This window comes from Mustela erminea, chromosome 5, assembly GCF_009829155.1.
Source record: "Mustela erminea isolate mMusErm1 chromosome 5, mMusErm1.Pri, whole genome shotgun sequence".
NCBI classification, from domain to species: Eukaryota; Metazoa; Chordata; class Mammalia; order Carnivora; family Mustelidae; genus Mustela; species Mustela erminea.
Window position 1 is genome coordinate 31,644,388 of NC_045618.1, and position 69,755 is coordinate 31,714,142.

A 69,755-nucleotide genomic window follows, 5' to 3' on the forward strand; every position below is an offset into this window, starting at 1 on the left:
TGAGCTGAAGGCAGTCCCTTAACCAATTGAGCCACCCAGGCACCCCTTTACCCAACCTCTAACCCCACCCCATCCTTACCCTAGTTCTAACCTGGGCCCTGACCTTAGCTCCAAGCCTCATCCTAATTGCACTTGTAGGTAACCCAGGATTTCCCCACATGAAGCCACAAGTTTTGCTATACCTGTGACCCTCCTCAGCTTGTGTTACCTAATTTTCTTTTCTTTTCTTTCTTTCTTTCCTTTTTTTTTTTTTTTTTTTTTTTTGGATTTTATTTATTTATTTGACAGAGATCACAAGCAGGCAGAGAGGCAGTCAGAGGGCGGGGAGGGGGTGCCGAGGGGGAAAGCAGGCTCACCTCCGAGCAAAGAGCCCGATGCGGGGTTCGATGCCAGGATCCTGGGATCATCACCTGTGCTGAAGGCAGAGGGTTTAACCACTGAGCCACCCAGGCGCCCCCTAATATTTATCCTTAAATTAGACCTTTAAATAATTTCACTTTAGCCTCATTCTGAGCAACTATATTCCAGAGATCACCGTTTTGATAAGCTGGCTATAATTTTTTCTGATAGATGTTAAAATAAACAAAACAGGGTTAATGTTTTTGAACTGCTTCTCCACGCACCATCTACCTGAGGCTACTTCCCATACCACCCGCAGCGTGCGGGGTTCTCGGGAAAAGATGGAGCGCTATGGGAGCCTAAACCTCACGCTCCTCCACACCTCATCCAAGCGGAGCAGCCGCCGAAAAGCCCGGCCACGCGGGGCTGCAGCGCCCCCTGCTGGCCGAGTCTGAGAGCAGCTCCAGCTTGGCTCCTTTCCCTGGGGGAGGGGGGGGGGGGGATAGGCACAAGGGCTGGGGACACATGCGGTGTGGGGTGGGCATAAACCTGAAGTCAGAGGATCCAGGATCAGGGGCTGGGCCTGCTGGGAGCTGTAAGGTGCAGGGTAAACCCTGAGAGAGGGAGAATTGTCTGGGTTGGGACTAACGGTCAGGGCGAGTATGGGTAGGAATAAGGATGAAATGGGATGCGTGGGGACTGGAGGAGAAGGAAGGATGGGGGAGGGGTGCCAGGCAGCAGCTGGGTGTTGTACAGGTAGAAGGAAGAGCAAGGTTGGAGTTAACGCAGATTTCTGACCAACGTTCCTGGGGATGTGAGCCCTTGGGCCTCAGAAGGAGGCACCAGAGCAAGCAGGGCTGGCCAGGGCTGAGCTGAGCTGTCACTAGAAGGCTCTCTAGTGACAGAGAGGCTGAAGCCCCCCTGCCCCCATTTGGGTGCGTTGGGGACACAGAACCACCCACTTCGGGTGCCTGGGTGGCTCAGTGGGTTAAGCCGCTGCCTTCGGCTCAGGTCATGATCTCAGGGTCCTGGGATCGAGTCCCGCATCAGGCTCTCTGCTCAGCAGGGAGCCTGCTTCCTCCTCTCTCTCTCTCTGCCTGCGTCTCTGCCTACTTGTGATCTCTCTCTGTCAAATAAATAAATAAAAGCTTTAAAAAAAAAAAAAAAAGAACCACCCACTTCTCAGCCACTCCAAAGTCAACTTCCCTGCTCTCTTCCCTGACTTCCTTGGACTCTCACAATTGTCTGCTCTGCTACAGATCTTGCTTTTTATTCCCTGATGCCAAGCCCATGTATATTTCTTGCCAAAAGCTAAGATCTATTAATTTCTTGTAACTTATGAAGAAATAAAATTGTCATCTTGGTTGTTTGTGAAATAAGATCCTATATTTGTGTGGTTCTTCACATATTAAAAACCTATTTCCACATTATTTCTTTGGTTCATGCAAGAGCCTGTGAGGGAAAAATGATCGATGTGATCCCATTTGACAGAGTCAAAGCCTGTGCATCAGTGAACACCAGACCAGTTAGAGGCTGTATTGTGAGGACTGAAACTCAGTTCCCTGACTTTGAGCCCAGCAAGTTCATGGTTAGCTGACATGGGTGAATCTGAGACAGCATTCTGAGGCACAGAGGACACATTTGGATTTGGCTCTTAGAGACGAAAACTTCCCCGAAGAATTTGGGGGCATATAGGTGGAGTTGGGGTGGTGGCTCCAATCCAGCGACATCACTGGGGTGCTCACTCAGGCCAGGCGAGGGCCACTTCCCCCACACTGCCTGTGCCGTGGGAATCGCCAGTCATACTAATGTGGATTCCGTCGGTGACACCCTGGACAGCGGCACATTAATTACAGTTAATTACACATGGCTAATGTCCTGGGCTCCCCTCTCCCTTGCTGGGGGTTTTTACTGTCTCTGACTCTGGGGACACACACAGAGATGCAAGATTACCCAGCACGGGGCAGAGAGGTGAGGTTCTTAGGGACATCCCTCTCTGGCTCCAGACGCCCTCTAGGGGGTGATTCTTGAAACTAGTGCTTCTTTCCCTCCATGTGGCTCTCCTTTGGGGAGATGATCCTTGACAGACCCACCCTGGGTCTCCCCCTTTGGAACGGGGGAATTCACATCTGTGAGGCTCTCAGTACTGAACAACTAGGGGCTCTCAGCTCTGCTGAGTCCTGAAAGGATGCGACAAAGGGCAGCTCTCCTATGTCCAGGAGTGTACCCTCTTCCCCAGGCAAGAGGCTGCTTGGTGGCTCCTGGGGTGGGCTGAGCAGCACTGGATTGGAGCATCAGACTTCGAACATTCACATCTTTTATTAGAGACTGTGTAAATGGAGAGAGGGCAGAACAGCCCTTTGTTATAAAACTTGTGGTCAAGAACTCTGCAGGTAGCAAGCACGGTAAGGGCTGAAAGCCAGTGGGTGCTGCCCAGGTCAGGGCAAGGTTGAAGGCTGAGGATCTGAGCAGTGGCCCAGGTGCTGCCTTGCAGGTGCCAAGATGGTCACCACAGCCAGGCTGTGGCCCCACCAACCCGCTCCCACAGGAGCTTCTGGGCCAGCACTTGCTTAGAATGCGAATCCTAGTTTATTTATTTATAAAGGTTTTATTTATTTATTTGACAGAGATCACAAGTAGGCAGAGAGGCAGGCAGAGAGAGAGGGAGAGGGAAGCAGGCTCCCTGCTGAGCAGAGAGCCCAATGCGGGACTCGATCCCAGGACCCTGAGATCATGACCTGAGCCGAAGGCAGCAGCTTAACCCACTGAGCCACCCAGGTGCCCCCGAATCCTAGTTTAAATGCATCAGAGCTCACTGGACGACCGGCATTCCCACTGTGGTAGCCAGTTCTCATGCAATCCCTCGGGGCATCTCCAGGGCACCTGCTGGATGGGGGCTGAGCTGTGGGCACGCAGACCTCATCCCTGTGAAAGCTCAGGCAATGGATGTTGGAGGCCTGGGCTGTGTCCCAGTGGCAGGAGCCAAGGAAGAGGGGAGAGGGGAGCAGTGCGGGGACAGTGGTTCTGCTGGTCAGAGGGCAGGCCCTGACCTGCCTGTGTTCTGCTCCTGACCTCTGATGTGACCACAGGCTGGGGGCCTTGGCTTAGGACTGAGAGCTAGGGTTTAAGTTGAGAACCATCCTGCCCACTGTCTTTGTGGCTGCAGTCCTTGTCTAAAATCCCAGAATGGCAGAGCTGGATGGGAGCCTCTTTAGCAGGTGGGGGGATGCTGGAGCGCAGAATGGGGTCTTTTCCTAGGTCACCCTCCATTTGCCCAGTCAGGACCAGGACTGGTTCTGCCATTCCAGCCTGCTGCGTGTTCGGGGAGCAGTCTATCAGAGCACTGGTTCTAAGTATTAGCAGGCTTCAGAATCATCTGGAAGACATGCTAAGGCAGCCCGCAGGGCCCACCTCAGAGAAGCTGATTCCAGAGGTCTGGGCTAGAGGCTCTCAGGGGACGCCAACGCTGTGCGCCCCTATGTAGCAGGCAGCGCTGGGTTAGAGGACATTCATCGGTGGGGCTGAGGTGGGCAGTGCAGAGAAAGTGAAAGCCATGCTGAGCAGGGCTGGTGGCTGGAGGACGGAAGAGTGTGACTGTGAGGAGGTAGGTCTGCGTGGCTAGAAGGAACACGGCAAGCTTGGAAGAGGGACAGGCGTGGGACAGAAGCTTCTGTCTCTGCAGACAAGAGGGGTGAAAATGCATTTGTGTCCCCACAGAAGTGACCAGAGAGCGGCCTTCAGATGGGCAAAGGGTGGGAGAACCCAAACTCATGACAGCGGCTTGGTTTAAAAGGCACTTGGGTACCCGTGGGGTGTTCTGGGCAGTATCTATGGGGCTTGTCAGTGGGCCCACTAGGGCAGTGAGCAGGGGTCAGGGAGGGGCTGCAGGGACACTCACAGAAGTAGAAGGTTGGGTGGCTGGGGGCTACTCAGCCCAGAGGCTGGGCCTTCTTTACTCCCTGGTTTTGGCTCCTGGAGAAGAGGGGCCAGGTCTCGAGGGAACCAACCCACGGTGCTCCCAAGGCCTGAAAGGGGATCTGGTGCCCCCCAGGGCGTTAGGACTTGGGACTTGCTTGGATTTGGAACCTTCTCTGTGGGGTTTTTAGAGAAGGGTAGTTTGGTCCCAGAGAACTGATTTCGGAGCAAAGGACAGCTGGGTGCTGAGGAAGAAGGGCAGTGGGGCAGGGGGAAGGGAGCTGGCTCAGGAACCCCATGACCTTCTAACCCCAGAGATCCTGAGCCAGTCTGGGCCTCCTCTCAGCTCTGCTGGCACACCCGCCCCGCCAAGCTGCGGCCAGCAACAGGGGCGGTGTGGCCTTCTGCCCGTGCCGGGCTGGGCTCCTTGGACAGGTTTCTGAAGTAGGTGCCCAGGGCCTGCAGGGGGCTGATGGCCTGGATGGGGGGCGATGAGGCAGCAGACGGGCTCAGGTAGCAGCTGTACCGGCGCAGTCCCCACTGGGGGTCACGGCGGTGCGCGGCCAGCAGCTCGGTGAAGCTCACGTTGTGCAGGGCCAGGAGGCGGGCCTGGGCGCGGGACAGGACGGCCGCCTGCACCAGCGGCTGCAGGGACGCGAAGCACTGCAGGCTGCTGAAGCAGTAGACGTGCTGGGCTAGCTGGGGGCTTGGGAAGATGTCCAGGAGCCGGAACAGGTCCCGCAGGGCCAGCACGGCGGCCAGGGCGCTGCGCTCGCTCATGCTTCTTGCCAGGTAGGTCTCGGCCAGGCTCTTGAGCTTGAAGCTGCTGGCCCCGGGCACCAGCTCCCGGAAGAGGGGCCGTGCAGCCAGGAAACCCGAGATGACCTGCTCAAATTCCCATAGCTTGTTCATGTCCTCCAGGACCCGGAAGAGGTTGGGGAGGCCGGGTCCCCAGAGCTTGTAGAGGGCCAGGATGGGGCGGTGCAGGGAGCCCAGAAAACCAAGGAAGTGCTGCAGCCCCACCTCCAGGGAGACAGCCTTGGAGTTGGTGCTGAAGAAGGCCTCGGGCTGGATGAGCACGCGGAACTCACTCTCCCGGTTCACTGCTGCCAGCTGGCTAATCTTCTGGGCTGGGCAGGAGAGAAGGGCAAGGTGAGGCCCCTGAGGCATGGGGGACACAGGGCAGGAGCAGGGGGGGCTGCTGTCCCGCCGCACAGAGACCCCACCGTGGGACCTGCCGGTGGGAACCAGACATCAGCCTCTGAACGGCTCTGCCCTGGCTCTCATGGGGACAAGGGTCAGAAGGGGAGGGCTGGCTGCTCTCCAAATACCCCCCCACGTACCTGCTGGGAGTCCAGCAGTCCCCTGCCCCTGCCACCTGCCCCAGACATTGCCAAACAGTTTAGATCCAGGTCCCTCCTGCCTGCCTTCGGTTACCCTCACCCACCAACATCAGGGCCTCTCTTTGCCTCCACTGTATCCTCCGCTCCCTGCCCCAGCCTCCAATCCCATCGGTCACTGAGCCAAGACTCCTGGCCAGTCACAGCCCCAGCACACACGGCCCACTGGCCCAATCTACTCCATTCAGAGCTGCCCTGTGAGGTCTGCCAATGACTTCCCTGTCCTAGGGCAATACACTACTTCTGCCTGGCTAGGCTGGCCCCACGCTGGGGCTGTGCCACAGGGCGGGCTGGGCCCCGTGGGGTCAGCGAAGGGCACTGCAGGGAAGCACTGTGGGGAGCTGATGGGCTTCTGGGAGAAGGGGTCCTCTTTCCCCGTGGTCTTGGCTGTCAGCCTCCAGGTGCGGCCCACCTGTGGACCAGGCTCTGTACTCAGAATTCTGCAGCCATGGCCTAAGGCCTTGCTTGGATTGCTGGCCTCATCATGGTACTTCTCACATCGAGTTGTTTCTGTTTAGAGGGGCATTGCCAGGGTTCTCTAAGAGAAGTGCTGGTCAAAGAGTTCATGGAGGCACATGCCTCAGGCTTTCAGGCGCTGGTCGAGACAGAGGTCTTTATTCCATCAGCCAAGTGGGACAGCCAGAGTCCCAGGGAAATGCAGCGCCCTGCCTGCTCTCAGGCCGCGGTCACTGGCCAGACCTCTGGGCTCTCCCGGGCCCAGGACATAGCTCTGCCTGCACTTATCTGGGGGACTTGGAGACTAAGCTAGAAAAGCGTGCGAGGGGCCAATGGAGAACCCACTTTCACTGTCAATCTTGAGGTCAAAGAAAACCAGGGGCCTGTCTTCTGCTTGGGGGTCGGCGAGGCTCTCGTTCAGGACCCTGAGGGAGCTGGGGCCCTCCAGCTGGAGGTCACTGGACCTGCTGCTGCTGTCATCCAGCTCTCGGGAAGACTGCAACACAGAAAAACCAACAGGTTAGGGGGCCGGAGGGTGATGGCGCATGTTGGGAGCATGAGCACGTGCCCGTGAGCAAGTGTGTATGTGTGCATGCGGTTGTGTGTGTGGGTGCGCGTAGCGTGAGTGTGGGGACACGAGCTAGCTGGTATGGCTGGGGGCATCTGCACGCACATGGGAACAGCAGGATATTGGGAAGGGGGAAGGCATGTGTCTGAGTGTGTGTGTAGGGGGACATGTGCACATGAACGGATGCGTGTGTGTGTGCGTGCGTGTGAGGGCCACAGGTGAACCATGCAGTAGTGAGTAGGAGTGAGAGGTTGAGATCACACAGGCGAGTGTGTGTGTGTGCATGTGTGTGTGAAAGCACGAGTATGGGAAGAAATGCAAATGTCAAATGTGTGTATCACATGTGAATTTGTGAACCAGTGCTGACAAGTGTGTGGGCACGTGAGCATATGTGAGAGAGTGTGCTCATGGGAGCGTGGTGCTGGGCACTGAAGCTCAGGGAAGGGACCGCTGCTGTGGTGGTTGGGCTGGAGGGTCTGCTGCTCCCTTCTCTCTGAACACTCAGAAGAAACACCATGAACTTGGGACGGGAGGAAGGAGGCTCATCTCAAACCTCAAAAGTTTCTCTGGAAGGAGCCAGGAGCCTGGCTCTCATCCCCACGGCCAGCCTCCTTACCCAGTGGAGAGGAGGGCTGCTCAGCCTCAGGAATGACACGTAGAGCCGGGAAGCGAGAGCCATGGAGAGAGAAAGTCTCAGGGCCTGAAGGCCCTTTGTCATTTGGTATCCAGGAGCCAGCTGCTCCGGGAAGCCTCAGGCCCAGGGCTCCTCTAGCCTGAGCACCCCAAGGCCCTGTTCTCTCCAGCACCCAGGCCAACAAGGTTTGAAAGGCCTCAGGGTGGGAGAAGGGCTCCAAGTCTGTGGGGCTCCAAGGGGCTGCGGCTGGAGGGTGGGAGAGCCTCTCCCTAAAGTGGACAGCTCATTGTCTGCCGGCTGCCTCACCCAGAAGGTGTCTTGGGTGGCCCTGCCTCAGAACTTCCTGGGAATGCCACCTGGGGCTGTTAGCCAGAGCCCAGGAGGAAAGGACACAGCTGATGCCAGGTGTCACAGGGCTGGGGTACTACTGGGACAGAGTCTAGAGCAGACCTCAGGTCTGTCCTACTTCTGGACCACCTCTGGCAGGGGTGATGATATTGGCCTCCTCTGGGGCTACCTGAAGCCTCCAAGAACAAACTCTGGCTTCTGGCTAATGCCCTGGCTTGGGAGCGAATAAGCATGGGTTTAGGCCCTCTTCCTCTCCATGGTGAAACATTTTAACAAAACTTCAGCAAGAGCAAAGTCATTACTAAACACAGGTACGATGTGTGGGATTTACTAGGAGTGCCTGATTTCTTACTCTTTTTGCTTTTCATAGCCCTAACCCCAGGCTCACCAACTTCCTCCCGGGTCACTGACTGAAAGAGACATTTACTATGTATCCATCTAAAGCTGGGCTTGCTTACAGAAGCCTGGCAGTGAGGGGATTCTACACATAAGATCCTGATGAAAGTCTTCGTCAAACGCCTGGCACATCCATATCCCTGATTCCACCATGCAGCAAAGGTTTCTTTTGCATGCCTTGCCTCGCCTCTGAGTCTTCTGACTCCTGATCCCAGCTCCCTTTCCTCCCCATAAGGAGCCCTCTATAGCGGGCTCCTCCTCCAAGTTGCTGGCTGGTAAGCCAGAGACTCCGCCTTCCTCCCCCGAGGGAAAAATCCCTCGTTTTTTAAATCTTCAGCCTTGCAGACCTTGCTCTTGCCCTTGGGCTGGTGGAAAGAGCTGGACTCCTCTTGCTGTGTCCTCCCCAGAGCTGAAGAGCTGTCTCTTTTCCTGAGTCCTCTCTGTCACCCACCGACATGGCACACCGAGCTTTCTCTTCTTCCTTCCTCTTTTTGCTCCCAACATAATTGCGAAAGTCCACGCAGTGGCCCGGAGTGCCTCCACCTGTCTCCTTCTTTCTGGAATGACTTCTCAGGCCTTAGAGCCATAGTCATCTTTTCGGATAATCCTCTTCTAAGATTTGAGCTCCCCTGGAGAGCAGGAGAGCTGTCTTTGGGCTAAATCCAACTTCATACCAGACTTATTTATGATGGCCATCAGAATCTCATTCTTAAGGCCTCTCTTAAGATTATGATGGCCATCAGAATCTCATTCTTAAGGCCTGGGGTCATTTTTTCTCTTACAGTGGTGCAACATCTTTCGTCTGGCTCCCTTAAAGAAGGGACGCTCCCCTTCTGCTGAGCCGGTCAACGGCGAGAAGCCTGGAACTTCCAGCCCGGCCTCTTCTTCAAGTTCTTCCTCACCCTTGGGGACTCCTGCCAAGTGCAGCTGGGACACAGAAATGACCTCGCCAGAATGCCTTCTACTGAACTCCAGCCGGCCCATCCACTCAAGCCCTCTCCCTGCCTTAAATCCCAGCAACGTGGCCAGGAGGTACCGGTGCGCTTGCAAAAGGTGTTTCTAGAAACCCAGGTTTAACAAAAGGACAATCAGCACGAGAGGCTCTGGTGTAGACGTCCTCCTGCCCCCCTCCTGCTCACTAGGGGAGCACCACTGCTGGGCTTCCGTCCACAGTCCGGGTAACCGAGTTGTGCGGGTGGGGAGCATAGAGGGATAGTAGCAGAGAGCTGGACACAAGCCAGGAAGAGGCTTTTTGTTGGAAAAGGCTTGAGATCTGCTGGGAAGGGAAAAGGAATGGTGGAATGGGAAACGGAGCAGGGACGATGAGAGCTCACGTGCACAGCCTGGAAAGCGAGAAGGAAGAAGCTCCAAGGAACTAGCAAGTGGGCAAGAGGGGAGCCGAAGAAAAGAGGAAGAGTGCTTGAAGATGCGCTGCTGGGCCGGGAATCAAAGCCCCTTTGATACTGCTTGCAGTGCAAGGACACACTACGTTTTATTTCTTCATTACACTCGGGTTAATGGACTGTGTTTCTTTGACTGCAGAACAGCGCTCAGACAGATCCACGGGGAGCCCACGAGGTTTTTCTCTTACAGTGCTTGCAAAACATCTTTGGAACTAGGAGACACATGCAGTCCGGCTCGTGAGCTACAGTTCACTGGTCTCCAACACAGATCAACTCAGCGTGACAACTGCGTTGCAAATCCACACAGCGGGCCTCCCGGCCGCACCAAGCATACCCGCAGGAAATGCAGCTTGATATTTTCATCACTTTCCACCAGTTGTAGGAGGTTTCTCTGGGGAAGACCCAGCGTCCCCCTCTCCCCTGCCGCATCGCTATCCCAGGATGTACGGGTCACCTCAGTTCAAGGCTAACACATACGTGAATCACAGATGTGCCGATCGAATCCCCAGTTCTGGTGTTCTCCCCTTTCTGGCCGTGCAATTAGCGATCTCAACAACTCCAGGAGCCCGGTTTGCACCCTAGACCAGTTCAATTACAGTCCATGGGGGTGGGACCCAGGAATCTTGTCATTGGTAACAGCGCCGCCAACCCCCCCACCCCGCCCCCCATTCCCGGCCCAAAGACTCCAGTGTGCAACCAGGGCTCAGAACTACTGTCCTCCTGACTCACTCCACGCTGGGTCAGCAGCCACTCCGACAGGAGCCAGACTCTTAGCATCCGGCCACCTGAGGTTGTCTAGACTGTACCTTCCATTCATTCTTATCAAGAGTCTCCAAGCTCCTGAGGAACCTTCTCAGCACCCAAGCTTCAGCGACAGGTTGGATCAGTTTGGCAAGACTTGTGTATTGCTCTCTCATGCAGACACAAAGCCCCAGCTCTTGCAAAGTGTGGAAGCCCCCAAAATATCTCCCACGTAGCTGTGGGCTGGGTCATCCTGTCCGCTAGCCTGTGGCCCCTGCTGCCCTCCCACTCCATCCCCCACAGATCGTCTGTCCCCCTCGAGGCCTCCCTTCTACTTGCACCACTGCCACGTCGGTCACGGACACCCCCTCCTGCTTCCACTTGGTCCTGCACCTGCTGGACACTGGGGCCAGTCACCTGTCAGAAGAGTGGGTGAGAGCATTCTATTTTTTCCTGCCTCGGACCCTAACCTGGGGATCACGGCCAGAGGCACTGTGAACCCCCCCCTTGTGTTTAGTCGTCTGCCATCAGGCCTGGCCTCTCCACTGCCTCTTCTAGCTCCCAGATGGCTCTTTTTCGCACAAGCAGTATATCCCTGAGCTTTTGCCCGCCCAGCTGGGGCCCTGCATCGAAGTCCCCAGGCATGTCCCACTAGCCTTCCAGCCAACTAACACAGCGGCAGCCTGCAGTGGGCGCCCTTAGGCACCTCGTATGCTTGGAAATGTGCTGTCCTTGTAGGCCAACTTTTCCCACATGGCAGGTGGGATGAAGGCCATAGAGCAGGAGTTCGGGAGGTATTCAGGAGCCTGGAGCACCTGGCGAAGGATGCCCTGTTCCCAAACCAACTTGCTATGGATAGGAGCCACCAGGGACGGGAAGGGGGCACAGAAGGTAGGTGAGCCATGCACGAAGGGGGCCTCATTGGTTTTCTTTTTAAATATATGTTTTATAAAGTTTGGGACTCGTGATGAGTCAATTTAGAAAACAGCATTGTCTAGGGACACCTCGGTGGCTCAGTCGGTTTAAGTGTTTGCCTTCAGCTCAGGTTCATGATCCCAGGATCCTTGGGATCGAGTCCCACATTAGGTTCCTTGCTCAGCGGGGGGTCTGCTTCTCTCTCTCTCCATCTGCTGCTCCCCCTGCTTGTGTTTTCTAACAAATAAAATCTTAAAAAAAGAACAAAAAAAAACCATGCCGTCCGAAGAATACCAACACAGAAGCAGTGGTCCTCAGGCTCCTCCCCTGACTCCACAGCTGGTCTTCAAAAGTGAGTGGCTGCTTCTAATTATTTTAACTCTTCACGACCTAAAATGAGCCTCCCCTTCCTTTCTTGAATAACTGTAGACATCAGCTAGCGCTTCCCTGCAGACAGCTGAGGCTGGACTGACGCCTGCCCAAGACTGCTGGTTTCAATGCCTGCACCCAATTCTCGCGAAGTCTGGCGAGCACTGGCATTGCCGTCCTTTCTGAGTTTCCTTCCCAGGCTTCTACCTCTGCCCCCGGGTCTGTTCTGTTTTGGCGGGGGGGTGGTGGGGTGGTGGTGGTGGTGGTTCCGGGATAGATAGAAGTGCCCAGGGTTCAGAGGAACGTAGACTATGGAAAGGTTAAGACTGAAAAACTGACGGGCGCTGAGGAACGATCGAGAGGGGCCTCCGCTCATGCAGCCAGGCTGGCAGTGTAGTGGGCTGAGAGAAGCACACAGACGAGTGTGGCGGCTCTATGGGGGCAACCAGCGCAGACAGTGCAGGGCCACGGGCTATCTGTCCTAGTCTGGCAGCGAGGGTGCCCGGCTTCAGCAGCCGCGGGCATGGCTGAGACCACAGGAAAGGACACACTAGGAAGAGAAGAGGGGTTGTCACTGGAAGAACAACATGGAAAAGAACAGAGGCCTGAGAGGAAGGAGGACAAAGAGTAGCCACCAGAGCTGTGGAAACCGGGGTGGGGAGGGCAGGGGTTCCCGAAGTACCTGAGGGCTCAAGAGACAGGATGCTGTGGTCGGAGTCCCTGTGGGCCAGCTCTCAGTACGGTGAGGTGCAGGGGGTGGCCATGGGGCTGAGGGCTGCAGTGGGTGGGGTGAAGACCCCAGAGAGGCCGGGGTGCTGGCTGTTGAAGTCACCCAGAAAGAAGGCTGGCCCTGGCTCAAGAGAGGACCCCTGGGAGGCAAGGGCTGGCAGCTTCCCTATGTGGGGGGAGGCAGGAGGAGGTGTGAAATGATCTGGGGAAAGGGGCGTTCCCCCCTCAAGACCTGGAACCTCAAGGCACAGAGGACCTTTCCAGATGGTGGGACCAACACAGCCCAGGGGGCACAGAAGGTGTTGACCCACCACGCTGAAGCTCACAGGCAGTGGGAGAAGGGGGGGACGTGGTCACCCCACCAAAGAACCAGTTGCAGTGCCAGGAAGACATAAAGCCATCGGCAAGAGAAGAGCTAAGTCCCCCGGGGAATGTGATGGTCATGGAAGAAGGGTTTGCAAGGGCAATATTTCAACACATTATTTATTGAGCAGCGGTATCTGCCGGGTCTTGGGATCGACGCAGTCCCTGCCCTCATGGGTTCAGGTCCCGGCAGAGGCCCCGTGGAAAGCCTTGGGGTGGTGCAATGGACAGTGGGAGGTGCAAAGGGCGACAGATGCTTCCTAGTTTTTGGGAAAAGAGGCGCAGGAATGGGAGGAGCGGTGACCCAAATCTCAGTTGTGCCTTTCCGGGGAAGAGGGCTTACGTCTCCCTGCTGAGTCCATGCAGCCTTTCCTTCCTGGGTCTGCTCCCTGACTACAATACACAGGACGCCTGCGGTGCACAGGGCCTTGGGTGTGTGGGCCGGGCCAGGCTGCGGGGTGGAACAGGGGCTGCCTGAGTGGCGTACACAGTGCCGGGAGTGACTGCATGGTGGCCAGCAGCTATAGAGGACGGAGGTGCTCGGGGCTCTCAGAGGCCTGTCTGAGGGGGGCCGGGCTCAGGAGGCCTCTCCAGAGGGCAAAGGAATGGGAATGCAATGGCAGAGACCTCCAGTGGAACCTGGGCTACAGGGTTCTGCAGAGGGCTGTGTCAGAATCCCTGGGGGAGATTCCTGCCCTAAGAGTCTGGGGGACTCTGCCTCCCTCCATTCTCCCCGCTGACAGAGGTGTCAAGCTGGGCAGCCACAGAGAGAGGAAGGGCAAAAAGTTATTGAGCCACTGAGCGACAGGGGAGCCCCGGAGGGAGCAGCCGACAGAGCGCACTGCTCCTCGAGCCCGGCGGCGGTTGCGCTGGCCCATGGCCCTCTGGAGACGGCAGGGACCCTCCTGGGCACTGGCAGGATGGCTGGGAGGCCCTGTGGTGGCAGGGGGTGGTGGCCTGGACCTCAGGGGGAGGATAAGTCCACCCAGGTTTATAGTACACTTTGAGGGGCAAGCGGAAGATACGATGAAGACGGCTGGTTCTTTGTGCTCTACGTGGCAGGAAGCTGGTCCCACGGCGGTGGCAGATGGCGGCGTTCTCCTGGTGACTAGCAAGCTGATGGGGAAACTCGGCCTCAGAGACTGCAGCTTGCTCGGCGGGACGGTGGGAAGACCAAGCTGGGGGGCGGCATGCGCCCAGTGGCAGACGGGAGGCCCCGGTAGAGGCGGTAAGCTCCTTGTGCCCTTGGCAAGGCGTGGGCTGGCGAGGAATGCGGTACAGCAGTCTCCGTGGGCTCCGTGCACTTTCCAATACAGAACCTCAGACTGAGGGCTGGAAGGGACCTCAGGGGCCACCCAGTCCAACCTTTCACTCTGTTCACATCCCCTCTGCCCCAGCCTCCATTAACCAACCTCCAGGGACGGAACAGTCGCAACCTACAAAGGTACATGTTCCAACGGGGGATGGCTTTAACGTTTTTGCTTATGGAGTGCAAACTCGCCTATTTGGGTCCCACATGGTGCTCCCCACGCCCTCATGGCCCTGCACTGACCCTCACTGGCTGTGGGTTAACTGGGGTATGAGCTCTTGGCCACCCTCCTCGTTGAGGACTTAGAGGTTAGAGAACACAGAAGGAAGCTCCAGACAAAGGCATTAGCTAGTCCAGAAGCGAGACAGGGCTCTGGAAGGAAGCACACTAGCAGCATCACAGAGGACGGATGGTCAGTGAGGGCTCCTGCCCCCGTAGGGAGGGAAGGAGGAATGGGGTGGTCCCAGGACCGCAGCTGGCATCTGGAGTCTGTCCTCAGGACAGCTCAGGACCTCACTGCCTCGCTGGAGGACTCCTCAAGCGCAGGGCAAGTCTGAGAGGTCACCTGCTGTGGCTGTGTCCCCTGGGACATGGAATAGGGGGAGTCAGGAGTCCAGGGCCGAACTTCTGGACCACTCACCGAGTTTTCAGCATCTGAGTCTTCCGAGCTGCTGATCACCACCACTCGTTCCTCTGAAACCGGGTAGAGGGAACAATGTTAAGGCCCTGCCAGAAGGCCCAGTGGGTGGGGCCCGGTGTGCTCCATGGGACTCCCTATAGACCAGTGGATGAGGTAGGCCATGTGTGCCCTGCGAGGGGGTGGATGGGAACATCACACCGAGCATGCTGGTATGGATGTATTCACTTAAAAGGGCTTTCTGTCACTGCCCACTGTGCCCTGTAAGCACTTAACTCAGTTGTCGGCCTTGAAATTCGGAATCTGCTCCCTGTACAGGCTGCTTGGCAAACAGCCCCTGGTTTAGAACCTCCTGCCATCCTAAAGAAACACATTGGTTTTGTTCCAAGCCTCAGCCTCCTGAGCTGAGGTGTTCAAATTAAAAGATACTTTATTTGGTTAATCAAATCTTTTGATTACCAATAGCATTGTGAGCAAGGAATGTTGGTCAGGGCTCAGTGTGCAAGCAGAATCAGGGCTCAGTCTGGGACCTAGAAATGAAAACAAAGGGGGCCTCTGGGTGAAGCAGATCTCGGAAAGAACGGTCTTGACCATTCCAGAATTCCATTAATTAACTTGAGCTCATGCCCGAGGACTCCCTATCTGGCAGTGTCCGTAAGAGACATCCAGGACAAATGAGCTCCTTCATGCAGGTGACCTCTGCAAACAAATTTGGGAAGTTGGTAGGTGTGGACTTTCCCCCCCAGATCTCTCTGGGCCCATGCTACGGTCCAATACAACACTTCCTGGGGAGACTCCGCCTTGGGTAGGGGCGCAGTGCTGGGCATTGCAAGGGTGTGTTGGGGGAGGGAGCTACAGAGCCCCTCCTGTTCCTCGCACTGGAATCCCAGCAAGTCACCTGGTGAACTGCACCATTCTCACCCCCCAGGCAAACCGCGCACTTTCCCTGCCCCACCTGGTGGCAGCTGAGAGCCCGACACACAGGGGATGCAAGGGGTGGGCTGGCGAGGAGTGCGGTACAGCGGTCTCCATGGGCTCCGTGCACCCCGGGCACCGGCACTGAGCTCCCTGGGAGGGGTGAGGATGTAGAAGAAGGTTCCCCTCCCACCCCCGGAGGAGAGCTTGCACGCCACAGCCCCTTCTGCCCAGCTATCTCCCTACCTGCCTCACCAGCGTCGCCGGCTGCGTGATTGTTGTTGGGCAGAAAGCCCTCGCTTCCCACAGTGGGGCCTTCGGGGCTGGAGGGCCCATCCAGGTGGGGCGGTGAGACTGCCTTGGAGGTGCTGGGCCTGGGCTGCTCCGGGGAGCTCCGGGCCAACCGTATCTCCTTCTCCTCCTCAGACTCCATCTTGATGGCCTTTCTGGGGCACTCAGTCTGGCAGGACTTCCTCTTCTGGGGCGGGACTGTGCTGCAGACCTCCTATGCAGTGGGGAGTCACAGGGCCAGGTTAGCAGCTTTGAGGGGTGCTGGGGGGTGAGCGGAGACGCGGACCTGGGAGGCAGGGGCTGTGGCCCTTCCCCTTGGCTCTCCTGCCATGCAGATCACGTCTCTCTCCACACAGGATGCCCCCTGGGCCACCAGGCACACTGGGTGGCTGCTGACCACAGACTCTGCCTGCCCTGGAGTGGCTCGTGCTTACAGGGGAGCTTCCTGGCAGCGTGGCCCGGGCGAGTGAGAGAACAGAGTAACAAAGTAGGTGTTGATTAAGGCCTGGATTCTCAACACCGCCCCCCACCACCCCTGCCACCACCCTGCCTGCCTGATGGGATCTGGGTCTCTAGGGATGGAGGGGGGTGGTAGAGAGACCCTTACCTCTCTGCATGAGTCTTTGATGGAGTAGGCGTGAACTGGCACTGGGTGCACCCCGGGCACCGGCTGGACCAAAGTCATAGTCTGGGTCTCAGCCAGCTCCAAGTCCTGTGTCAGAGCCTTCTGCACCTCCTCTGGCTGTGAGGTCCAGAAACAAGAGAGATGTTAATGAGCAGGTGGCAGTGAGCCCTGGGCCAAGAACCTATGCCTGGGGTGACCCAATCCCCAGAGCCCCCTGGGGACCAGGAGTCCTCCTCATGCCCTCCATGACTTCCCCTCTTCCTGACCTTGAGGTGCTGGCATTCAGGGTCACTTCAATTCCTGGCATCCTAAGTCCCCTCCCGAGACTGTAGGGGACCAACAATGCCTTAAGGCTTACTCAACAATAGCTCCCCACACAGTGCTTGCTCCTGATGGAAACCACTCCTCTACAGGTGCAAAGTTAGAATGGTGAGGAGACCCTTCCAGGGCACTTCCCTGTGACCTGCACTCTGCCCCTGAGCCTTAACGCCACCTGGGTCAGAACAGCAACTACACACCTTGGCCCCATCACTGAAAACTCAGGGCTCGGTCCCCCTCTACAGAATGGGAATACCAGTAACCTCTGTCACAGGTAACATCTGTCTCATGGGAACATGCAGATGAACTCTGCTGTGCTTGGAGAAGCAGCTGACACTTAGCGTCACCAATGACACTGATGGTAAAGACTGCTTTTAGAGTTATGCTGTGCCGGGAGCCGTGTGAAGCGCCTCCTACACCCAAGCCGAAAGGAAGGAGGGAAGGGGCAGGTCCTCAAACACAGAATTTCCATATGACCCACCAATGCGACTCCTAGGCAGAGGCCCAAAGGGCGGGAAACAGATGTTCCGACGGAAACCTGGCACACGAGAATTCACAGCAGTCAAAAGGTGTCTATCAACCACTGAGTGGATATGCAAACGTGGGACAGCCACTCAGTGGAGCATTATTCAGCCGTAAAAAGGAATGAAGCTCTGTATTTGCAACCGGGATGAACCTTGTACGCTACGTGAAATGAAAAGAAGCCAGCCCCAGTAGAGGACACGTTGTAGGGGTCCATTCAAATGACTATCTGCAAGGGCTGACCGCGCAGGGACAGAGAGCAGGGGGGATGCCAGGGAGGAGGTAGGGGAGATGGGGAGCAGCCACAGCATGGGGACGAGGTCCCCTTTCCGGATAATGGAAATATTTGGGAACTAGGTGGGTGGGGTGGTTGTGTAAGATTGTAAGCATACTAACTGTCCCTAAACTTTACCCCCTAAGATGGCTCAAATGGAGCATTTTCCTCTATAAATTTAACAGAAAAAAAAAAATTATAGTTAAAAGAAAGAAACAGGGACCATCCTTGATTATTGCCAATCTACAGAGAAGCATCAGAGGCATGAGAGGTGAAGTGACTTGTTTCCCAAAGTCCTGGACCAGGGTTGGAATCTCATGTTTCTGAAAACAGCTGGAGGGGGGTGCTTCCCCGAGCCCAGCTGCACTGGAGAAAGCAGGCGCCGAACTATGGGATGAGGAGGCCAGAGGTATCTTTCCTCACAGGGACAAGCTCCGTCCCTCTGGCGTAGTAGAAGAGAGGTCAGGCCCACCTGCACAGGGGAACCTGTGCTAGGGGCAGGCAGGGGAAGCCCAGCACAATGGGGGTCCCCTGTACTGGGACAAGAACCCCCTAGGAGGGGCTCCTCTCGGTATCAAGCACTTTGATGTGGGTTGTGGGCTTCCACATCATTTGCTATAACGGATTGACTTCCTTTTCCCCTCCTTCCCTCCTGGGTTTCTTTTCCATGACATCTGTGCAGAAAGGAAGGAGGGTTGTCTCTCTGGCTCTGAGCGGAGTGGAGCTGGGAGGGAGGGGGGAAAACAGTGGAGCTCCTGGACCTCTAGGAAAGTATACAATCTCTGCCAAGTGCTCCACGCCAGTGGTTTTCAAACTACAGTCTGTGACCCATTAGCGGATCAGGAAAGCAATTCAAGCATGACTCATGTAACAGGTCTAATTTATCCTGCAAAACTTCCATTTCAGCTATAGTTATGCATGTACATATGCTGTAGACTAGATTCAAAATATATTTCTTTACAATGGGTAGTGGTCAACAATCGAAGCCACCTCACACCCAATTTGGACAGTTATTATTGAAAACTGGGGTTGAGATGTCGAGAAAATGGAGACCACTGTTAGTCGGACCATAGCATGGCATAGCCAACTGTGGGAAATTGCATAGTGACTCCTCAAAACGTTAAAAATAGAATTACCATATGATCCAGCAATTCCACTGCTAGATAAATTTTATGTTATGTGTATTTTATCACCATGAAGAAATTTTTTTTTTTTAAGTTGAAAAGGTCCTTTTGTGTCTGGATTTACACGTCCCTGGTAGGTCAAAGACTATCTCCACGTGGGCTATGGACTCCCCACAGGTGGGCCTGGGTTCCTCTCTCTGCCTCTGTCCCATCCATGACACCCCCAGTCCCAGGTTCATGAAGCAGGGGACACACAGGAGGGCTCACTAAAGACAAAAAATCATGATGACTGACTTTCAGTTGTTTTACAGCTTTAAAGGGTTTTATTTATTTTTTTTCTTGAAAGTATTTTAACGTCATTATAGAAAGAGCCAGTCCTAGTCAAGCCTACTGCTGTTCTTCTCATCGCCTCTGTGTGGGCGCATGACCCCAGTGAAAGTAAACCAACCATTTCAAGAGGGATCAAGGGCTGATGCCGGAAGCCCAGCTCCTGCCTCCTAAGGCAGGGGCTTTGGCCCAAGAGTGGCCTTTCTCCGGGCACAGCTGATGGACCTTTCTCCTGAGACTGCCTAACCACGCCTGCCTCCCAGCCTTGCTGGAGCTGCTCCACTGGTCCCTTGGGCTCACAGTGCGAAACCTGTTCCTCTTCCCCAGCTCCACTGGCCTGCGTGTCCCCTCCTCCAGCCGGCTACCAAAGCAAAAGCAAGATGCTTTGCAAAAAAAGGAGCATTCTTCTCATGCTCCAAGTTCAAACTGCATAGTAGTGGATAGGATGATGAGAGGTAACGTAAAGACAAAGACCTGGCAAAAGCTGTTAATTAACCAGCGACTGGCACCTGGAAAGACAGCCGAGCTCCGTAGACCCGGGGCACTTCGCACAATTATTCAGAGGATTTTCTGGGGGACATTATTCATCCTAGCATTGTAATACCAAACAACCTAAATATGCGTTGGCAGGAAACTGGCTAAGTGAAGATGCTACATCCATACAACAGGCCACGGTGCACATGCAAAAAGGCAGCAGGAATCTCCCTACCTACCCATAGTGTAAGAATTCCAGAAGATTCCAGAATACTTCCTTGGGTGAAAAAGCCTGGGCATAACACTCTGAATATAGGGTATTATGCTACCTTTGTCCCAAAAAAGAATGGAAAAACCGATGACCTGTGATCATATTTGCTTGTAATGACAAAAAGAAATTCTGGAAGGATACATAAGAAATAAATAAAGATAGGTATGTGGGCATAAGAAGTGGGAAAATAGGGATGAGGTAGGAGTGAGACATCATGTATCTCTTTCTTTCTTTTTCTAAATCCAGATCATGTATGTACAGATTCGGGGCAGCAAGGTGCCACATGTAGTGTAGTATGTGGAAATACAGGTTATGCACCATTACAGTCTTTTTTGCATTGCCTAAATTGTTGCAATGCTGACTAATGGGAGAGCTCAAATGAGGAATGGGGTAAGGAACGATGGTAGGTGAGTACCCTTCCCACCTCAAAACAGTGGTTCTCAACTGAGCCACAAATTATTGTCGCCTGGGGATCAAAAAAATATTTTAGGTCCAATTTATATACAGTGAAATGCAGAAACTCTAAGTGTACACATCAATGACATTTTAAAAAACTGGAGTTTTCACTTCCTTATCACTTTCTGTTTTTCCTTCTGACCATGTGATTGAATGACTTATCCAAAAAACAAAATACAATGTCCTTCTTTACTTGTCAAGCTATGTATACGGGGATGCAGTAACCAAAGCAGTTAGGAGTAGGCTTCTAGTCCTACCCCTCGCTTGCCGTGTCATGTGGCTCTGAGTTAAGTCACCCTCTCTTTGGGCCTTAACTTCAGCCTGTGCAAAAGAGCTCCCTCATAGCTCCAAAACCCTCAGAGCCTAAATCCTGCCTCTTCCAGGAAGCCTGTCCAGATTGCCTCTGTCTCCTGCAATCCTCTCCCCTAAAGGCCATGTATGGTCAAGCCAGAAAGGCTCACCGCCTGACTGCTACCATCAGAAGATCTGCTTCCCATGGAGGGCTGATCAGTCCAGGGCCCACATCCTTGACAGGCAGGCACATACAAACCTGGATGACCATGCCTCTTGGTCTAAGGAGGAACTCTGGAAGCTTAGTCCGAAGAAGACAAGCACCCAAGAGGGCAAGCCAGAGGAGTGCCACTGCAGTTTCACCCTGGCAAGCAATCTAAGAGCAGTCCAGAGATGGGAGTGGCTGCCTCAAGAACTAGTGAGCTCGGGGTGCCTGGGTGGCTCAGTGGGTTAAAGCCTCTGCCTTCAGCTCGGGTCGTGGCCCCGGGGTCCTGGGATCGAGCCCCGCCATCAGGCTCTCTGCTCAGAAGGGAGCCTGCTTCCTCCTCTTTCTCTGCCTGCCTCTCTGCTTACTTGCGATCTCTGTCTGTCAAATAAATAAATAAATAAAATCTTAAAAAAAAAAAAAAAGTGAAAGAACTAGTGTGCTTCCTGTTCGTGGAGGTGTGTGTGTGTGGACAGCCACAGGTCAAGGGTGCTGCAGAGGGCATGCCATCATTAGAGGGGGCATGGACATCACCCAATCCTGAGAAATTATGGTCTTGCATCTATGCTGGTCCTGAAATCACACCAGTGAAACACCAGGTGCTGGGACTGAGGTCTGACTCCAGTCCCTGTTCTCCTCTCCAAGAACCACGTATGGGGAAAGAGGAGTGGAAGGCTCCTACGGTGATTCCAGGAAAAGGCTCACATGTCTGGGATGGGGTACAGAGTAAGGGAGAGGTCATTTACCACATCTGTCAGAGCCACCCACCAGTGACCACCTTCTTGACCTCCTGTCCACCCCTTCCCGAACCCATCAAGTGCATTTAGGAGCCCAGAACCAGTCAGTTTGCCATCCCTTCCTATATTCCCTCCCACCAAAAGCTCCAGCCCAGCCACTCACTATTCTTCTTGGGCACTCTCTCTCTTCTACTGCCTGCAGACATAGGGACAACAAGACTCAGTTTCCCTCCTGCCAGAGGGGAACCTGACTACCCTGCTGGACCTTACAGCCTCCCCTTCACACCTCAATCCATCTCACCAGCTCAATGTCAAGAGAGTCCCTGGGAGGGTTGGCAGCCTCTGGGCTGGCTCGCCGGGGTGGAGTTGCATCTGGAGAACACAGAAAAGGTTACAGGCAGGTCAGGGACATCCCTGGTGAGAGGCATCTTGGATGGGACAGTGACCAAGGAAACATCCCTTCTTGTTTTCCTAGAAACTCTTGCTTCAGGGCCTCTCATAGCACTGGGGGAGCTCCACAGAGGGGCTGTCATTTGGAAGGACAGCTCCCTGACTGCAGGGAGCATGAATCCAGCCGGGGGTGGGGGCAGTAGAGTACAAACCCCAGGGGCACTCTCCGTCCATCTCCTGGCCACCACCAAGGCAAAGTGTGAACAATCCTAACGTTATCATTGTTCACTGACTTCCCTACAGTGCGAGCTTCACGATACTCTTGTGATCTACAGCCTGATTTCTATTACATCTAATCTAAATTTTTCACGCTTTAGAAAAGAGCTCCTTGCCCCTCCACTGCCTAGTTACAATACGGAAGACAAGCTGTTTAAATCTGTTGGTGTCACTTCCTGTGTCCAGAGTAACATTCACTGCCTAGGTGGAAAACGCACAAGTCCATGTGCACTCTAGGATTATACTTTTACAAGACCACTTCCCTCAGCTCTAGGGTAGCAGTGACGGATCCCTGATCACTGGCCCTTGCCCGGACGCCTTCAGATTCTGTTGCTACCCACCCCTTTCCTGAAAAGGGCATCCTCACACCAGTTTGTCTAACTAGAGCTCAGAGTTCAGTTAAGAAGTTCTGTCAAAAAGCTTTTAAAGCTTCTTCACCCTGGAGGCCCTTTTGGGCACCCCCTCCCTAGGGTCTCTTGAAAGCCCCCCCTGATGTTACCAGCTCACACAGAGCTGCTACAACTCCAGCATTTGGACCGCAGAGCCGAGCACTACCTTGTTCTCCAGCTGTGTGATGTGCTCCCATCTGTGCCCTGGTTGGGCTGGACAGCTCTCGAGTTCAGGAACTGGTCTGCTGTCTACTTCCCAAGTGCCCAATACCAGGCAGGGCACACAAAGGTGGGCAGCTGGTCCAGATGACTGGCCATGCTGGAGGCAAAGTATCTTCTCCACTGAGCCAAAGCATGGTTTTAGGTAAGCATCCGACCACCCCAGGGGGTTTCCTCAGCCCCCTTCTGCTCTAACCTCACGTTCCAGTTGACTTCTCTGTTGCTAGATAGAGGGTTTAAGCGAACTTCCTAGAGTGGTTACCCTTTGGGGCTAAAATGCTAGTGGGTCTGGTTCTCTGCTTTGTATTTTCTTAACTTCTCCCAGGGTCACAAGATCACAGCTAATCCAAAGGGTCTTGCAAATTAGTAAAATACGCCCCCTCTGGGAGGCTGCAGACTCCATGTCAGGGCCTACTCTCCTCCTCATCCCGCACTCTAGAATCGACGATGTGAGCAAACCCTAGACTTAATAAAACAAAACCCAAAAAACCCAGTTTCCTTTCCTATCATATGTAAATGACCTTTTCCTGCCCCTCTCCCCCAGGGAGGAAGAGCAAAGCAGAAGCTCTTAAGTGGTAAAGGGGCTGGTCACGCGGTGGCTCAGGTGCTTACCTGTCCCCTGAGTGATGCAGGAGACGAGTTCCTGCAGGCGCACTTTGAATTTGTCGAAGCTGTCGGTGCGCACAGAGGTCTGCAGGTACTGGGGCTCCTCCTGGCGCAGGCGGCCGAGCGCTTCCCGCAGGAAGCCATGAAGGTCCAGCACCTCCTGGTCGGAGGCGTAATGTTTCATCCTCTGCACCAGCGAACCTCCTAAACGGATGCGCTGCAGCACAGCTTCCAGGCGGCCCAGCTGGCCTGCAATCTCCTGGTAGCTGCGCTGGTACTGCGCGCTCACCCCCTCCAGCAGCGCTTTCTCCTGGGCCAGCACGTGCGTCACTAGTTGGCGCACGCGTGTGTGGATCAGCTCTTCGGTGTCTGCGCGCGCGCGGTCCAGCTGGCTGACAGCCGAGCGCATGTGCGCCTGCGCCGCCCCGAAAGCGCGGTCCTGCTCCTGCAGCGCCTGCGCCATGGCGTCCAGCTCCTTCTGCCGCTGCTGGATCTCGGTGCTGATGTCGCACTTGAGCTCACTGTGGATGTTATCCAGGAGCGCGCACGAGCAGCACAGTGGCTTGGAGCAGCCCCGGCAGTAGATGCTGCGGATACACAAGGCCGGCTTAGTTTTGGGCTCTCCTGTTCTCCCTTCACCCCCTACCCCTTAAACTTCCGTAATTAAACACCTCTTCAAAAACTACAAAACTCTGAATCACGGTATGTTTCTAGGTTCGTGGTCTTCCCGATTCAGAGAGTGTGAGTGTGTGTGTGTGTGTTGTTGTTTTAAAGATCTTATTTATTGATTTGAGAGAGAGAGAGCACAAGCAGGGAGGGAGAGGGAGAAGCAAGGCTCCTCGCTGGGCGGGGAGCCCCATGGGGGTTCCATCCCAGGACTCTGGGATTATGACCTGAGCTGAAAGCAGACTTAACCGACTGAACCACCTAGGCGCCCCTCAGTTTGTGGTTATGGTGCTAGCCTCCAAATTACCAATAAAACATTAGAACATAAAAAGTTACTAAAGCAACAACTGCTAGCCTTCGTCTGTGGAACAAGGCACAGATACACAAAAAGTTAATCATCTTCTCACACCACCTCTGAATTTCTTTTCTTTTCTTCTGAGGCAACTAGATGAGCATCTGGGTGCATCCTTCCACAACTCTTCACAAACCACTTTACGCAAATAGCCAGACAATGCAGCTGCTTGCAGGATTTTAAGGACTTGATACATTTCATCCCATGTAAGCCTTGGTAGAGTTTCCATGGGGAGAATTATCCTTATCCTCATTTCATAGATGAAGAAACCTAGACATTCAGAGGTTAAAAAATTGGCTCAAGGATCCACAACAATTTTGGTGGGTTGATGCTTGTTCCTCAAAACAAAAACAAGATCATGCTGTGAATGAGGTCAGGAGTAATGACTTTGCAATTTCCTCCTCTAATTTAACTTTTTTCAGGATATTCCTGGAGGTGTAATAAATATAGATCTTACTGTATTCTTACATATATTCCTTTTTAATAGATTTTATTTATTTACTTGACAGAGAGACAGAGATCACAAGTGGGCAGAGAGGCTAGCAGAGGTGGGGGGGAGCAAGCCCCTTCCTGAGGAAAGAGCCTGATGTGGGGCTCAATCCCAGGTGCCTGGGATCACCACCTGAGCTGAAGGCAGATACTTAACCAACTGAGCCACCCAGGCGCCCCTATGTATTCTCTTTACTAGCTCCTTTAAATTCCGTATGTACCACAACTGATCAGTCATTCTCCTGTTAATGGACATTCCAGGGATTTCCTATTTGTTTTTTATTTTATTTTTTATTTTTGAAGATTTTATTTATTTATTTGAGAAAGAGTGAGCACAAGTGGGGTGAGGGGCAGAGGGAGAAGCAGACTCTCCGCTGAGCAGGGAGGCCAATGCAGACTCAATTCTCCAACTCTGACTCGTGACCTGAGGCCAAGGCAGACACTTAAGTGACTGAGCCACCCAAGCACCCCCAATGCTCTCCTATTTGCACATTTTTTGTTTCTTTTTGCCACTATGGTCAATGCTTTATGTGGCCTAACTCATGGATGCTTGTTTCTATGAAACAGGTTACAAATAATAGGAATGCTAAATCAAAGAATAAAAATAAAATTTTTAATTTATTTAATAGAGTTTAGCTAACAGACACTTCCATAGCATTCACTATGTGTCAGACACTATTATAAGCATTTGAGAAATATCAATCCTTTTAATCTTCCTAATGCTCCTACAGAGTAGGAATTTTTATATACTCATTTTAAGGATGAGGACACTGAACAAGAGGTACAATAACTTGTCCAAGGTCACACAATTCATCAGTGATAGAGTCCCAAGTCAAAGTGTGGTAGGCAGAATAATGTATTAATTCCCAGAACCTGAGTATGTTACCTTATATAATGATAAGGACTTAGTCCATATGATTAAGTTAAGGATCCAGGATAGGAAGATTATCCTGGATCATCTGGGTGGACCCACTGTAATCACAAGGGTCCTTATAAGGAAAGAGGGGGAGGCAGGCAGGTGTGAGGAAGAAGATGTGATCGAGGAAGCAGAGGTCTTGTGGTGCTACCTGCTGCCTTTGAATATGCAAGGGGGCCATGAGCCAAGGAAAGAAGGCAGCATCTAGAAGCTGGAAAAGGCAAGAAAACAGATTGGCTCCAAGAGCCTCCAAAAGGAATGCGGCCCTTGATTTTATCTCCATGAGACCCATTCAGACTTCTGACCTCCAGAGGCATGTAGTAACAAACCTGTAATGTGTGAAGCTCCTATATGTGTGCTAATTTGTTAGAGCAGCAATAGGAGACTAATATAAGACCCCAGGCAGTCTGGCTCAAATCCCTGGTCTGACACACCGCAACACCCCCTCTTCAAACGCTCCCAGGAAAATATTGTTGATCACTTCCTCAGAAAGTTTGCTGTGATTTATTCTCATTAGCAGTGATAGTCAGCCCACTTGAAGCCAGGAGAAAGGGTTTTAGCTGGAGCCACTCTGGCCTTAGTTACCAAGATCAGCTTGTCCTGTTGGCTAGCCAGACTCTAAAAACTGCCACCAGTTACCAGTCCTCAGCTTTGCCAGCTCCCAGCCTCCCCAGATCAGAAGAAGGCAGGGCCTCGAGCCTGAACCTCTTGATCAAACACAAAACACTTATTCCAGTCCAGCAGAGGTTTCTTGGAGAGCCCTGAGTGTGAGGGAAGCATGCAGGCTGCAGCTAGGTCGAGGGCATTCAGATCCGCCAGCCTGGGGAAATCTAATGTAAGTGACAGATACCCATTACCATGAGGCAGGGCCAGGGACTGAGGTTAATTGGCAGCTGAAGCAGAGAAAAGAGCCAGGCAAACGTGGATCTGACCTGGGCTCTGTGCCCTTGGCAAGTCACTTAACCTCTCTGCACCTCGGTTTTCTTATCTGTAAAACAGGGATAATCCCCAGCTCATACTGGAGTGCCACAGACGATCAAATGAGAGAGGTGCTACATAAATGTTCTCAACAAAGGCTGTGATGACTGTAATTGCCTGAACTATTAATACTCACCAAGATACTATTAACAAGAAATGCTGAGCGATTATGAAAAGAAATAATTGCAGAGGGCAGCTTGGCAACAGCCATCAAAATCAGGAACATATTTATCCTCTGAACCAGCAATCCCTCTCCTATGCGTCTGTTCTGTAGCTCTATCTCTAATTTACAAAGTAGCATCTGTACAATGCAACACAGTATGTAAGAGCAAAGAACAGAAACAAGGATAGGCAATGAGTTTCATAAATTAGGACTGTATTCCATACAGTGGAATGCTGTGCTGCTGTGAGAAATTGAGGATGCTCTTTATAGGGAAAAATCTCCATGGCAAAATGCAGATAATAATAGGAGAAATAGAAAGATTAAATGAATATATATATATATATATATATATATATATATGATTAGACTAGTGACTAGCATATAATGAGTGCTCAAAATTTATTATTATTATTATTATTATAATGCGTATTTTAAATAAAATTGGGGTGCCTGGGTGGCTCAGTCTGTTAAGTCTGCCTTTGGGTCAGGTCACGATCTCAGGGTCCCAGGATTGAGCCCTGAATTGGGGAGGGGGGGTCTGCAGCTCCCTCTCTCTCTGCCCCTACCCCCGTTCATGTTCTCTCTCTTTCTAAGAAATAAATAAATAAGTAATCTTTTAAAAAGAAATAAATAAAATAAATAGGATGCCACCTATTGGGTAAGAATGAAGAAAAGTAAAAATACATTCACATTTGGTTGTATCTGAATAAAAACATCTTAGAAGGACACACAAGTTAAAAAAAATGATATGGATGGGATGGGGGAGAGGTGGAGTGAGACACGTCACTGCAAGCCTTTTAAATTGGTATCATGTTTGGGGCGCCTGGCTGACTTGGTCCGTTGAGTGTGCGACTCTTGGTCTCAAGGGTTGTGAGTTTTGAGCCCTACGCTGGGGGCAGAGATTACACTAAAATATGTTTTTGTTTTAATGAAATCCTGTGATTGCTTTCATTTTAGAACCTTGTGAATGTGTCACCTATTTTTTAAATGAAACAACAGAATACTAATCAACATGGGCAACTATATAGCATGTAGAAATATAGGAAGAACTAAGTAAAATCTGCAGTCACTTTTTTAGCTTTGGACCCATGGGAGGGGCTGCGTCTGAAGGTAGCCCCTTCCTTAGAAAGAGTGTTCCAAGCCTGGGAGGGGAGTGTTCCAAGCCTGGCTGGCGGGAGAGCAAGACCTTCCGGGTTGACCACAGTCTCTGCTTAGGACCTATTCCTGAGCCCATCTGTCCTGAATGGGGTGTCCCTAGGGAAAGTGGCCACCGCTCCCCGACTGGCTGGAAGCATCCCTGTGGGGTGGCTGGCCTACAGCAGGGCCCTTGGGTCTGAAAGCCCCCAGCCTTCTAAGAAAACTGAGGTGTGGACCATAAAAAGGAGTGAGCCATCAAGGGGATCTCACCTGGGACCAGGACCCAGTTCCTAGGCCTAGGGTTCCTTCGTTCTCCCTCAAGGAACACTCATGGAGCACCAATGGTGTGCCTGGATGTGGGAGGCAAGGGGAGGTTGGCATGTGCCCACGAGGAGCTCCATGACAAAAGCCCAAACTTACCACAGACATAGAGAAGACTAGCTCTAAAGCAAAACGACAGTTATTTGCTCTCAAAAGAATGAACTAAAAATAGCATAGAATTAACATGAAGTTGCTCCAGAAGGTGGCCAGAATACACCAGAATGAAGAGTAGAAAATTGCTTAATTCTATCCCAGCAGTACGAACAAAGAGAAATATGGAAGAAATTTCCATGCTCTCATTCACAAACAGCAATTTTCAAATGCTTAAAAAAAATGTAGACATAATCTTACAAAAAATATACATATGGGAAAAAAGACAAAACTCCACTGAGAGAGAAAAGTCTAAAAAATAGAAAGATGTGGGGCGCCTGGGGGGCTCAGTGGGTTAAGCCTCTGCCTTCGGCTCAGGTCATGATCTCAGAGTCCTGGGTTCAAGCCCCGCATTGGAGGGTCTCTGCTCAGCAGGGAGCCTGCTTCCTCTTACCCCCTCGCCTACTTGTGATCTCTCTGTTAAATAAATAAATAAAATCTTTAAAAACAACAACAACAACAACAAAAACAGAGAGATGTACCCAAGGTCCCAACTGGAGAGGCTGAATATTAAGATTAACAATTCTTCTCAAGTTAATATGAAGGTTTAAGGCAATTTGAATCAAATTACAGATGAGAATTTGAAACTTCACCAACTGATTCTAAATTTCACAAGATGGGAAAAATAGGATGGGACAGTTATGAAAATTTGGGGAAATCAGCATCAAGAAAGGGAATTTTCTCTGCCAGATAACACAAGAGAGAATGACTGTTTTTAAAAGAGAATGTGTGGGGAACCTGGGTGGCTCAGTTGGTTAAACATCCAACTCTTGGTTTTGGCTCAGGTCATGATCTCAGGGTTGAGATCGAGCCCCACGGCGGGCTCTGTACCGGGCATGGAGCCTGCTTAAGATTCTCTTTCTTCTTCTGCTCCTCCCCACAAAGCACATGGTCTCTCTCTCTCTCTCTCTCTCTCAAATAAATACATAAAACTTAAAAAAAAAAAAAGTATATGTCATGCTAGCCTCAGAAAAGATAACGATCAGCAGAATAGACCACATAAAATCCGGCATCGATAAGACCGTGACAGTTTATGGAACAAAGAAAGCATCCACATTAATGAACATTAAACAATTTCATTCAACAACTGGCATGGAGAAAACTGGCTACCAGGGGGCAAAAGGCAAGTTAGAGCTTGCTTCACCCATCACACTACAACACATTTCTGATGGGTCACGGAGTTAAATGTGAACCGTGACACCAGGGATACAATAGTTGACTATTTACTTATGATGGTGAAGACTTTATAACCACTGAAGAAATGAGAGAAATCCCACAATCAACAGATGCAACTACTGAAAATTCAAAACCATGTATTTTCTGGAAAGACATTCACAGCTTCCTACCATGAGAAAAGCAAGTTACGGAATGCTACGTGCTGTTCATTTCATTTTAGATGATTATAGAGATCGCAAGAAGGAGAGGAAAGAGTGTATATCGGTGGGAGTTAGTTACTTCTTTCTCTTTCTCCCTCCCCACCTTTTCATCCCTTTAGATCTCCCCAAAATTTCCATAATTGCTTTGAAGTGAAGGAGTTAAGACTTTAAATGGGAGGCAATGGAGACCTCAAAAAACATTCCATCTAGGAATTACAAAGTTCTTCCTCTTCCTCCCTGAGACTGATTGTTTCGCTTATCCGTTTATGATCATTTGGTGAACTGACTATGCTGTTGGTATTTTAATAAAAGCCTCCACATATTTCCAGGGTTCTCAGTCTCCCTATAAACTGCTGTACCAAAGGCCATGTGACAGGAGGAAGGGTATGGGTTCTGGAAGTGGAGAGCCATGGGCCCGAATCTGAGCCGTTCCGTTCCTAGTGACAAGGCCTTGAGTAAATGACTTTCTCTCTCTAGAGTCTGAACTTCCCAATCTATAAAATGGAGATAGATAAGGACACCTCTCATGGACTGTTGCAAGGACAAAGATGGGCTTGTGTATGTGAACTCACCTGAATAGTGGCCAGGTCCACCTTGGATATTCTGGAACCATGAAAGAAGAGGAGGCATGAACTACCCCCATACACATGACAGGCATAGCCCTTCTATGGGTGTGTGAAGCTCTTAAACCTGAACAGTACGGGAACATCGCACTGAGTGTGGTCTCTGGGCTGTCCCCTTCCCACTGTGGTCAGACCATCCTAGTGCAGCCACACCTCCCGCCAGAGACCAGAGCAGCATGCACTTCTGCTGTTTTAGGAAACAGGGTAGCTCGGAAATGCAGGAAGCAAAAATCCTATGAAAATGGGAGCTGTAGAGGAGAGCTGGCCCCAGAGCAGGACTCTAGGGCGGGGCCTGGCTTTGTAGAACGGCAACCAAAAACCTCTCTCCTCTACCACCCTCCCTCCACAAGAGGGTGGGGAGCTTTCCCTTGGGTAGTGTTAGCAAAAGGAGCAGCCTCCTTTGCAGACTCAAATGATCAGCTGGAGGGCAAGTAACGGGACCCATCAGTTATTTACAAAGGAGTAGGAACTCATTTAATCAGACAAGTTTCCTGCACTCTGCTGGGGAACAGAGTTGAGGAAAGATTTCTGAAGCTGGGAGAGGAGCTGGGTAATTGCAGAACCTGGGATACTGACAGTGAAAGCATTATTCCTGGTCACCTCCCCTCCTCCAACCCTTCACTGGTTGAGAAGGTGGTAGCAGAGACGGGAGAACCTGAGGGCTCAGAGAGGAAGATGCTAGAAAAGAAGGAGCAAGGAAAGGAGAGAGGAGAAAGCCTTGTCCGTTTTCCACTATGGTCTTACGCCAACCCCATACCCAAGAATGACGAAGAGGAAGTTTGTGCTTTTCCTTCCCCACTGATTTCTAGGCCATCCCTGCTCCCAAGTCAGAGGGCTGGCATATCCATGGTGGACAGCGTTCTGAGAGGTCACATCGCTGCCCTACTTATCCAGAGAATGGCACTGCCCATTGAAAGGCCACTCAAGCCAAAGACCAAAAAAAAAAGATTATTAAGCACCAACTGTATGCAGGCATGGTGCTAGGATATAAAGGTAGAATCCTGGTTCCTAAATTTGTCCCATCAGTTCCCATTGCTACCACCTTTGTTTTGCCGCAGTCGCAACTTATCTACTTTGGCGCTGTCCCCTAATGCCTCTCTGCTTCTGGTCTCTCCAATCAACCTTCCCCAGTGCCACCAACAAGGTATTTCTACAATGTGAGGACCATCACACACTCAGAAGTACAGTCAAGACAGTATCAAGCACAAGACATTTTTAAAGCATCTTATGAGTTATGTGTTAATAAAGTAGATTCAATTTTTGGAATACTGTGAGATAACTTGGGGGAATTCACTGAGTTTTATAACAACACACTACAATTATACAGTATTGAATACTAGCGAACTTTGATGAAATAGGAATTTACGTGCCCACAAATGTTGCAAGACAGCAAGACAAGGTTTATCACACAGACGAGTATGGTGGACATCAAACTATTTAAATCTGATCTGATTTGGGGTGCCCAGGTGGCTCAGTCAGTTGGGCACCCGATGTTTGGTTTCTGCTCAGATCAAGGTCTCAGGATAGTACGGTTTAGCCCTGCCATTGGGCTCTGTGCTCAGCGGGGAGTCTGCTTCTTCCACTCATCCTCTGCCCCTCCCCCTGCATGCACACACTCTCTCGTGAGTGCTCTCTCTCTCTCACAAATAAATAAATACATCTTTATATCTGATCTAGTTTCAGTAAAGGAGATGGCAAAAGAGATGGAAACAGCTAAAACAATTGATTAATTAAAGCCATGAATGACGGGCACCTGGGTGGCTCAGTGGGTTGGGCCGCTGCCTTAGGCTCGGGTCATGATCTCGGGGTCCTGGGATCGAGTCCCACATTGGGCTCTCTGCTCAGCAGGGAGCTTGCTTCCTCCTCTCTCTCTGCCTGCCTCTCTGCCTACTTGTGATCTCTCTCTGTCAAATAAATAAATAAAATCATTAAAAAAAAATTAAAGCCATGAATGAGAAAAACATTATTTGATGATTAAGTTAACACTAACTTAACACCTGTTATTAGTTAGATGGCATATGGTATAAAAAGGCAGCTCTTCTACAGAGCCATACCGATCTTGAAATACTTCTCCAACTCTAACAGCTTTGGCAGAACAAATCCAAATAGAAAAAGATGCCAAAGCAGGAATTTGTTACAAAATTCAAAGACCAAAGTTAATCATTAAATGTTAATAGAATCTGGTAAAATAGAAAACAGACAGTAACTCCTTACATATAGGAAACAATTTTGATAGTCTCAAGTACTTTTATCACAATGCGTACAAAATGATTTTATGTAACTCTGAATGTATGCTGTGGTTCTGATCATCATTACTCATTCAATGATCATGAAGTAAATCAGTTTCCCCCAAACTGTAGTAATACTGTTAAGATTATGAATTGGGAAAACCTGGAAATAATAAATTAATGATTATAATACCATAATGGTGATAGAGGTAAATGAGGAAAAGGAAGAGGAAAAAAGAGGAGTAAGAAAATTTCACTGACATAAAGAGACTTTAATTATTATTATTACTATTTTAGTCTCTATGATTTTGTTTATTTATTTATTTGAGAGAGAGAGAGAGAGAGAGGGAGTGAGAGCAAGAAGCACAAGCAGAGGGAAAGAATCCCAGGCAGATTCCATGCTGATTTGGAGCCTGACGTGGGGCTTGATCTTTCCACCCGAGTATCATGACTTGAACTGTAATGAAGAGTCAGATGCTTAACTGACTGAGCCATCTAGGCCCTCTGAAATAAATAGAATTTTTAGATTGAAGGAGCCTGCCAGGTTCCAGAATAATCTGATACAAAGTGCTCAACACTAAGACAGTTTGGTTAAATTAATAAACTTCAAGAAAACATATCTTTAGGTATCAAGACAGAAAAAGCAAATAAATTTGGCTCAGTCCTTTCCTCATGAACACGGAATGCTGGAAGACAATGCAGCGGTCTACAAAATTCTACAGGCAACGGCGTGTAGATTACATTATACCCACCGAAGGTATCACTCAAGCAGAACAGCAATTGATAGACATTTTCTAGGAATTTGGACTGCTTACTGACAACATCCATCCAACTAAGAGCTTAATCAAAGTAAAGAATTTGCAAGAAGGAATGCCAGAGTAAAACAGCCAGGGCCATGCCTGAGAGCCATCTTAACACAGAATCAAGACAGGTAGATGGCAGTGGTCCATCCTGATCTTTCTCAGCAGAGACTCTATTATAAAAACAAGCTACAGGGCGCCTGGGTGGCTCAGTGGGTTAAGCCGCTGCCTTCGGCTCAGGTCATGATCTCAGGGTCCTGGGATCGAGTCCCGCATCGGGCTCTCTGCTCTGCAGGGAGCCTGCTTCCTCCTCTCTCTCTCTGCCTGCCTCGCTGCCTACTTGTGATCTCTCTCTGTCAAATAAATAAATAAAATCTTTAAAAAAAAAAAAAAAAAAAACAAGCTACAATGACTCCAACCTCTTAATGTATTAGCAACATATATATAGTTTTTGCTTACTGTTAGATATTTTAGGAAACATTTTAGGATGAAGAAGTAGTTCTTTGAAGTTTAGTTAAGTCCAATTTTACTTCCATATCTTTTAAATTTATTATTGCTTAAACAGCATGCTTCCTTTTAATAATCCACTTCCAAGGGAAAAAACACTCTGAGTTTAAAAAGCAACTTGCCGGGGCACCTGGGTGGCTCAGTGGGTTAAGCCTCTGCCTTCGGCTTGGGTCATGATCTCAGGGTCCTGGGATTGAGCCCCGCATCAGGCTCTCTGCTCAGCAGGGAGCCTGCTCCCCCCCCAACCGCCGCCCCCACCCCACCCCCCCGCCGCCACCGCCCCCCTCTGCCTACCCCTCTGCCTGCCTCTCTGCCTACTTGTGATCGCTCTCTGTCAAATGAGTAAGTAAAATCTTAAAAAAAAAAAAAAAAAAAAGCAACTTGCAGAATCCCTTTTTGTACCTCAGCCTGGTTATGAGTTGCAGATTGCCTGAATGCAGAGGCCAGCAGTGCCAGGAAAGGCACACACAGTCTGCAGTCAAGAAGCCCTGCACCTGTTTGGGCCTTAGCTCATACAACATCTCCTATTTGGGTGAGCTCCCATTAGTGCACCGGCCTCTCGCCTCATTTATACAATGGGAACAGTTCTCTGTTCCTCAAAAATCTTTCAAGAAGGTATGAGAATGAAGACGACAACCCAGGGAAACCAGCTCAAAAGACAGGTAAGTACGATTGTATTAACAATTTATGTATTAACTCCAACCAGAAGAGCCCATTCTCTGCCCACAGAGGAAAAGGGAAAGCTTTCTGTTGGAAGGGGACTGCCCAAGTGCCAAGGGGTTAGGGAGCTTCCCTTGAGGCTGGCTTCCAACCTGTCCAGCTGCACAGACAGCTAGCTGATCCAATCAGAAACACCACTCAGACTAGGCTTAGAATTCGGGAAGAGATTTTTGCTCTTTCCCAGTGGATTTAAGGATGAGGGCATGTACAAGGGCCTCTGGAACTGCTGTGTTCACCTGGCAAGCAGGAGGGAGAAAGCCTTCTGTGAATGGAGCTGACTGGGAGGAAAGCCACGTCCCAAGAAACACAGAGAAAATAGGTCCTGGTGACACAATTTGAATACCTAATCAAGTCGGGTCAGAAGGCAGCCACAACCTTATTCACCTCTTACAGAAGCCATTCATTCATTTTAGCTTAAGCCACGAGATAAAAATTTGTTACTGATTTACGGATTTGTTTCAGCTCTAACTCATACAGAAGACCCTCCTGGAGATACAGCTTTACATGTCCCTGCAGCCACACATTCAACCAAATCTACTTTAGAGCTCCACCTCCCATCCTAGCTGCCTCCATGAAACGAAAAAGCAGTTGCTGTCGGTGATGGAAACAAGTCCCCTGGGCGAGTTCATAGGAAAACTTGGAAATGGAGTACTTGACCGTGCCCTAACTCCTGGCAGCAGCCTTCTTCCTGTCCACGTGGTGCTCCTGGGCCAGCTCTCGATCCCAGTAAGATCATCATTCCCCAAGAAGATGCAATTTACTGATAACTTCTACAAAGGGTACCAGGAAGGCCCCAGGCAAGGCCGGGACTAGGAGGCCAGCCAGACACCCGCAGTGCAGACTTTCAGGAGGCACTTGTTTGGTTCATGAGGTCAAGGGGGCTCCTTAGAGGTGACGCCTGCGGCATCTGGCCTTCCTCCCCTGAGCCCTGACCCTCAGTGGGCCCATCAGGATGTCTCTTCCATTCTCTTCTCAGTTAGCAGCCCTTCCTTGCCATCAGCTCTGCCGCTGCACGCTGTCTGCCTCGGCCCTGAACTTCCCCTTGGCCTGTCCAGCCTGCTTCTCCCTGACTTGTTGTGAATCACGCCAACTTTCGGTCTTGGGAACTCTATCCCCAGTTTATGATCTCATCACAGCTTTCAAACTGGATTAATAGGTCTTTCGTTTTTTTTCACTCAACTAATTCAAATGCTTTCTGGCTATAAGCTTTGATGGCCCTGGACTCCTTCCCCTACCCCATCCAGCCAAGTTTTGGGATCTGAAACCCAGATATGGGTCTCAGTTCCCACTGCTGGCCTAGACCCATCATACTCTTGGGTTGAAGGCACTCCCTAGCACTCCCAAATACACATGATGGAAAGGCTGGCAGTCACCTTGACCTCCAGGTCAGGCAGGCCCTGGGAGTGTGAGATTTGGACCTTTTCCCCCGCCTTCCATCTCTCCATTCTTGCAGGCCTCACCCCCACCTGGACCATGGCCTCCATCTCCTAGTGAGGCTCCCTTTTCTCTGGTGCAGATTTGCTTCAGTCTCTACTGGTCAATCTCCTCAAATTCTTTGTGGAATGGGGTGATATATAAAAAAGCATGTAGCCAAACAAAGAAGGCTCTCCAGGTCTCCCAAATTTACCCACTTTACAGAACCGTGGTACAGAGAGGGAATCTGGTCCTCCCACCCTCTGCCTTAACATCCGTCAGTGGCTTCCAACAGAGCCCCAGAGTCCCCCACCCCACGACCAAGAGTCCCCTTCAAAGTAAGTTCTATAGGCCATTCACTGGTAAAACAAGGACTGCATGAAAAAGGAGCAAGCTGAGAACATTCTATGCCCCAGAAATGACAGGACAGAGTCCTAACTCCAAGCCCCCCATGTCTGACTCCAGCTCCCCCTTCCAGCCCCTGCCTTCAGGCATACCCTTTACTTACAATTCCTGAAATGCAGCAGACTCCCACGTGCCTCTCTGCCTTTGTACCTGCTGCCCGGCCCACCCCACCATGCCCCTGATGCCATTTGTCCTTTTTTATGTATCAGGCTAAATGTGACAGCCTCTTGGAAGGAAGCTGCCTTCCCCAGCCAATGCCTTTTCTAAGATGATTCACTTTTGTGCCTGTGTGCCTCCTCCCTTCTGCCCTCAACAACAGACAGAGCACAGACACCAAGGTCAACCCTGTGCCAAGCAGGGACAGAGTTAACGGGACAGTGTGAAATTATGCAAGCCCAGAATGAGAAGGTTTCCTGTTGGCACTTGACAGCCCTGATGATTAGTTGTAGATCTGGTTTTTCTACCAGACTGTGACCTCACAGAGTGCCAGGCCTCTATCTGTTCACAGTTATACCCCAGTGCCGAGCGGCTGGCCTGCCACATAGAGGAAGTAGGCCGAAAAAATGTACAGATCAATGCTAGTGGCCCCAGGGCAAACACTCCCAGGCTGAGTTCTAAGTCTAAAGTCACCTCTGGAGCTGCTCCCCAGCCCGAGTCCTAAATCAGCTTGCATCAAGGGATGGAGTGATTATTACCGCACTATGACCTGAAGAAAGCTGTGGGTTATTTATGGCACTGAAGTTTCAGGCAGAAAACAGAAGTTGAGGGTTTCCAGTAACCACTGACTAATTGTGAAACAATGTGAATTGTATCTGTGTATGATGTTCAAAAAATATATATCTCTTTTTTTATTTAGCGAGTGAGCGAGAGAGGGTGTGCAGGAGAGGAGGTGGGGCAGAGGCAGAGGGAAAAGGACAAAGAAAATGCCAGGCAGATTCCACCTTGAGCGCAGAGCCCTGTGTGGGGCTGGAGCTCACAACCCCAAGATCACGACATGAGCCAAAACCAACAGTCAGACGTTCAACAAGTGAGCCACTCAGAAGCCCCTCTGTATATGATTTTTAGGCATTATGGTCAGGTTTTTGAAGCCATCCACATGGCTCAGGGGACCGGAATCCTGCCCTCTTGGCTGGACCAGCCTTGCCCGTTGTGCCTAGAGAAAAACCCACTCCACCTGCTACGTTGGACCACTCATAAGCCACTAAGAAATAAGAAATAAGAAAGGGGGAAAAAGAAAAGAAAAGAAAGGGGACATCATTACAGTTGTAAAGGAAATTTTTAAGAATGCAAGAAGGACTGGAAAATTTTCCAGAAAATCTAACCCAAGACCCATAACAGACCAGTACCAGGGAGAAAATCTACTCTTCAAAAAAAACACAAGTTTCAGATAGTTTTTTAAGAAACTTCTACAAACCCAAACTACATATGTTCTTCAGTTGTTCTAGAACAGAGAAATTATAGGAACTTAATGTTGACTTAGAACTTAACATGTGCCAGGCACTGTGCTAAGCAATTTGAGTGTGTGTGTGGGGGTGTGTGTATGTGTGTGTGTATGCCATGTTCAAAAAAGCTTACAAATTCACTAAAAGAGATTAGTAGAAAATAAGTCAAAAACCTTGAAAGAAAGCATATGTATTCATAAAAATTGATCACACTTATAAATACAGACAAAAGCCTAAATAAAAGAGTATTGAATGGAATTGAGCTATGAATTAAAATAATAGTATATCAGGACCAAATAGGCTTTTTCCTCCAGGGAATTAAAAAAAAAAATGGCTCAACATAAATAATGTTATATAATTCACTACACTGAAAGGTCAAGGGACACTTTCATAGAATCCCAAAGAACACCCATTCCTGAGTTAAAAATAAAACAAAATAGTAGCCACAAAAAAACTGTTAAGCTAGAAGTGGGAGGCAACTTCCTGAACGTGATTTTGTAAAGTTACCTAAAGGAAGCCAGCAATAAAGAGCACAGTATACAAGAAAAATTCTCACGAAAGATAGGAATAAGATAAAGTAGTCTTTTCTTTTCTTTTTAAGTTGCCTTTTCTAACCACTTCCTTTCGCTCTTTAATGTTATTCTGAGGGTTCTAGCTAACAAAGCTACAAGGAGGTAATATGTATAAATCCTGGAGAGAAAAAAGTTTTTATTATTTGCCAATGACATGATCTGTTTACCTAGGAAATCCAAAAAGAATCAATTGGAGACACTTACAAGAATAAAAGAGCTCAATCAGATGGCTGATATAAAAAATTAGGAGGCTTAGAGGATGTTAATGATAACCAGCAAGAAATGGTAATGGAAAAGATTTTATTCACAGGGTTGTTAAATATTATAAATTTAACTATAATTTAAAAGTCCAAGAGGTATAGCCATAAAAGTATAAAACTCCAAAGATATAACCAGAGATGACGACAACTCTCCCCAGATTTCATACAGTGTCAGTCAAAATCCCAATGAATATGTAAGTTCTTTTTTTTTTTTTTTTAAAGATTTTACTTATTTATTTGACAGATAGAGATCACAAGTAGGCAGAGAGGCAGGCAGAGAAAGACGGGGAAGCAGGCTCCCTGCTGAACAGAGAGCCCAAGGCCAGGCTTGATGCCAGGACTCTGGGATCATGACCTGAGCCAAAGGCAGAGGCTCAACCCACTGAGCCACGCAGGTGCCCCGGAATATGTAAATTCTGAAACTGCATCAACTCTAAGAACATAAGAAAAGCAAAAGCACTCCTGAAGAAGAATGGGAATTTGGCCCAAGCAGTTCCCTATGGCAGTAAGGATTAGCATAGCAATAGTCGAATCATCAGCACAAAACGGGTATTTACAAACACAGTGATTACTGGGGCATTTAGTACAGGATGGAATGGGCATTTGAGATGAAGGCAAGAGTGGATTACCCAATAAAAGTTGAGAGGAACCAGCTTTCCATTTGGAGAGAAAAGCAAAGTGAGGACTCCTACGTTATACTACCAAGAAAAAGAAATTCCATTCGAATTAAAGATTCAATTATAAACATAAAATCATGAGACTGTTAAAATAGAATATAAGAAAATATTTTTAACATTGGCCTGGGGGGGAAAAAAAAAATCTTTCCTAGCACGATCAAAGCAGGACACCATGCAGGAAGACAGGAGGAATTGGATGCTATAAAATGAAAAATTTCAACACAATCCCTCATTGGAAATGAAATGACCAAGGTGAACAAGGGAAAACTTTTGGACTGTTATTGGCTCTGAAATTAGAGGCTAATTTCTTGAAGAAAAAAACCCAAACAGGCAAAGGACCTAAATAGGCAATTCACAAATGAAGGAAAAAAACAAGGGCCAAGAAAGATAGCAAAAGCCACTAAAGCTTAACAACAAACAAGAAAAATCTAAATTCTAATGTCTGTCTGTCCAGGAATCTGCACAAGAGGCATTCTGGGAGAGCAGGTGGTACAAGTCCAAGCAGAGCCAGAAGCAAGCCACAATCAGTTTTAGGAGGAATGCAGTTCTGAGTGTGTACCCAGTGGACAAAGAATGTGTTAGCCATGCAGATCTCCTAAAGAGGGCTGCTAAGAATCTTACAAGAGCAATCTCCTTACAGCAGGAAGAGTTCATGTAGGTATGCTACCTTTCTGGCTAAAAAGGGGAAATTAGGATTTATAAGACAATATACCCCTACCTGTGCATATATTCATAAAGAAACTCTGGAAACGTTCAAAACTGGTAACAATGGTGAACTGTGGGTAGAGGAGAAGTGGGAGGAATTCAGCAGATGGGGACAGAGTGACATGGAAACTTTGGCCCCTCTCTTTATAAACTGTGTAATTTTTTAAACCATACAAATGTAGTCTCAAAAATGCTGAATTAAAAATCCTGTACTGTTCAATAAAAATAATTTTAAGTGGATTCAATAGTTTGTTTGTTTTTTTCCATATAGACATTCCGAGATGGCAAGTTTTATGGTTTTGACTTTTCAGACAGAAACTAAACTACCTGCATCTTATTGAGAGTTAACCATATACCCACACTCCCTGGCGGTGACATGGAAAATTCCACTTTAAGACTTTCTAAAGGGCAGTTTGGTAACATGTATCAAAGTGTAAAATTTTCATACCCCTGCACTGCAATAGCATTTCCAAAATTTACCCTGTAGAAATGACTGGATAAGTGTTAGTAAAGATGATTCTGCGGCATTATTTATTACAGGGGAAACGGTTAACAATTACTATCCATTTGCATGGGATAACATAAACCATGGGCATGGCTCCAGATGCTGTCTATCTGCGGACCACACTCTTGAGTTGCAAAACCCTGGGAGCTCCTTATCTCACATTTCCAGCCGTATGACCCTTTGGATCTCTGCTCACCGCACCATCTACCCTGCTCTAGGAGGTGCCACCCCACCCTGGGCCAGCGGGCTCACCTCGTCAACATAGGGGGGCAGTGGATGGGGTTGGAGCAGAAGATGCTGTTGGACCTGCGCATGCCATCAAGGAACTCCTTCGCTGACTGGCCGCGGACCTCCGCCAGGGGCCGGACCTCATGCTTGACGAACCACTGGTGCGCCTCGAAGCACCTGGCACAGAGGATCTTCTCACATTCGAAACACCAGAAGTCCGCGGATTCTTTGCAGCGGTTGCAAGCGGCCTTCACATCCACGATCTGCCTGTACACCGACAGGCGCCGCTGTAGACTCTCAAAGAAGACGTTATCCAGCACCAGCGAGTCAGCGCCTAAGGGCCCGGGCAGCTGGCAGATCGGGCACTGCAAGTTGGGCGCCTCCAGGCACCCCGAGCACAGCGTGTGCAGACAAAGCAGCAGCTTGGGGCGCTTGGCTTCTACCTGGCACGCCTGGCAGCGCAGGAATTGGAATTCCTCTTCCAGGGCTTGCTGGGGGACCAGAGAGGTTGGGGTGAGCCTGAAATCCAGGAGTCCCCACCCACCAGACCGGCTCCTGAGGCTGGCGGCTGGGAGTGGGACTCCATATTCCATTGCCGGCAGTCATTGGATGATACAAAACCCAGGCTTCCCAGGACCACACTCCCCCACTTACTCAGTTCTTCCTGCTCTCACTCCCCAATGGACTGAGCATCTACTTCCCATAAGACACAGTACTGGCCCTGAGATCCATGGATGGATAAATCCTTGCCTTCCTGGGACTCCGTGTAGAAAGGAGATCCTTTAAGTGTTCTCATATAGCATCACATAAAGTGCATCCCGTGGTTTGGTGGCTCCTCAGAGAGTTAAATACAGGACTACCATATAATCCAGCAATTTCATTCCTAGATATATTTCCCCAAATAGCTGAAAACAAGTACCCAAACAGATACTTGCACACCCATGTTCATAGCACTGTTAGGCACAAGAGCCAAAAGGTAGAAACAACCCAAGTGTCCATCAAGGGATGACTGGATAAACACAAGGGTTCTACACGTGCAATGGACTATCATTCAGCTTTAAAGAAAAGAAGGTGGGGGGTGCTGGCTGGCTCAGTTGGTGGAGCATGTGACTCCTGATCTCCAGCTTGTGAGTTCAAGCCCCACCTTGGGTGTGTAGAGGTTACTTAAAAATAAAATCTTTACCGATAAATAAATAAAATGAAAAGGAAGGGCCTTCTCATACATGCTATGAGAGCCTTGAAGACATTATGTTAAGCAAAATAAGCCAAACACAAAAGAACAAATATTGCACAGCCCACTTATATGAAATATCTAGACTAGGCAAATCCACAGCAACAGAAAGTAGTTTGGAGGTTACCAGGACTTGGGACAAGGGAGTAATAATGAGCTACCACGTAAGGAGTACAGTTTCTGTTGAGGGTGATGAAAAAACTTCTGGAAACAGATGGTGGTGGGTTACCCAACACTGTGAGATACATGTAATGCCACTGAGATGTACGCTTAAAAACAGTTAAGTTCTCGGGGTGCCTGGCTGGCTCAGTCGGTGGAGCAGGCAACGCTTGCTCTCAGGGTTGTAAGTTTGAGCCCCACATGGGGAGTGGAGATTCCTTACTAAAAATAAAATCTTTAAAAACATGGTAAGTTTTATGTTATGGATATTTTATAGCAAAAATAAAAAGTGCTTACTATACAGTACCTGGCCCATGAGGAGTGTTCATAATTAAGTAATACTACTCCTAGTTCTAATAATGCAAATTATAAAAATCACTGCAACCTGGTGCTTTCACCAAGGGGAGCCCAAAGGGCCTGGGAGAACATAGAGCAACGGATGTAAGTAGCTCCTCTGGGGAGGAAGGCAGCCGGGGAGTTTGTCGGAGAGAACGCTGAGGCAAGTTTCCGGGAGGACCTTGTAAGACCCTTGCGGGGGTGGACTGGGCATGCAGCATGCTCCAAGAAAAGGATCCTGGAGATACCCTAGCGGCGAAACCACCACTGAAGCTCTGAGGCCTTAGCCAGGGCACGTCTCTCATCTGGGCCAGTTTTCCACTTTCTGACCTGGGAACTTGGGTTTTGGTTTTCCACACCTGGGACATGCCCCCGGCTCCAGGCCTGCGCAATAGGGCTCCTCCCGCCATTCTCCCTAATCCGTGCACCTTCTCCCGAGGCAGAGGTTTAGGGGGTGGGTCGCCAGAGTGGGCAGACAAGTCCAGTCCCAAGTGTCAGGGACCCTCAGCGTCTTGCCCCCCTGTTCGTGGCGAATCCCAGCCGAGAGAGGCTCCCCTAACTCATCCTGCTGCCCTTTTTCTACTCTCACGTACCCTTACCCCAGACAAGAGGGTCAGGACCCAATACCTGGTTTTCTCTCTGTGTCACTCTTTAAGGTACTTGGTCAAGTTGCCCTCTCCCTTCCCACCTCTACCCGCACCGTAGCGAATCAACGAAGCCTAAACCCCACCTCCCCAAACCCAGTAGTACCTCCGCGGGGCTGGGGCTGGGCTGGTGGCCTTCGGGGACGGACTCCGGGGGAGGCATTGTGGGCGTGTGGGGCAGTGCGGGGTCTTGCTGGGGACCCGGAGATCGGGCGGGTGCAGGCTCCTGCTGCATGGTTCACAGCACAGTTTCGATTCTCGGTTTTGAGCTTGAGGGGCGGGAGGGGAAGCGGAACGAGAGGCGGGCGCCAGACGCCGTAGTCTCCTTAGCCGGTCCGAAAGGGGCGGTGCCCGGTGAGGGCCCGCCTCCCGAGAGGAAGTGAGACAGAGCGAGGGGGCGGTTCTAGGGGCGGAGAGGCCGGCGGGGGCTTAGAGGACACGCCCAGAGCCGGAGGGAGGATTGGGAGCCGACGCGACGCTCAGCTGACCGGGGGGTAAAGGGACCATGGCAGAGCAGAGCAGAAAGGAGGCGGCAGCCGCCCTAGGCTTTGGGCCCCGTAACGGAGAAGAGCCGCAGGTGGCTCTACTTTGGAGGAACTCCTGGTCTAATGGAAGAGCAACAGTTGCCCAAACAGAGGTTTTCACACAACAGAGGGACTGGCTGGAAAGGAGATCCTCAGCTGGGACTTGAAGGAACTTGGGGTGGGGCAGGGAGAGCTTAGAACAGCACGTGCAAAGGCCTGGAGGTTTGAAACAGGAGAGTCTGTTTAAAAACTAGTTTTCATTATTTTCAGATTTAAGAGGGGACCCATGAGGGGGAACAGGGCTAAGAAATTGGACCAGGTCTGTGGGTGACAGTGAGTTTAGAACCCAGAAACATGACCCAACATGCATGTTGGGACGGTAACTCTGACAACCTAGGACCGTGGCCTGATCTAGGAAATTGTTGTGGGATGCAGAGGAGGGATCTGAGTCAGAGACACTGGGAGGACACTTGAGTGGGGCTGAGGGGAATAGGACGGTGCCTTGGGTGATAGCTAGGAGAGGTAGGTTGGTGAGTCTGAGGCAGAGGAGCAGGGAGGGAAGGGGGAGAGCTGGTGAGCAGATATGAAGCCAGTGAGGAGAGAGCAGGTTAGCTCTTGACCAAAGGAGAAGCATGCCAGCTTCCAGCTGGTGAGGGGAGAAAACACCTCTAGGCAGCTTCACTGGGCCAAAGGCTCTGGCTTCAAAAATCAAACCATCCCAACCACTGTGCTAACTTCTGATACAATTCTGTGCTCAGTTCCAGCTTGCAGCCGACTAGGAATGGTGATGGAACCCTGCTCCTGTAAAGCTGATCTTCTGGCCTGTGTGGGGAAAGGGAATGGGAGGGAGAGCCAACTTCCCAGGACCCTGTGAGGCCTCAGGGGCCTTACCCTACCCTCCAGCCTCGGGGCTTTAGAATCGGGCCATTGAACTAGGAAAAGCCAAAGATGGTGAGCAGCAGCTGCAGAAGGGACCTGGAAGGGTCCCTGTTGGGTCCCTCTTGGGTCTGAGGAGGCAGGGCTGGCATGTGGCTGAGACAAGGAAAGCTTTATTGATTTCTTATTAATCACTTTCAAAGAGAGCAACATTTAAAACTCCATGTCGAAAATCATTGCTTCTCAGAGTAAATTTACCATTTGCATTTAGATTTTCTCAAGCCATGGAGAGGCAAGTTACCTCTAGGTCAGGTTACCTCTGGATCAAGGGGTGTGCTGTTTCTGGACTTTTGTGATACTCTAGAGGGCCTGCTCTGGGATGCTCTTGTGCTGTCTGTCCCCTCCTTCCTCACTCTGCTGTGCTCCCTGAGGTCTGCACATGAAATTTCTCTTTTTGTGCCAAAGTTCAGGCTTCTCTTTTTGTGCCAAAGTTCAGGCCCTCCCGCCCCACCTTGACCACAGTGAGGCTGGCTACGAACTCATTCAACAAATAAGTGTTGAGATCCATTCTGTGCCAGGCTTGCCGGGCTGTGGGGACGCAAGGAGTAATAATTTGCGGGCTGTGCCCAGGAGAAACCCTGATTCTAGATAAGACATCCCACACACTCCCACCCCAGTATGTGACTTTGGAGCGGGAATGCTGAGAAGGCTGGTAGCATTTCCTCGATTTTGGAGGAAATTCGGCTCTGAAATCCCACTCGCAAAGCTCACCTTGCCTTCCAGCTCCTTTTCCAAGGCCAGGCAGTAGCACGACTCCGGCAGGCTCGGTCCTCCCGGCGCAGGGGGCGCTGTGGGACAGCGGGAGCCGCCCCGGCTAGCCACCGCCTCCCGCGCCCGTAGCCAGTGAGACCGGAAGCGGCGGCCGGCAGGGGCGGGCCGGATAGCGGCCGGCTTCTGTGGCCTGGCACCGCGCGGGGGCGCGGGGCGTGCCCCTGTCAAGAGCCATGCTCGGCAGGTCCGGGTACCGGGCCCTGCCCCTGGGGGACTTTGATCGTTTCCAGCAGTCGAGCTTCGGCTTCCTGGGCTCGCAGAAGGGCTGCTTGTCCCCGGAGCGGGGCGGCGTGGGGCCGGGGGCCGGTGAGTGGCCGCCCAGCACAGCGGACCCGGGGCGGGGACCCGCTGGTACCCTCAGGAGTCAGCCGGTCTGGCGCCCTCGCCTCCTAAGAGGAGGCACCGAGAGTGGCTATGGCGTGGAGAAGGGTCTGGACCAGGCATTGGGATGCTAGCGCTCACCCGCCCTCCCTAGGTCTACTGGGCTGCTGGCCCGGAGCGCTCTCATCCTCTAACAGGCCTCATCCCTTCATTTATCCTCTCGGCTCTTATCAGCCCTTTAAGCCTGGGAAGGGATTTCAAATTCTCATTTTGAAGATGTATTTATTTATTTGAGAGAGAGAGGGCGGGAGGGCCGGCGAAGGGACAGGGAGAGGGAGAGAATCTCAAGCAGATGGAACCAGATCTCAGGAACTGAGATCATGACCTGAGCAGAAACCTACAGTCGGCAGATTCACCGACTGGGCCACGTGGGAGACCCCTCAAATTCCCATTTTGACCAGAAAGACCCCAGAGTCTAGGCGTGGGAGGTCACCAGAGCTCTAAGGGTGCTTGGCTGCAGAGAAAAAGGCAAAATCTTGATTCCAGGGGGTACTTCTAGATGCCTGGAGTTTAAGCATCTGCCTATTTCCTGGTGGATATGGGCAGGCCCTTGGCTGCCTGTGGTGTCAGCTTTGGTCATCTCTTGCTCCAGAGCCTTGAGGGATTCCCTTGGCTCCAGGGCCAGATCCCACATGATTCAGTCTGACAGGCAAACCCTGGAGGATTTGGTCTCTCCTGACCCTCCTGTAATGACAGCTGACCCTCTCCAAGGCTTCCTTTCCTGCAGGGGCCACAGGGGTCAGAGCTAGACAGGAAAACATCCTGGGGTTTGGAGAGCCCAGAGGGCATAGCGTTCCTGGAAGGACTGAGCAAAAGCTCCTGTCTGTTTCCTGCCCAGGCTTGGGAGGAGAAAGATACCAGAGGATAACCGTGCTAGATTCTGGGGCTCTTAGCTCCATTTTCCTCGTGGGCTCTCAGTTCTCCAAGGGGCCAGGACCTCTGATCTCAGATGAGCCTCATCTTCCTAGTTCCCGCCTCCTACCTGAAGCCACTTCAAGTATTTGATAGTCCTTAGGGCATTAAAAGGGGGCGTGATTTGTGAGCTAGAGAAGAACATCTTCACCCTCACCTATGGTTCCTGTTGAGCCATTAATGCTTTATCCTAAGCATTAGGATAGCCTAAGGCCTTATCTCCAAGAGGATGAAAGCACACTTCTGGGGCTGATGGTGGAAGAGGAATGTGTTCTACCACCAGCATTCAGTTCAGCCCAGCAGTGTTTACAGATGCCTGCGTGCTCCTGGCTGTGTGCCAGGTATGGGAGGCACTATCTATCAGACAAAAGAATTGATCCAGATTCCTGGTGAGGAGAGCATCACATGGATTGGCTTCTCAAATCTAAAGGCTGTTGCCTAGCAGAGACTCGGCCTTGTGGAGGTGGAACTCGAGGCAGATTAGTTTTGATGTGTGGGAGGAGGGAACGTTCTTCACTAGCATCTGGCTAGAGACAGAAATGAGGCAAGGAGGCAACTGAGAGCTCCGAGAAGGGACTAGCTGCTGGAGGGGGAGGTGGGCAAAAGGTGCACTTGACCAACTTCACTGAGCCTGCTGCTGTCCTGCCAGCACTGGTTGGTGTTTCCTGACTGCCTCTGCTCTCTTGTCCCCAGACGCACCCCAGAGCTGGCCCTCCTACCTCTGCCACAGCCTCATCAGTTTCCTGGGATTCTTGCTGCTGCTGCTCACTTTCCCCATTTCTGGCTGGTTCGCCTTGAAGGTAAGGCTGGCTGGGTCAGACTCCGGGGGATTGGGCCCCCACTCTCCATCCTCTGTCCCCTTCCCATGAATATTACATTATCACATCCCAGTGAAATGGGCCGGTCTGGGATTATTCATTTGTATCTTTCAGATGAGGAAATAGGCTCAGGCTTGCCCAAAGTCATACTGGGAGCCAGTGAGTGGCAAACAAGCCTTCCCAAACACCCAAGTTCTGGGATCTGGACACTGGCTTTAAGGTGCACACAGATGTCTTTGCCACATCTTCCTTTCTTTGGGTTAGGCTGAAATTTGAACTGAAAACTACTTCACTTGGCCCAGTAGGTAATGAGTAATAGGAATTCAAGCCTGGTTTTTAACAAGGGCTGGTGCAGAGGGGAAATCTGGAGCTGTACTTAAAGATCATATCTGAGAGCTGCAGTGAAGGTGGAAGCCCAGGCAGGCCGTGCCCGTTGTGTGGCCCTAGGAAACAGTCAACTTTTCTAGAAAGCCTTCGGGTTTGGTGTGGTCTGGAAGGAAGTTTTCAGAAGGTGCTAAATTCTAGTCCTAAAGCTGCCACTGAAACAAACACTGTGTGACCCTGGGCAAGTCACTTTGCCTCTCTGGGCCTTCATTTCTCAATTTGGACCTATTTACTTCTGAAGTTGACAAAGCCCTTTTTTTGGGGTTGGAGTCATTCAGAACTGCATTCACATCTTTCCTGTTTCACTTGGAGGCTCTGTGATTTTTGAGCAAATCATTTAACCTCTCAGAGTCTTGGTTTTCTCTTCCAAAAAGATCTAAGGATATCTGACACCGACCAAAGCAAAGGAGAGAGGGGGGGGGTACCTGGGCAGATGCCATTGTGAGCCTAGGCCCAGAACTTTCACCTCTCTCTCTCACCCTCGTGAACAGATTGTGCCCACCTATGAGCGGGTGATCGTGTTTCGACTAGGCCGGATCCGCACCCCTCAGGGGCCCGGCATGGTTCTGCTCTTGCCCTTCATTGACTCCTTCCAGCGGGTGGATTTGAGGACACGTGCTTTCAATGTCCCTCCCTGCAAGGTGAGGATCTTCTCGGCTCCCCCAGACAGAGGGAGTGGGGGCTTGTGCAGCATGATTGTGGGAGCCAGTTCCATGGTGTATGAGTAGCCGTCAGGGGCAGGGTGGTGGAAGAAACCAGAAAAGTTGAGGATGGAGGCTGGGAGGACATCCTTGCTCAATGTACCTACTGACATGCACTTGGGGATGTGATTTTCCCTTTGAGGAACTAGGTACCAGGAGGGCGGGTCAAGCTGGGTGGTCTTCGTGGGCCAGAGCTCCCTGCAGCACCAGCCCCTTGAGTGTCTCCTCTTTCACGACCTCCCCCAACAGCTGGCCTCTAAGGATGGGGCTGTGCTGTCCGTGGGGGCTGATGTCCAGTTCCGCATCTGGGATCCAGTACTGTCTGTGATGACTGTGAAAGACCTGAACATGGCCACGCGCATGACGGCCCAGAACGCTATGACCAAGGCCCTGCTCAAGAGGCCTCTGCGGGAGATCCAGATGGAGAAGCTCAAGATCAGCGACCAGCTCCTGGTAGGCAGCTGTTCACATGGTAGAGGTCAGTGGTGAGCTCCGGGCCTGGCTTTACCTGCCAATGTACTTTGAGCAAAGCATCAAATTGCTCTGGGCCTCAGTTTACCATATATTCCAACCTTGGAAGAGCCAGCGGTCTGGGTGGGACTGAGCACCAGAAGATGGGTGCAGAGCATAGTGGTCTTGGGCAAGCGTGTCTTGGAGAGGCACTGGGGCCCTGAGAGGGGCATGGTCTAATCCAGATTCTGGGGCCTTCCCTAACTGCTGGGGTTCTACCCTTCACCACTCTGCAGGCATTGCCATGACAACACTGGGCTTCGGAGGCAGGTGAAAGGAGGGGTGAAAGGAGTGGGGGCCCTCCTAGCACAGTCACCTGGGGAATTCCAGGCTCCACAGGGCAGCGTGTGCGCTTGGGGGCTTTGTGTTCCTAGTTCAGAACAGAACAGACACAAGGGCGTTTGGACCTTTTTCTTGTCTCTCCACGTGAGTCATTGTCTACGCCAGAATTCCCCTCTCATCCCTTTTGTGACAGGACGGGGTGGAAATGTGGCATGTGTCACACATGGTGGCATATCCCCTGCTCCCCAGGCTCACCTTGGGCTTTCTCCTGTGTCCTGGTGGACCCTGAGTGAGGTCTTAAGTCCCCTTGGCTGTTTTTTCTCCTGGGGATCTGGGGTTTGAGGACCGGAGTGGGGGGCAGTAATGCCAGTCCTGGAGATCCCAGTCCCTTCTGGAAGTGAACCAGCCCCATAAGGGAAACTCCCAAGGAGATGCTGCTGTGCTGGGGACGGCAGCTCTCACGTGCAGAGTGTCTTAGGGCCTATGAGTCCTTTTGCTCCCCACGTGTATCCGCTTCACATTCTGCTGCCAGAGGGCTAATATTATGGTTTTATTTTGGCGGGAGGAAACTAAGGACTCAGAAGTTATTGGTTGCCCCCCAAGAGCCATGGTCAAGGGCAGAGCCGGCCCAGAGCCAGATCACTGGCTATCCCTCCCCCCACCCTCAATCCAGTGCTCCGTCTTCTACAGTTGATAACAAATTGATAACAGCTTTTATTTATGAAACCACATTCCATTTATTGTACTTTTCAGAGGAGAAAGCTGATCTCAGCCTTATTGCTGTCAGGGGCGGGTGGGGAATGAAACCAGAACACCAGGCGTGTTGTGCAACAAAGCCGAGAGAGGCAGTTTGGGGGAAATCGGTCCCACACCAGGATGTTAGTCATTTAGGGCCTGTTGCCCAAACTGGGTTGGCGCCTGGTAAAGTGGGGTCAGTGCCTGTGGTTACAACGAAGTCTCAGGAACACTAGCTTGCCTCCCGGAAGCCCTGGGTCAGGCATACATTTCTCATTCTCACTCCCCTCTCTGCCTCTTCCCTGGAGGGACTCACACTCTCCAGTCTCCCTTGCTGGACCCTGGTGAGCTGCTCACTCCTCCCCCAGGCTGGTTGCTTGCTTCCATTCACTGCTGCCACACACTACATTCCCCTGCTGCAACCTGACCTCTTCCTCCTCAGGGGGCAGACCCCCGGGACAGGAACCCTTTCGCTCATCTGGCATCAGCCCTTCAACCTCGGGTTCTGTGCTGTCTCTCTGGTCACCGCAAGCCAAGCGGTGCTTCTTCCTCCGAGGCTCCTCCCTGCGTGGGCAGTGCTCTGGGCTCAGGGCTCAGCTTCTGCTTCTGTTAGTCCTCTCTCCGCTCCTTTCTGCGTGGGCGTGGGCACAGACTCTCTTCTGCACCCCAGCCCCTGACAGCTCTCCCCTACCTCCCCCACCTCTGCCCCCTGCTCACCCCATCCTCAGTCTAGGCTTCCTCTAGACTCCTAAGACAGCAGCATGACCTCCTTCCTGCTAGCTCCCAGCACTTCTCGGTCCCACGCTTGCTTAACATGGGGGGAGCCTCTGACTCTGTGCACCCTCCTTTCTCTCTGTCTCTCTCTCTCTCGAATCCTCTGCTCCCTTGGCTTCCATTATTTCACTTCTGCTTTTCCTCCTTCCAGCTCACTCCTGCTTACTACTTGCTGTCCTGCCCTTCAGTTTCCAAGGTTCTGCCAATGGCCTCTTCTTCTTGCCTAGGACCTCCTGGGAGGGCTCATCCAGCCGGGCTTCATGCTGCTTCTGGACATTGATTATGTACAACCCTCTGCTCCAGCTCCCCTCCTGTGCCCTGGACCCCGTTTATCCAACCGCCTGGTGGACACTTCAAGCTGAATATGTTAAAAAAAAAAAAATAGTCCTTTTCCCTCCCCCTAGCCATCGCCGAGCAAGTGTCTGCCTGTGTGCTCGCTCCCGGTGAGCACTGCGCTCACGCTCGTGCAGGAGCCCACGCCAGAGCCGGCCCCTCTCCGCCCTCCGGCATTCACAGGCAGGTGGCCACCACGCTCCCTGCTTGTTTCCCGGGTGTCTTGCTGTAGCTGCATCTAGTTGACAGAGTTGTGCTCTGTCCTCTGCATGTCTCGGCTTCACGGCCACCTCTCCGTCTAACACCAGAGCCGCCTCATTTCTGCCTGCACTTTGAAACAGTGGCCCACGTGGTCTCCACGTCCCCACCCTCAGCCCCCTTCAATCCGGTGTCCATGGAGCAGCCAGGAGGAGTTCCCAACGAGCAGGTCTGCGGTCACCCCCCCGCCGAACTCCTCTCGAGGCTCCTCGTGTATCAGAATAAAGCCAAGTGAGCGGGGCCGCCCACCTCAGAGCCCTCCGCTTGTTCCAGTCTCCCAAGCCACACCTGGGGGTCTAGCTAAATGGAACGGTGGTTACTCATACTTCCCAAGACGTTCCAGGTTCTTCTGTGCAGGCTTTTTTGTTGTTTTTTTTTAATTTTTAAATTTTTTATTTTTTATAAACATATAATGTATTTTTATCCCCAGGGGTACAGGTCTGTGAACCGCCCGGTTTACACACTTCACAGCACTCACCAAAGCACATACCCTCCCCAATGTCCACAATCTCACCTCCCTTCTCCCAACCCCCCTCCCCCCAGCAACCCTCAGTTTGTTTTGTGAGATTAAGAGTCACTTACGGTTTGTCTCCCTCCCAATCCCATCTTGTTTCATTTATTCTTCTCCTACCCCCTTAACCCCCCATGGTGCATCTCCACTTCCTCATATCAGGGAGATCATATGATAGTTGTCTTTCTCCGCTTGACTTATTTCGCTAAGCATGATACGCTCTAGTTCCGTCCACATTGTTGCAAATGGCAAGAACCTAGATGTCCATCAACAGATGAATGGATAAAGAAGATGTGGTATATAAACACAATGGAATACTATGCAGCCATCAAAAGAAATGTCCAGGCTTTTATACATGTTGTTCCCATTGCTTGAAAGAGTCCTTCTTGTGGGGTTCCCGGACCCAACTCCAGTGTGGGGAAGGGGGTTTCCGCACACACAGCACCCAGCAATTTTCAGACACCAGTAGGGTATCCCTAGAATTCAACTCACTTTGAACACTGTCTACCAAGAGATAGCATCAGATCCCGTGGGTTAAAAGCTCAGTCCCACAAGACTGCCCCCCATCCCTTACTAAAGATGCCAGTCACAAGCCCCAGGCTGTTACCTGTGCTTCTCACTGACTGGCTCCGGTTGGGGGTTCCAGCCACCTCCCTGGGTCCTTTTGCTAGAGCAGCTCTCAGAACTCTGGGAAGCACGTTTACCAGTTTATTAAAGAATGTGATAAAAGCTATGAATCAACAACCAAAGAGAGACACAGGGCGAGGTCTGGGGAAGGTACGTATGGAACATTCCTGCCCTCCCCAGGCACCCCACTCTCTGGCGTTCACCAGCCTGGAAGCTCTGGAACCCAGTCCTTCTGGGAATTCTCTGGAGGCTTCTTTGCGTATTGAGGACCAAGTCATTGGTCATCGCTCAGGGTGGGACTGAAGGTTCCAACTCTCCAATCACATAGTTGGTCCTCCTGGCAGCCAGCTCCCGCCCTTGAGTGGGTCCAAAAGTCACCTTTCTTACCTTCATAGAAGACCCCTTTATCACTCTTCTCACAGGCAATTCCAAGGGTCGTAGGAGCTGAGTCAGAAACAAAGACAAATACGTAGAAGTATATTTTAATCAGTTGAGTGATCAAATGGAAACATATATTTCTTTTAGGTCACATCACAGTCTTCCTTCCTGGTGTACTCCTTGGATGGGGTGACCCCGCTCCACCCGGCATCACTGCCCATTCCCTGGGCCTCCAGGGGGTCAGGCCTGGTCCTAATTACTCACACCAGTTACCAGCTCCTGGGTTGTATGTACTTGCCCTCTGCCTGTGTTCCTCAGGAGGGAGCCTGGGCCGGAACAGGAGGCGTGGTGCCTCCAGCCTAAAGAAGGTGCTCCCAGAATGGCTTGTCGGCTTAATTCCATTTCTCCGCCTACACTCTTTTTCAGCTGGAAATCAATGATGTGACCAGGGCCTGGGGACTGGAGGTGGACCGGGTAGAGCTGGCAGTGGAGGCCGTGCTCCAGCCACCCCAGGACAGCCCAGCGGGGCCCAACTTGGACAGCACTCTCCAGCAGCTGGCCCTCCACTTCCTGGGAGGAGGCCTGTCCTCTGTGGCGGGAGGCTTGTCAGCCCCAGGGCCAGGTGAGGAGCTCTAGAAAGAAGGGGAGGTGCTTCTGGGGCGCTCAGCTCAGTGTTCTGCACAGGCTCAGGGCTCATTCTCTTAACTGAGCTGAGCATGTTCGTGCAGTGCTCACCTGCCCAGCTGCTCAGGCTGTCCCTACGGCTTGAGCTGACGGATGCTAAGGCGAAGAGAGCTGTCTGAGTGGGTGGAGGCCTTCGGGAGCCTCCGTGGGAGGAGGGGACAGCACCCAGGGGTGAAAGCTGAGGGGCTGCTTCTTAGCCGAGGAGGAAGTCAAACGCAGGCTTGAAGGGCCTATGAGAGGGAGCTGCCATGAGAAGTGCAGAGGTCACAGTGAGCCTGACCTTGGGAGCACAGTGACTTTCTTCCCTCTGCTTCCTTCCCCAACCCTGTCGGCCACTGCCAGCAGACACCTTGGAGATGGTGAGTGAAGTCGAGCAGCCTGCGCCTCCTGTTGGTGCTGGGCCCGGCCCAAAGCAGCCCGTGGCGGAGGGACTATTGACTGCTCTGCAGCCCTTCCTATCGGAGGCCCTGGTCAGCCAAGTTGGCGCCTGCTACCAGTTCAATGTCGTCCTGCCCAGTGGTGCCCAGAACATCTACTTCCTCGACCTCACTACAGGTGCCACTGCCTTCCCTGCCCTCGCTCACCTTCCCAGCCAGGTTGCTTGTAGCTGCCTCCTCCCCATGGTCCTCTTTTAAATTTAAATTTAAAATCCTTCTGTTCCCACCACAGTTTAGAGGAACCTCATAGCAGTCTGGGGCTCAGACAGCACAATCTGGGGGTTTGTCTCCCAGCCTGTCTCTGTGAGAAGGAAGACTTTGATGGTTGCAGCCCGAGCCCCGCACACAGTACAGGCCGACTGCGTGCCAGTCTCTGTGCTGAGCACGTGCAATGCATGATCTCCCTACAGCTCACCTCGAGCCTCTATTCGGGGATGATTGTCCTCCCCGTTTCACCAATTTGGAAACTGAGGCCCCAAGTGCTCCTACAGCCGATAAGACTTGAACTTAGGGAATTAGAACCTGAACACCTGATTATTACTCTCTACTCCTCTCAGTGGGCCATGCTAACCAGATCTTCCCCCTGCTGCATAGCCATACCAGTGCTCAATTTTTCTTTCCCTCCACAGGGCACGGGAGGGTAGGACATGGAGTGCCTGATGGCATCCCTGATGTCGTGGTGGAGATGACCGAGGCGGACCTGCGGGCCCTTCTGTGCAGGGAGCTGCGGCCCCTGGGGGCCTACATGAGTGGGCGGCTAAAGGTGAAGGGTGACCTGGCCGTGGCCATGAAGCTGGAGGCTGTCCTCAGGGCCCTGAAGTAGCGGCTTTGGCTGACTGTCCGTAGCCAAGCTCCAAGTCTGGCATCAAGCCAGGGAGGCATCTTAGAGGAGAAGGCGGCACTGGTGCCACACCTTGGATTGTTGAGGCCTTCCTCAGCCAGGAGCCAAGGGATGGAGACTGGGCCGACACCAGAGCTGGGAGAGACTGTGTCAGGCCGCCTTGTCCTCCTTACCTGGAGTGCTTCTCTGGACAAGCCTTTGCCCATCCTGCTCCCCGGCTGAATGCCCAGCTCTGAGCCGGGTACACCGTGTGATAACGAGAGCCAAGCCGGCCCGCTCTGCTGGCGACCTAACTGGAGGGGCGGGGCCCGCAGACATAGCCTGGCTGCATGGATTCGGGCTGGTGTGAGGGAGCCAAGCATGTGGCTCAGGTCCCAGCTCCAGGGTGGGGATCAGAGAGGTTGAGTGTGGAGAAGGAGGGCAGCCACCAAGAAGAGTCACTTCAGGGCAGGGATTTGGGGATCGAGCTGGGCCTGCCTTCCCGGTTGCTCTCTAGGCCCAGGCCCTGGGCAGTGGTGGTGGAAAAGCGTGGGGCCTTCTCCGCTCTGGCCCTGCTCCTGAAGATGTCTTGACTCGTCCCCCAGCTCCGTCTTGCATGCCTGACGGGCTGGAGCCCAGGGCAGCATGTAGGAGAGCCCTGCTGTTCTGTGCTTTTTACCAGAGGTTGGCAAACCACCAATAAATGTGCTGTTTACAATGTATTGAAGAGAGGTGGGGGCATGGGGTGGGTTGGGGAATCCCCGAGGCCATGCCCCTACTGCCACCTGGGCAAGGACCAGGGCTGGGAGGTTGTCACACCCTTAATATATGCGTGTGAATCACCCACAGTTCCCCTTCTGCCAAGGGTTTCAGAGACCCTGGGGCAGGTATGGGCTCTTCTGTTCCTCTTTGGGGTAGAAGTTGGCTAGGAAAGAGAGGATATGGGTGTGTCGGAGCTGTTCCTGCAAACACCCTCCCTAGGGTTAGGGTTGGGGGGGGTGTCTGATCACGTTCAAGAGAGGAGTCAGAGCTGCTATCCGCTCCCTGGCCTCTCCACACTCCCACCCCCGGGGTCCCTGTTTCTCCACCAGCAGAAGGGAAGGAAACAGAAGGAAGTGGGCCTAGAGGCCAGGCCAGGTCTTTAGCCCTGGGAGCCTGGCCCAGCTTTCTGCTGCTGTGCTCCAGCCCAAACCCCAGGGAGCCCAGGGAAGGGGCCTTTTACGTCTTCAGCCCTAAGAAATGAATCTCACTTCCCAGAAAGTCTTGTGAAAAAACGAAACTCTGAGAAATCGGGACCTCCCCTTTGTGAAACAGTCCCGGGCTTGTCCTCTGGCACCAGGCTGTTCCCCTTGGGGCCTCTCTAGCTCCCCTGGCACAGTCTAGTTTTCCCCTTTGTTTCTGCCAGTGCCTGCTTTTTCCCTCCTTTGGGAAATCCTCTTAGCGTGGACTAGGTGGCCTTGGGGTTCAGGTTTCAGCTCCCGGGCTCTCACCATGGAGGGCCAGAGGCCAGCCAGCTGCCCCTGCTCTGCCCTCAGCTGGAGACTGCCTTCCCTGCAGTCCTTTCCGCCCCCACCAGCCACCCTCCCACCACCTTCCAGGCCTAGTGGGGCATGGACCTCCGCCCTCCATGGGGTTCCCCTTCCGTGTTGGGGCTGTCACATCCATTCCCCACTATGTGTATCACCATTCCTTGCATCGGTGCCTGCCCTCCCTGCTGGACTATGAGCTTCATGCATGAGCTGCTCATCAATTCCTCCCCCCGCGGCAGCGGCACCCAGTGTACCGGCAGTTTATGGGAAAGCCCCATGTCTTCCTCATGAAAGCTTAGGAGAAACTGAAACTCAGATTGTCTTTGTGGTTGTGGGAGGATCAACTTAACATTTACAGGAAACCAAATCTCCCGGATGTCTACATAGGAGGGGTGTAAGGCCTGCCGCTCCTTCCCTGTGTTGAGGGGCACTCATTCCTTGGTGGGGCCGGTGCTCCAGGAACGGGAGCCCACAGGTTCAAGGGCCCCTGGGCTTTGAGAACTGAGCAGGCCTTGCAGTCTGCCGGGGAAGGCAAGGGACACTTCAGGGAGGTAGTGTGTGAGGAGGGAGGGAGAGGGTGTCAGTCATAGGAGGCTTATCAGAGGAGGTGATGCCCTTGCAGCCACAGGGCAGGGTGAGGAGAGAAGCAAAGAGATGGGGCAAAGCATGGCACAGAGGGGACAGCCCCTGCGAGGACACACCCGGAAGAGGCAGCTGAACGCCTCTGATTTCAGGAACTGGAACCTGAAGTATGGTGGGGATGGAGGGGGCAGGGGGGTGGTTGTGCGTGGATTTGGGGAGCAGGGGATAGAAACAGTAACGCTCTACCATGTGTGTACCTGCACTGAACTAGACTTGCTCAGTGTGGTTACCACAAGGTAACCTTGTGGATAACCATAAGTAAAATGCTCACATTGACATGTGTAATGTATTATTTTGATATTATTTAAAAAAATAAGTAAATTTTGAATAGATGGTACAGTCAAGTCTTTCAAATTTTTTTAGATTAAAAAGGCATACTGTGAAAATCGTCCCTCATGCTCCTGACTCCATCCACATATTTCCCACACCTTCCTCCTTTTTTTTTTTTTTCACACATATATATACAAGAAAATCCAAATATATATCCTCTGGATTTTTAAAAAATACAAATACATGGCAAATATAATGTTGCTTTATTAACATTACAGCCTTGAGGATCTTTCCATAATAGCACACACAGACTTTCCCCATGCGTTTTGTAGTTACACAGGATTCCATTGTTCGGACGCATCATAATTTAACCTGTCTGCATTGATGGACATTTAGGTTATTTTGGGGATTTTGCTATTTTAAACAATGCTGCAGTAATGACCTTTAATGTAGGATAAAATTCCAGAAGGGAAATAGCTACGTTCAAGCATCTGTAATTAAACAAGTATTGTTCAAATGCTCTCTTTAAGGGCTTATATTCCAATTTACACTCCCATGATTAGTGATTCAGTGTGCGTTTCCTCACAGCCATGCCAGCACAGGGTGTTATTAAACTTTTGGATTTTTTGATAATCTCATAAGTGAAAAACTGCATCTCAGTGGAGGGTTTTTATTATAATTGTCCAGTTGTTCGTCACTCTTTAACTTGGATTTTCAAAAGCACAGGGTTTTTGCTGTCTTCCTCCAGCCTTTACTTTTTTTTTTTTTAAGTATACTACAATGAGATGCACCCAGTCTAAATGTAGTGCTTGATGTGTTTTGACAAATGTGAACACCGTGTAACCATCAGCCAATACTATCAAGAGTCAGAACATTTCCATCAACTCACAAATTTCCCTCCAGCTCCTTCCCCAGCCCCTGCCCCCTCCCCGAGCCCCAGGCCACCAACAATCGGTTCTTCAATTGCTGTGGATTAGTATTTTTTTTAAAGATTTTATTTACTTATTTGACAGAGCGAGAGAGACAGCAAGAGAGGGAACACAAACAGGGGGAGTGGGAGAGGGAGAAGCAGGCCTCCCTCTGAGCAGAGAACCCCATGCAAGGCTTGATCCCAGGACCCCGAGATCTTGACCTGAGCCGAAGGCAGAGGCTTAACCCACTGAGCCCCTGTCAGTCTTTTTCACGTCAGCCGTTGTAATGGGTGTGATTGATGGTGTCGGGCCTCTTTATATGCTGACTGGGCACGTGTCTTTTGTCAGTATCTTTATTGGCATCCCATTATTGTGTGAAGAAAGGCATGAAAAATCACAGTCGTGATACTGAGCCTATGGATCCATGACTGTGGCCTGTTTTTAAGTCTTTTGTGTTCTTCAGAAGTTTTATAATGTTTTTCATATTGGTTTTGAACATTTCTTATTTATTCCAAAGTACTTTATCTTTTCTGACACTACTATAAATAAGGTCTTTCCTTCCATTATAATATCGATGAGGATGCAATTTATAGCTCTGTGGGAATTTCGCCCTTCACTAACTTACTGTATTTTTCTTCAGAGAATTTCACCTTCAGTACACAGTTGTCTGCAAATGTGAAACTTCATCTCCTCCTATCAAGGGTTTTTTTTTTTTTTTAAAGATTTTATTTATTTATTTGAGAGAGAGACAGTGAGAGAGAGCATGAGCCAGGAGAAGGTCAGAGAACGAAGCAGACTCCCCATGTAGCTGGGAGCCTGATGTGGGACTTGATCCCGGGACTCCGGGATCATGACCTGAGCCGAAGGCAGTCGTCCAACCAACTGAGCCACCCAGGCGTCCCATCCTCCTATCAAGGTTTTAAGATGCTTTCTCTTGTCTAATTGCATTGGCTGGCATGGAGGTGGGCACTTGAGGGACATGAGAGTTAAGATCCAGTAGGAAGAGAGAAAGAGGTGGGGGGGAGGGAGAGAAGGTAATGGAACCTGAGCCTGATGGAGGGTTTAATTGTGGACAAACGGAGTGATCCCTTACCCCAGAGAAAGAGAAAATAAGGATGGAGTAAATATCTGGGTGAAGGTGAAAAACCATACTATAGTCCAATGCACCCAGGGCCCCAACACATGGGTAGCTAGTAGTTGGTGGGAAGATCTCAGTCATTGGGTCACTCACTCAAGGCCCTGGCTTAGCCCCTGGTGGGGCCCCCAAAACCTTGAAATGAGAGTAATGAGGAGGTGGCCTTTGGGAGATTTGTGAATGGAAGGGATGGGAACTGAGAGAAGAACACTTCTGGTTCTTTCTGGTGAGTGGCTTTTGGAATGAAGAGAGGGGAAGGGAGGGAAGCGGGGAAGGGAGGGGAGGAGGAGGAGGAGGCAGTGGATAAAAGGGCTCACCTACCACAGTCCTTCTCTGCTGGGAGCTTCTGTCCCTACACTGGGACTCTGACTTGCCTTCACTGACCTTTCACTGATTCTCCTAGAGCCTGGTAAAGTGTCTGCCATGTAATAGTCACCAGCAGCTGGTTTTTTGTTTGTTTGTTTGTTTGTTTGTTTGTTTTTATTTGAGAAAAGGAGAGAGAGGGAGAGAGAGAAAACACAAGGTGGGGGAGGGGCAGAGAGAGGGAGACAGGAACCCCAAGAGACAAACACAGCTGGGAGACTGGGACAGAGAGGGAGCAGGAGTCAAACCACAGTGGTGAAAACAGGTCATGTGGCTCACCCCGGAGGGGCCAGAATCACCCGAGAGAAGAAGCCTGGGGAGTGGCCCCAGGGGGCCTCCTAGCTCTGGCTCCTTGAAGGCCGCCCACAGAACCTCAGGCTTGAGCTTGTGGCACCACCTGGTGGCGATGTGGGGGATTGCTGCTTCCCCCATTCCAGAAGCCATCCAGGGATCCTTAGGAGACAGTGGAACCTGAGTTGGGAGCAAGCCCAGAGGGGACAAGAGCCTGGGCAATGTGTACCTTGCTTGACTGCGCGCGCACATCCACACCCACACCCACACACCCTGTGTGTGCTCAGGCCCAGGGTGGGCTTGTTGGTGATAGTGGGTAAAGGAGGGGTGGAAATAGGAAGGCAGGAGGACTTGGCCAGGAGAAACTGGGGAGGTTGACTAGCGTGACTAGGAAACTGCAGAGCACAGAGTTAAATCCGTAAAATGGGGCTAATTGTATCAAAGGCCATTTTAAGACGTCCCTAGGATGAAGTACTGTTACTTTTGGAAGTTCCTCCCCAAATCAATTATTAAAATCCCAGAATTGCTGTATTAAATATAACATATCACTGTAAAATAATATGAAGTGATTTTTGTAAGTCTGCCTTGGAAATTATTTGTCTAAGAGTAATTTGTTCACAGTATAATTATCCGCGAGTTCTCAGTGCTCTCTGGTATTCGTTCGCATTCTTGAAGTGCTCACAGAGTTTTTAAAAAAAATCTAATCCATGGGGCGCCTGGGTGGTTTAGTGGGTTAAAGTCTCTGCCTTCAGCTCAGGTCATGGTCCCAGGGTAAGGCAATGTTCTAGGTACTGGGGTAGAAGTCAAGATACCAACCCAAACTTTCATCCTCGTGAAATTTCCACTCTAGCTGGGATATAAACAACGAGCATGAAAAATAAGAATGTCATACAGATGTGAGAAGACCAAAAGTGCCTTGGGAGAGGGCCTGGCACGTTCTGGAACAGCAGGGTGATCAGTGGGGCTGGAGTGGAGAGTACAGGAGAGAAGGAGGCTAGAAGGGGAAAATGCGGCCAGGTCAAGTAGGGCCTTAGAGACCATTGTGAGGACTCCGTGCAATGGGGACCCGCTGGAGAATTCTAGCAGAGGAATATGGGAGACTGAATATATGAGCCAACAATGGCCAGGCTACATATAAAAACAGAACTCTGACACACACCTGCAGCGACCTGTACAGGAAACCACGCCCTTTTCTACAATCATCAGCGCAGGAAGCCAGCCCGCTGTACATCAGGTTTGTGGGGAGCCACACCCCTTTCTCTAGTGATGATCCAGGAAGCCAAATAACAGTCTCTGTGACAAATGGCCCCCCAAAGGGTCAATAACCGACAGGTTCCCCCCTTTTGGTCCCTCGTCCCAACTTAGAATCAACCAGGAAAAAGCCAACCTATCATACGGGATATCTCACTTCTAGTCAGCCCACCTCTAGTGGCACCCCTGTGCCAAAAGCTTCCCTCGGGGGCACACCTGATGCCTCCCCATTTGGGGCCATAAAGCCTTCCCACACCTCTGCCTGCCTCTGAGTCTCTTCCAAAACACAAGTGACGGGGGCTGACTCCCTTCCAAAATAAGCATCCAATAAATAACTTTTCCTTTTCTCACCTGGCTGGTCTTCATTTATTTCTCTTTCCATTTTAGAAGCTGCTCTTTTTTTGAGAATAGACCGTTGCGATAATCCATGTAAGAGATGACCTACGTCAGTTTGAACCTACGTCGTAACAGGGCAGGTGACTGGAAGGGGGAATTGGATTCTGGGTATATGCATTTAAATTTTTTTATTTTGAAATCATTCTAGATTCACAGGATGGTGCAAAGGAATGCACAAAGAAGTCCCATGCATCTCTCCCCCAGCTCCCCTCCCCATCTCCCAAAGCCCTAACCCAGCAGCAACATCAAGGAATTGACGTTGGCCTCCTCTAGTTCACTCAGATGTCACTAGTTATATGGATGTGTGTAGCTCTACTCAATTTTTGTCACATGTGAGCCTGGAGTCACCACCACAATAATCAAGATGCTTGACTGTACCATGGCCACGAGACCCCTTGTGTCACCCCTTTTTAGCCACATCCCTCCCCTCCTGTTCCTAACCTCCAGCAGCCACCAATCTGTGTGATTAAGGTCCCCACAACAGTTACATACATGGGACCATGCCATATGGGTTCTGAGACTGGCTCTTCCACGCAGCATCATTGCCTGCAGATTCATCCAAGTCGTCGCCTGCATCACTGGCTCATTCCCCTTTGTTGCTGAGTCGCGCTCCACGGTACAGATGTGCTGTCCTACGTTGAACCACTCACCTTTTGAGGGACATCTTGGTGGGTTCCAGGCTGGGGTTTTACAAACAAAGCTACTTAGAAACAAGTTCCTTGCAGACAAGTCCCTCTGCGAAAACAAGTCTTTAGTCCTCTGGGCTAAATGCAGTTGCTGGGCCCTTGGTAAGTTCATTTTTAATTTGGGAAGGAAGGGGTTTTATTTTGAACACAGAGCCACAGGGTCACCCAACAGATTAGTTGTGGGTGTGAGAGAAAAGATAGGAGTTGGGGAAGGTTTAGAAGGAACGGATACACTTAGAGCAGTGCTGGGACATGGTGTTGGCTCACGTCGGCTAGACAGCAGCTACGCAATTGACAGCAAACAACAGCATGACATCTGGGGAAATGAGAAGACTCGTGAGACACCACACGCCACGGGCACCAGGGAGTCCGTCAGAGGGCAGCTGGTACATGGAAAGCCGTTTGATTATCTGCTTGTATCAAAAGTGAAAGAGGGGAATTCCGCTTTCTCTTGTGACGCAGAAAGGCGCAAGAGGATGTCACTCCCATTCTAAAAAGAAAAAGCCAGATAATCTACAAACTGCAAGTTTTAAAACTCACCAGGCTGAGGTGGTTGTGAGCAACCAAGAGAACTGAATTCCCGGGAGTGCCAAGTGCCTCTTAGGAAAGACAGGACAGGGACGCCTGGGTGGCTCAGTTGGTTAAGCAGCTGCCTTTGGCTCAGGTCATGATCCCAGCGTTCTGGGATTGAGTCCCACATCGGGCTCCTTGCTCGGCAGGGAGCCTGCTTCTCCCTCTGCCTCTAGCCTGCCACTCTGTCTGCCTATGCTTGCGCTCTGTATCTCTCTCTCTAACAAATAAATAAAATCTTAAAAAAAAAAAAAGGAAAGACAGGACAGTTTGCTTTGGGAGCTCATGTGGGGGGGGGGGCAGAGGGAGTTGTCCCCCTTTCCCAGGAGGAAGACTGGAGGCAGAGCAGGAGGAGCAGGAGAGGGGAGACCCCTCCCCCCACACACATACATGAGCAGGAGGTCATTAGCTGCTGCTGGAGCTAATGGAGCTAACAGCCTCACCTGTTTCTCAAGGAGGTTCTCTCAACCCCCTCGGGTGGGACGGGGGAGGGTGGGGCGCAGCCAGCTTTGGTCCCACCGCTGCTGGAGAAGGGGCAGAAACTAAGATCCTCCGCTTTGGGGGAAGAATAAAAGTCAGACACCGCCTCTTGCCCTTGTGGGAGGTGAAGATCTACCACCAAGGTCGGGTTTTGTCAAAAACCCACTAAAAGACACAAGGCGAAGGTCAGGAGCACTGTCAGGGCCCACCCTCTGAGTCGCAGGTGCCCAAGTTCTGCGAGGCTGGGCCCGGGGAACGGAGAAACAGTAACAGCAGTCTACCACTAGGGGGAGAGCAAGAGCACACAGAGGGACGACTCGTCGCGCAGGCAGTCAGGGACCTCTGAAGGCTGAGGCTGGAACAGCAACAGCGGGACCCCCCCTCCCAGTCCCACCCCTTGCCGTGAACCCCAGGCTGCCTACAAGAAACCCACTTTAAATATAAAGACCTCGGTAGGTTAAAACTAAAAGAATGAAAAATAGACACGCCACGCAAACACCAATCCAAAGAAAGATCAAGTGCCTAGACTAACGCCACACGAAGGAGACTTCGGGACAGAGTCAAGTTCATCAAGAGGAAAACCAACCTCCGGGGGGAGAACAGGCCCCCCAGGGATAATTACAACTGATAGAACCAAAAGGAGACATAGACGCATTCACTTGTCTCTCAGTACTTCAAAGAACGAGAGAGTAGACAATCTCAGTCTGGATGTATAACTCGAAAAACTGTTAACTGACTAAACCCGACTGACATTTATGGGACACTCCACCCAACAACAGTGGAATACACATTCTTCTCGAAGCATGTGGAACCGCCCCAACATTGATCATATTCTGAGCCATAAAACAAATCTCAAACAACTTAAAAATAATTAAAATCACACAAGGATGTTCTCTCATCATAATAAAATTAAACTATAAATCAATGACTGAGAGATATTGGGAAAATTCCTGGATATTTGAAAATCAAACAATAGGCTTTTAAGTAACTCATAATTCAAAGAAGAAACCACGAGACTAATTCAAAATACTGTCATTAAATAAAACAACACAACCTAGAAAAATTTGTGGGATAAAATTTAAAGCAGTGCTTACAGGGAAATGACAACATTACACATTTATATTAAAGAATAAAGGAGAGTATCTTGGTGACCTTGTGTAGGTAGAGATTTCTTCACTGGAACAAACAGTACAGTCCATAAAAGAAAAACATGATTATATTGGCTTTCACCAAAATTAAAAACTTCTGCTTTTCCAAAGGTACTAGCAAGAGAATGAAAACACAAACTCCAGACTGGGAGAAAATACTTGGATACAGAAACACATAGCTTATAAAGAACCTATGTTGAAAATAGATGAAGAAGCCTTCTGACTCAATAATGAGACAGGCAGGCCATTTAAACATGGGCAAAGGATTTAAAGAGAGACTTCCTCAAAGATGAGATATGATGGAAATACATACATAAACATATTCTTACCACTATTTGTCATTAGGGTATGACAAATTAAAAGCATAATGAAAAAAATGGAAAGAAAAACCATAATGAAATACCATTATATACCTATGAGAATGGCTTAAAAAAAAAAAAAAGGCAGTCAAAAGTCCTGGCAACAGACACTTTATGGAGCAATAGCCACTTTGGACAATAGTTTGGCAGGTTCTTGTACAGTTAAGCATGCTCTTATCATATGACCTAGTAATCTCATTCCTCGATGTTTTTACCCAAGAAAAATGAAGACATATGTCCACTCAAAGATCTGTTTGTGAATGATGACAGCAGTTTTCTTCATAATGTTGCCAAACTAGAAATGACCCAAATACTCATCTTCTGGTAAGGGGGGGGAAAAAAAATCTATGGTCCCTGGGATGGGATATTACTCCACAAGAGAAAGGGACAAGGTATTGTCATGTGAGGAAAGGGATGAATTTCAAAAGCGTTCCATTGTCAAAGACGACAGACACGAAAGGCCATGCAGAGTATGATTCCATTTATATAAGGTTCTAGAAAAGGCTAACTGTAGGGGCAGAAAGGAGATCTGTGGTGGCCAGGGGCTGGAGGTAGGGGTAGAAAATTGGCACACAGGAGTGTGAGAGAACTTTTAAGGAAATATTTTACATCTTGATTTTGCAGGTGTTTTTTTTTTTTTAACAACTGCACATGCTCATCAAAACTTATCTAACTGGGTGAATTTCACTGCATACAAATTATTCTTTAATATATCTGAATTAGTTTAAAAGTGAAAGAGACAGTTGCTAAGAATCAGAAGCGAGGTGGCTCTTGATGTCAAGTATCCTGGAAACAGCGTCGTGCCCCCTCTGGTGGTGTCCAGAGACAGTGAAGTCTGTTTTCTGGCTGAGAAGCTCCTAGCCAGCTGGGACCCCAGATGGAGGCCCAGACCCACATCTCTTGTCTGGCCCGGGTGCACCTCCAGCTGGATCAAGTCCCTCAGGCTCAGGATTTGGTTGCCCTGGTCATTGCAGGCACCGCCCCCGAGTTTTTTGAGGGTACACATATTGGTATCGCAAAGAGGGAATTCCTTCAGGACTTGATTATTTAATCGGATGTTAGCAAGCCCAGCAGGGAGAGGGCGGAGGACATAAACTATTTAAAAGCAAACAAGCAAAGACTTAAGAACCTCTCAAAAAGAAAAAGAAATGACAAATTGTCAACCTCGCGGGGTATTCTGGCTGACCGCAAGTTTCCAGCCAGTAGCAGTGACTCAAGTTGTAGCCTTTTTGCAGCAAGCTTTGCGTGCTGTCTCTGCATCCTGAGTGGGGTGCTTAAGACTGGAAGGGAGTGTTGCGTCCCTCTCGTTTGGATGGAGATAGGGGTCCAGTTTAGCCCCCCAGCACAGATCAGGGGTACGGGAAAGCATGACGCATGCCGGGTGTTGGATAATTGTGGGCCACACAGACTGCGTTAGAGGACACAATGAAACAGGGTTCCATTTGCTGGTCTTTTATCCAGGTTTTATATGCACTACCAAGAGTAAAATTGGTCTGTGGTTATCGTCATGCGGGCAGGTGGAGTGATATGGTTTTCTCTGTCAGATTTGGGTGTCAGGATTCTGCTAGCTTCATAAAATCCATTCAGAAGCATAACATCAATCTACATTTCTCCTATATGTTCTGGGAGAGTTTAGCATAGAAATGGCCTGCTCCCCCGGTTTGAAATAACTCATCCTAATACTCTCTACCTGTAGTGTCTTTTTAAGGGATGATAACTTTTTTTTTTTTAAAGGGTTTATTTATTTGAGAGAGAGAGAGAGCGTGCACAAACAGGGAGAAGGGCAGAGAGAGAGGGAGAAGCAGGCTCCACGCTGAGCAGGGAGCCCAAGGCGGGGCTCCATCCCAGGACCCTGGGATCATGACCTGAGCCGAAAGCAGACGCTTAACCAATTGAACCACCCAGGCGCCCCTAGAGATGATAACTTTAAAAATTTATTTTGTCGTTATTGGTCTTTTGCTCATTGAGTCAATTTTGGCAATTTACAAATGTGTTCCTAGAATGCTCTGATTTAATGTTGAAACATTCGAACTTATAAGCGTAGAGTTGTACATACTACTCTCTTTAATTTCCAAAATAACCTCCATGTGTTACTATTCCCTTTCTAATCTCATATTTTGTGTCGTTTTTCTTGACTAGACTCATTGATGGCTTGTCTGTTTTAATTTGTTCCTACCTTCCCCTGCTCGGAAAGAACAATCTAAGTATGAATTATACTGCTTCTAAGAGGAATTTTGCCTCCCACCTCCCAACCACTTTTTGAACTGCTGTTTCCAGGAATCATGATTCCAGAGAGCCGCAGAGGAAGGAGATGAAGGTTTGAACAGTGGTCTGGCTGTGCTTCAAAGCACAGGCATATGGCATTCTGTCTCTTTCCAGATGCCCACCTCTAGAAATGTGGCTCTCCTACTTACCAGCTGGGGGAAGTGGGGCAAGCCACATGGCTTCTCTTTGCCTCAGCTTCCCCATCAGCAAAATGGGAATAATAATAGCGCTGCCTTCAGAGGGTCATCGTGAGGATCAAAGGTGAATATTTGAATAGCACTTAGTGGGGAGCCTGGCACATGGCTGTGTTCCAGAAGTTACCTTTCGTTAGCATCATTCCTGGTGTGTTCTCCTGCAGGGTCTTCCCCTCCCATCCCCCCGGAAGGTACTAGCTCTTCCCCACCCCAAGGGCCAGATCTGCAGTGGCTTTGTGAACCAATGCACAACGTGGGGGTGATGGAAGGTTGTCCCAAAGAGGAAGAGGAAAGGAGGGAGGGATTGGGGAGGGCATGGTGGAAGCAGGCAGCAGGAGGCTGGGAGAGCATTGCCCTGGACTGGAGAGACAGTACTGTGCCTCTGTTCGTAGCACGGACGGTGTCGGCTCTGGGCAGCACCCTGAGGCTGTAGTGAGCCTCCAGGGACATGTGTGGTGTCCTTGTGCCACTCCATGGAGTTCAGCCAGTGGGCCAGCATGCCTGGAGCGGACTGAAGACAGAGGGTCCTGCTCTGTTGTTAGGGGTAAACCAACTAGGAGCCAGCGGCGCGAAGCAGGTTAAGTTTGATTTTGAAGAATTAAAAAGAAGACGTGATTTCACATAGTCAGGGAATGTGGAAACCCAAATAGATACCCGCTCCCCCGTCTTCTGTGTTTTGAGTTTCTTTCTGAAAGCTTCTCGGGACCTTCTTAATCTCAGAAAGTTCTGCTCCAATGTCCAGGGTGATGTGTGTCCCCCACAGGCTCCGGTGAGAGTCCTGGGGGGTGGGCGGCCTCACTCATTCTCCCTGGCTGGCTGCTGCCGACCCTGTCCCTGGGCACCCTCTTCATGACTCAGTCTGGGGGGACGGCTGGGGGGCTTGTGGGCAGGCGTGTGGCACTTTCCAGCAAGTGCTGTGGTTGTAGGATGTACCCGCATGTAGGCATAGGGAGGACCCAGCCCTGTGAGTGGCCACAGGGCTCAGATGCTGTGGGTAGACAGCCCGTGGGGGGCTTTGGCCTCTCTCTTTTTTTTTTTTTAAATTTTAATTTCTTTTCAGCGTAGCAGTATTCATTGTTTTTGCACCACACCCAGTGCTCCATACAATCTGTGCCCTCTCTAATACCCACCACCTGTTTCCCCCAACCTCTCACCACCTCCCCCCACCCCGCCTGCCCTTTGGGCTTTGGCCTCTTGTCTTGAGCAGGGAGGGGATAGAGAGGCCTGGAGGAGCTGCGAAGCAGATGCCCCGCCCTCCCCCACCCAGGCTGGAGGGCAGGTGTCATCAAGCTCACTCAGTCTGAAATCCTCAGGGCCCATGGGAACCTCTGTTGGGAGGCTGGCCTTAGAGGTATCATCAGGGGTGAGGTGGGCCTGCGGGTTGGGGTGAGGGCTGCTGGATCAGGCAGCAGGACCTCCGATGCAGAGGGATAGGGGCTGGGCTCGTGTTCCCCATTTCTTTAGGGTCAAACATCCGGGGCTTTGTTTTCATGAAATCTGTAAATATCTCACAGGCCCCTTGCCCCTCCCTGGCCAAGCAGGGAGTGCTCTCTTCTGGTCTGTCCTACAGATACAAAGCTCCTTGCCTAAAAGTCAGGAAGGATGTGGGCCAGCTAGGCCTGCTCACACTATAGTTACCAGATGCTTCCATGACCCAGACCTAAGTAGCTTCTCAAAAGAAGTGGGGTTTTTGTCAAGTGCGGGGAGCTAGGAGGGGTAATGTTTTCTCTCCGACCCTACCCAGTAGGTGCTGCTGCTCTGGGGAGGGGGTGGGCATGGAACTAGGTGGCGGAGAGGGGAGAGGACCCAGGCTGTGGCCAGGAGAGTGGAGGGATCTGGGTCTGAGCAGTCCTTTCATCAGAGACCCCTGCACCCCCGCTCCCCCAGCCCAAGACCCCCTGGAAGCCTTTATGAAGGTTCTAGCCGCAGCCTGGTTTGGCATCTGATGCCCTCACTTCATGGCAGATGCCTGTCTGTGGACTCCACAAGCCTCACGATGCCCCAGGCCCTCCTCAGGCGGCTGTCTTGCCCCTGGTGCCCTGCTTGTGGTCCCCTGACCCGTCCCAGGCGTGTCACCACCTCTCCTCTCCTCTGCTCAGTTCTCTGGAAGACAAGGAGCAGTATGGGTGCCCAAAGTGCCTGGCTCCTCAGGGCACAGGTGGGGAGACTGAGGCCCAGTGGCCAGGAGCGTTAGGTCCACAGCCAGGTCCCCTGTCGCTTGCAGGGCGTCTGCTCTCTCTGTCCTTCCTGCTTC

The 69,755-nt window shown here is 50.9% G+C and overlaps 2 protein-coding genes across 15 annotated transcripts; one reads left to right on the top strand and one right to left on the bottom strand.

The window, feature by feature from the left end:
- Nucleotides 1–4,437: 4,437 nt before the first annotated feature.
- Nucleotides 4,438–43,583, bottom strand: PML (promyelocytic leukemia). Of its 10 annotated transcripts, none has more exons than XM_032342487.1 (10): nt 43,342–43,583; nt 40,890–41,356; nt 23,239–23,819; nt 21,654–21,724; nt 17,153–17,209; nt 16,336–16,470; nt 15,684–15,942; nt 14,526–14,578; nt 6,456–6,606; nt 4,438–5,384 (listed from the first exon to the last, which is right to left on the bottom strand). In XM_032342487.1, the coding sequence occupies exons 1-10, from the start codon at nt 43,468–43,470 to the stop codon at nt 4,597–4,599; spliced, it is 2,691 nt and encodes an 896-aa protein (XP_032198378.1). In that variant the 5' UTR covers nt 43,471–43,583; the 3' UTR covers nt 4,438–4,596. The 10 variants fall into 10 exon arrangements, with proteins under 10 accessions (XP_032198378.1, XP_032198380.1, XP_032198379.1 ...); XM_032342494.1 differs by having other exon boundaries at nt 5,266–5,379; nt 43,342–43,581; XM_032342489.1 differs by lacking the exon at nt 6,456–6,606 and having other exon boundaries at nt 4,438–5,379.
- Nucleotides 43,584–45,531: 1,948 nt separating this feature from the next.
- STOML1 (stomatin like 1) lies at nt 45,532–56,770 on the top strand. Of its 5 annotated transcripts, none has more exons than XM_032342498.1 (7): nt 45,532–45,772; nt 47,453–47,559; nt 48,453–48,602; nt 48,912–49,115; nt 53,497–53,692; nt 54,097–54,309; nt 54,821–56,770. In XM_032342498.1, the coding sequence occupies exons 1-7, from the start codon at nt 45,640–45,642 to the stop codon at nt 55,012–55,014; spliced, it is 1,197 nt and encodes a 398-aa protein (XP_032198389.1). In that variant the 5' UTR covers nt 45,532–45,639; the 3' UTR covers nt 55,015–56,770. The 5 variants fall into 5 exon arrangements, with proteins under 5 accessions (XP_032198389.1, XP_032198390.1, XP_032198393.1 ...); XM_032342499.1 differs by having other exon boundaries at nt 54,100–54,309; XM_032342502.1 differs by lacking the exon at nt 45,532–45,772 and adding an exon at nt 47,306–47,354.
- Nucleotides 56,771–69,755: the final 12,985 nt, after the last annotated feature.

Bases quoted from the DNA above. Each gene is read 5' to 3' on its own strand.
- PML (XM_032342487.1), bottom strand. From the start codon at position 43,470: ATGCAGCAGGAGCCTGCACCCGCCCGATCTCCGGGTCCCCAGCAAGAC. The intron at 21,725-23,238 runs GTAAGCACCTGA...TGTGTTCTCCAG, and splicing joins CTGCATCACTCAGGGGACAG to ATGCAACTCCACCCCGGCGA. The intron at 6,607-14,525 runs GTGAGTGGTCCA...TCTGTGTTGCAG, and splicing joins ACTCAGATGCTGAAAACTCG to TCTTCCCGAGAGCTGGATGA.
- STOML1 (XM_032342498.1), top strand. From the start codon at position 45,640: ATGCTCGGCAGGTCCGGGTACCGGGCCCTGCCCCTGGGGGACTTTGAT. The intron at 45,773-47,452 runs GTGAGTGGCCGC...TCTTGTCCCCAG, and splicing joins CGGCGTGGGGCCGGGGGCCG to ACGCACCCCAGAGCTGGCCC. The intron at 48,603-48,911 runs GTGAGGATCTTC...CTCCCCCAACAG, and splicing joins TCAATGTCCCTCCCTGCAAG to CTGGCCTCTAAGGATGGGGC.